The sequence below is a fragment of the Oryza sativa genome, chromosome 3 (assembly GCF_034140825.1).
Source record: "Oryza sativa Japonica Group chromosome 3, ASM3414082v1".
Taxonomy (NCBI): domain Eukaryota; kingdom Viridiplantae; phylum Streptophyta; class Magnoliopsida; order Poales; family Poaceae; genus Oryza; species Oryza sativa.
In genome coordinates this window covers 11,852,648-11,922,789 of record NC_089037.1, presented here as the reverse complement: position 1 = coordinate 11,922,789, position 70,142 = coordinate 11,852,648, and the positions used below count along the sequence as shown (strand labels likewise).

At 42.6% G+C, this 70,142-nt stretch overlaps 6 protein-coding genes, 1 long non-coding RNA gene and 3 pseudogenes across 12 annotated transcripts; 6 read left to right on the top strand and 4 right to left on the bottom strand.

Annotated features, from left to right (window-relative positions):
- Positions 1 to 18,817: 18,817 nt before the first annotated feature.
- Positions 18,818 to 22,759, top strand: LOC4332705 (WUSCHEL-related homeobox 6-like). Of its 2 annotated transcripts, NM_001417631.1 has the most exons (3): positions 18,818 to 19,829; positions 21,513 to 21,688; positions 22,006 to 22,759. In NM_001417631.1, the coding sequence occupies exons 1-3, from the start codon at positions 19,037 to 19,039 to the stop codon at positions 22,021 to 22,023; spliced, it is 987 nt and encodes a 328-aa protein (NP_001404560.1). In that variant the 5' UTR covers positions 18,818 to 19,036; the 3' UTR covers positions 22,024 to 22,759. The 2 variants fall into 2 exon arrangements, with proteins under 2 accessions (NP_001404560.1, NP_001404561.1); NM_001417632.1 differs by lacking the exon at positions 22,006 to 22,759 and having other exon boundaries at positions 21,513 to 21,949.
- A 3,151-nt stretch (positions 22,760 to 25,910) lies between these two features.
- On the top strand, positions 25,911 to 31,263 carry LOC9266090 (uncharacterized). Of its 2 annotated transcripts, XR_010739963.1 has the most exons (6): positions 25,911 to 26,077; positions 27,922 to 27,993; positions 28,712 to 28,790; positions 28,866 to 28,993; positions 29,470 to 29,618; positions 30,813 to 31,263. It is a non-coding gene; the product is annotated as an uncharacterized lncRNA (long non-coding RNA). The 2 variants fall into 2 exon arrangements; XR_001543997.3 differs by lacking the exon at positions 29,470 to 29,618.
- LOC4332704 (myb-related protein 2) lies at positions 26,600 to 28,881 on the bottom strand. 2 transcript variants are annotated; one of them, XM_015772298.2, is made up of 7 exons: positions 28,676 to 28,881; positions 28,359 to 28,572; positions 28,206 to 28,282; positions 28,025 to 28,082; positions 27,867 to 27,954; positions 27,728 to 27,797; positions 26,600 to 27,536 (listed from the first exon to the last, which is right to left on the bottom strand). In XM_015772298.2, the coding sequence occupies exons 2-7, from the start codon at positions 28,570 to 28,572 to the stop codon at positions 26,979 to 26,981; spliced, it is 1,065 nt and encodes a 354-aa protein (XP_015627784.1). In that variant the 5' UTR covers positions 28,676 to 28,881; the 3' UTR covers positions 26,600 to 26,978. The 2 variants fall into 2 exon arrangements, with proteins under 2 accessions (XP_015627784.1, XP_015627785.1); XM_015772299.2 differs by having other exon boundaries at positions 26,600 to 27,530.
- A 2,264-nt stretch (positions 31,264 to 33,527) lies between the features above and the next one.
- Positions 33,528 to 36,784, top strand: LOC112938371 (uncharacterized; annotated as a pseudogene).
- Positions 36,785 to 39,972: 3,188 nt separating this feature from the next.
- On the top strand, positions 39,973 to 47,996 carry LOC4332702 (pyruvate kinase, cytosolic isozyme-like; annotated as a pseudogene).
- Positions 41,407 to 45,213, bottom strand: LOC9268012 (uncharacterized; annotated as a pseudogene).
- A 1,579-nt stretch (positions 47,997 to 49,575) lies between the features above and the next one.
- On the bottom strand, positions 49,576 to 51,202 carry LOC4332701 (E3 ubiquitin-protein ligase SIRP1-like). 3 transcript variants are annotated; one of them, XM_026024392.2, is made up of 2 exons: positions 51,115 to 51,202; positions 49,576 to 50,997 (listed from the first exon to the last, which is right to left on the bottom strand). In XM_026024392.2, the coding sequence occupies exon 2, from the start codon at positions 50,742 to 50,744 to the stop codon at positions 49,782 to 49,784; it is 963 nt and encodes a 320-aa protein (XP_025880177.1). In that variant the 5' UTR covers positions 50,745 to 50,997; positions 51,115 to 51,202; the 3' UTR covers positions 49,576 to 49,781. The 3 variants fall into 3 exon arrangements, with proteins under 3 accessions (XP_025880177.1, XP_066164958.1, XP_015628230.1); XM_066308861.1 differs by having other exon boundaries at positions 49,576 to 50,988; XM_015772744.3 differs by having other exon boundaries at positions 49,576 to 50,792.
- Positions 51,203 to 54,612: 3,410 nt separating this feature from the next.
- Positions 54,613 to 59,358, top strand: LOC4332700 (RGS1-HXK1-interacting protein 1). The gene is made up of 8 exons (XM_015772956.3): positions 54,613 to 54,809; positions 55,225 to 55,291; positions 55,372 to 55,461; positions 58,039 to 58,091; positions 58,348 to 58,484; positions 58,617 to 58,681; positions 58,823 to 58,881; positions 58,960 to 59,358. Exons 1-8 carry the CDS (start codon positions 54,726 to 54,728, stop codon positions 59,047 to 59,049), a joined length of 645 nt encoding a protein of 214 aa, XP_015628442.1. The 5' UTR covers positions 54,613 to 54,725; the 3' UTR covers positions 59,050 to 59,358.
- A 583-nt stretch (positions 59,359 to 59,941) lies between these two features.
- LOC4332699 (probable arabinosyltransferase ARAD1) lies at positions 59,942 to 62,654 on the bottom strand. Its single transcript, XM_015773242.3, has 2 exons — positions 61,630 to 62,654; positions 59,942 to 60,946 (listed from the first exon to the last, which is right to left on the bottom strand). The coding sequence occupies exons 1-2, from the start codon at positions 62,473 to 62,475 to the stop codon at positions 60,386 to 60,388; spliced, it is 1,407 nt and encodes a 468-aa protein (XP_015628728.1). The 5' UTR covers positions 62,476 to 62,654; the 3' UTR covers positions 59,942 to 60,385.
- A 3,052-nt stretch (positions 62,655 to 65,706) lies between these two features.
- LOC4332698 (putative disease resistance protein RGA4) lies at positions 65,707 to 69,889 on the top strand. The gene has a single exon (XM_015772332.3). The coding sequence runs from the start codon at positions 66,295 to 66,297 to the stop codon at positions 69,514 to 69,516; it is 3,222 nt and encodes a 1,073-aa protein (XP_015627818.1). The 5' UTR covers positions 65,707 to 66,294; the 3' UTR covers positions 69,517 to 69,889.
- The last annotated feature ends 253 nt before the right edge of the window (positions 69,890 to 70,142 follow it).

The window sequence follows — 70,142 nt, the reverse complement described above, 5'->3', positions numbered from 1 at the left end:
CTGTATGGCTGGATCAAGGTTTACCTTACCGTTTTGGGAGAGGTTATCCCCCTCCCCTCCCACCCCCAGCGGTAAGGCTGTTACCGTGATAACCGCCGAAAACTGTGTGAATTTAGTCAGAAAAAATTTGGCAGTTTCGCAGTAACTGCGATATTTGCAGAAAACATATACAGAAATTGGGGAAGAATATATAGAACACTTGCATAACCTACCTTGTGGATGTAAAATACAAAAATGAAGCCCCAATACATTTTTCTTTTTTCTATTCCCTAAACAATTATCGGTTTTGCCCTCAAATTTGATTTTATCTTACTCTTCTTCAAAAAAAAAAATTCTTCACCATCTACCATTAAAAATCAAGAACTACATCTATGATTTTTTTTGATTTTTTTTCCAAAAATTTGAATTTGCTCAAAATTTCTCAAACCCTAACCACTTGTAACCGATCCCCTCCCTTCGCGGTAAGCGCGGTAACTGCGATTACTGCGCAATAACGTGAACCATGGCTTGGGGAGAAGCGGGCCCTTGAACCGCATGCGCAATCGCAGCTGCACCGGCTTCGCCCTCGCCTGTGTGCAACGTGGCTAGCTTCGGCGCCCCTCGGTCTGCCCATCTCCTCCCTCACCGTCCCCCTCGCCGGCCTTCCCACCTCGTCCCTTCTCTACACACACTTGCTGGTTGAGAAAGGAGATAGAGCTAAAGAGGATGACGTAGAGGAAGTATGGCCCACTGACATGTGGGTCCCATTATTTTTTATCTTTTCTGTTTGGTTGATATGTGGTCCCCGTATATTTTATGCTAACTTTTTATTTTCAATTTTGCTTTTTTATTTTCCTAATTAAACTGTGATGTAAGCATCACATCTATACCACAAGGGGACGAAGACCTAGTTAAATGAGCCATATAGGTGTCACGTTAGTTAAAACCAGGAAAATATTGTCAAAGAACCTCGTTTGCATTGGTTTTGTAAGTTGGGGATGTGTTGTATCTAGTTTTTAGTTAATAAATCAGACTGGGCAACAAATAGAGGGAGCTAATGTAAACTTATTCTTTCAAAAAATTTCCTCAGTGATAGGCCCACCTCGCATAACTCCTGGATGGGCCAGAAGACTACTCCGTAGATCAGATGCTTTCCCTACCCGTCTCAATGTAGCCAAGCCCAATATATTAGTGGAACCGTAGCGATCGTGCGGGCACCGTGATGACCCGTGTGCCGGCTGCCGCTGAGAGGCCTTCTTTTATCTCACCGGCACGGCCCATGGTGCGCTACACGGTACGCACGCCTGCGCCGCCGCGTCGACTTCGTCACGCATGTGAACTTCTAGCTCGGCCGCCACAGCTCTAGCTCCCAAAAACTTTATGCAGTTTTTCGGGCACACGCGTCGTTTTCCCTGACTAAACCGTTCTCACAGATGCGAATTTGACACCTCCTACTCCGATCCCCCACACACTCGTTAGTCGTGTCAAAGTTCAAAGCATGGGCGCGCAGCAGGTATACTTCCACGTTTAGAAACTGACTATTTTTCGATTTGTTTATGGTGTGTTACACACAACACATGTTGGAACACGGCCGGCCAGAAAAAGGCGCAGCGGCAACCTGCAAAGCCTTCCTGACAGAGATTGGACTCCGGCCGGGCCGGTAGATCGAGAGAAAAGAAGGACCGATCGATATGATCGATCGTTCGTGCGAGAGCCCCCACGAGCCACGAGGCCAACACGTACTCACGCGCCGTCGCGCTCGCGCGCGCGGTGTGTCCCGTCCCGACACGCGGAGACACGCCCGAGATCCCGGAGCTATACCTTGGCCGGCCGGGGCGACGTTGTCGTCTCACGACGGCACGCGAGCTAGCTCCAGCCCGATCGATCGATCGGGCGCGTCTCGCGCGTCTCTGCGTGCGGCCGCGACCGCGAGCAGACCGCGCGCGCTTTGCTCCACCGGCAAACCATGGCGCGGCGCACGCCCGCATGCGGGCATGCGGCAGCGAACCTTGCCGGCTGCCGCTGGCGGAGACAGGGTCGTACGTTCTCCTGGTCTGGTGCATGCCTATGAATCGATGGGCCAAGAGAACGCCAGAACGGCAGCGCGACAGCGTCATTGTTCGGTCTCTCGGTTGCATATGGGAGCTAGCTAGGCGCACCAGGGGTCCCAGTAAGCCGGCCGAGACGTGACGCCGTGACGGTTTCTTGTCCACCAGTGTCCTCTCTGGTCTCTCTCTCGCCCAGCGATCCAGATCACCTGCGAGAAACTTTCTTGTGTGATTCTTGACAACAACTGAAACTGATTAACTGAAACCGTGTGAGAGCTGATGGTCACAGCCTGACACAGGAGAACGTAGAATCTGCAAACAGAGTGACGAAGCAGAGTAGATGACAACCGGCGGTTTCAACTACTTTAAGGGTGGGTTTGAGGGATAAGGGATTGAGAAGATTGAAAAGATACGTAAAATTAGATGAGCCATTAGCGCATGATTAATTGAGTATAAACTATTTTAAATTTTAAAAATGGATTAATATGATTTTTTTAAGCAACTTTCCTATAGAAATTTTTTTGTCAAAAGTGCATCATTTAGTAGTTTGGGAAGCGTGCACGTGGACTACGATGTACTTTCTCACCCTAAGAGCATGTACAATAGCATGCTATAAGCCAGCTATAAATATATTTTAAAGAGATAAAAGAAGAGAGAGAAGAGTAGCAGGCTACAGATCTGTAGCTAGCTGCAGCACGGGCTCCAAGACATAATGTGTGTATGACAGGTGGGACCAGCTATTGATAGTATAGTAAGTATCTATTGTATGAATTGGCTATTACATTGGCTATAGATGATTTGGAGCTAGTAGTGGACTATATTATTAAACTTGCTCTAACTCACCAGAACGAACGATCCCTAAGAGCACCGATGTCGGCTAACAAAGCACATGGGAATTGAGACAGCTAGTCAGCTGCTACCATACAATGAATTGTGCTGGACGCGATTGAGATAGGGCCAGTTCAGGGTCGATGTTCAGACAGCGTGGGGTTCCTTTCAGCATCAAGGTGAACTTGTACAGAGCAAACGCATGTATGCTACAAAGGGCAACTGCATGCAGATACTCGGGACAATTCGGGACAAGATGACAAAAATGTGCCATAACCTTGAGAACCAATCTGCTACTTACTACAACTGAAATAGTGCTCATCCACAACTGAAATTAAAGACTTTCCCATATACCTAGCTTCTGTTATAGCCATTTTTGTAGTGCGTACTGCAACTGTAGCAACAATTTCCGCATACCCACAAGCTAGGCCACAATCCTGATATTGCGCTAGCTACATGTATATGTACTTTAGGGGTTGTTTGGATCGGTGACTCAACTTGCCACAACTCAACTTAGCCATGCCATAACTAGTTAGCCTAGTGTTTGTTAGACTAACGCACCTTAGGCTGCCAAAGAAAATGTGGCAGCTCTCAAGTACATTGCAGTAGCATTTTGCGCCGGACTTGTGGCGCTGAATTCGTTCGCCTCACTTGCGGCTCACTTGTGGTGTGAAAGGTGAGACTTGTAAAAGCTGGTGTTATGCTCACCTGCCCAAAGAAAATGGCGCGAAGCAGTGGCGCGAAATGAGAAAAAAAAGGCGGGAGTCTCCTGGGAAAAAGCATCTGACACCAACAGTGCTCTCTCTCTCTCTCTCTTATCATCTCTACTCCCACATGCTCTCTCTTCTCTCTCCCCAGATTTTTCTCTCGAAGCAACTCAAGCATCAGGAGCATCAGGCAAGTATTCCCTTCTCTTTCCTCTTTTATCCTCTTCCATCTATCTCATGCATATACCATTTAGGTCCTCAACTTTTTTTCTCGAAATCCCTAACGCTAATTTGTTCCATTGAGAAGTGTTGCCGTCTGAAAGTTTTTTTTCTTAAAATCGCCCCCCTCCTCTTCATTCCATTTTGATTTGATATGTATCTTCCTTTCCTTTAATCCCATATTCTATTTAATTTGCTCCTTTCATCAGGCTTGAGTCATGGTCTAGGCTGCAATTGCAAGTTCATATTGGTGAGGAGTCGCTGGTGTGACTAGAGTAGGAATTGGGACCATCACGGTAAGCACACTGCATACCTGCTTATTCTGTTCTTCTTTAAAGGGATTGGGGATTGTTCATTTTTTCCTGTCCTGGACCTAAGGTTTGCTCTGTGACTCCATTATTGCAAAATCCTTTTAGCTTTGTTGGCTAGATGTGGATTCCCAAAACTATGAAACCGATAAATTTATTACAAATGGTAATGTGAAAAAAATGTTGATTGTTCTATGTAATTATTGTATGGTAGTTTTGTTGTTTTATTCTGAATATTTATTAATGTAGGATCTCTTAATTATTTAGATGGACCGAAGGAAACAAATATATTTACAGTACTACTTCAGCTACTACTACCAATATTACATATGGAGGAGAAGGTTGCTTGTTGCTATTGCCATATGTGTAGCTAGTTACTCATATTTGCTTGACATGAGAAAAAGGCAGCGAGAAGGTGTAAGATATTCTCCCATGCTTCTTAGAGATGTGGAGCGAGATGCACGGCTAAATCGTTTGTTTAATGGTACCGAGGCCAACTGTGTTTCTGAGCTACGGATGCGAAAAGCCATTTTTCATAAGCTTTGTGGTCATTTCAGATCGCGTGGTCTTTTAGTAGACACCTTGCATGTAACAGTGGAAGAACAGATTGCAATGTTCATGCATATAGTGGGACATAAATGGTGTAATAGGTCAGTTGGTTTTGAGTTTTTTCGATCGGGTGAGACAGTCAGTAGGTACTTCAACGCTGTTCTGGATTCACTTGTTTCAATTTCTAAGGAACTAATATACATCAGAAGCACTGAAACACATCCAAAGATCACAAGTAGCCCAGGAAGATTCCACCCGTATTTTGAGGTACACAACACAAGTTTCTTTTGTAGAAACCTAACCATATAATCCATCTGCTTGGAAGTAACCATATTCAAGTTAGGCATCAACCAAACAATAGCCACATACTTTTGCCAAACTTGTGGCTTACCATATGGCAGGAATCCAAACAATACCCTTAACAAATTTGCCACACTTTTGTCAATCAACCAAACAGCTCTAACTTACCACAAAGTTAGTCATGCCACAACATTGTCATATGCCTAACCTTAGTTGTGGCAACCTAAGTCACTCAACCAAACAACCCCTTAATCCGCAAGTGAAGGACGGCCGTTGCTGATCCAACTACTGACAAAGGGGATAACGAGTACTACGTACACCCAGTTGCATGCTAAACTGCAGCCAAAGCTTCCACGCAGTTTGGCGAGCATGGCGCACAGGTCAAGCAGATATTGCTGACCACCATACCATGGATGCAAGCATTGCTTAGTGCAATGTGAGGGCCGGCATGCGATGTTTGCAGATATCCTGCTTCTAGGGAACAGATCGGTGTTGAGACGTGAGAGGGACACTACTGAGTACTGACCCGACCACCAACATCACACTTCTCGACACCTTTTTCTCTTAGCTAGCTCTAGCTTAGGTCTGGTCGTTCTCATCCGACTATATCGATCTCCATGTGTTATTTAATTTAATCCCAACATCACACTTCTTTTTTACTCTCCAAGAATTTCAGTTTTAGTCACTCGTTTAAAATAGTCAGGACATTATTGGGGTATATATTTATACATATACTCTTCTTCATATTCCTAATAAGTTAAGCTCGTGTATATATACACAGCCAGTCCGCCAACATATATTCTGCTGGAGAGCTAAGGGAAGAGAAGACAACAGAAGGGGCGCATTTCCTGGTGATGAGATACTTATGCATACGAACCTCTGGTTCTCTTTTTCGCATTGTACTTCGTCTCTTCACTCTCAATAATCTGTTGGCAGACGCAAGAAATATATATGCTAGAGGTACAACTCAGCAAATAACCCATTATTAATTGGAAATCAGGAAATGTCTATAGTGTACGTTATACTCTCTCTCTCTCTCTCTCTCTCTAATCATAGATATGGAGTATTTAATAAGACAATATTTGGCTAAAATTTTAAAAATTTGACCATCAAGAATAAGTTTGTAAATGAAAGAAATAGCCAACATAATTCATACAGTTTTCGCTCTCGGATCAATTTAAACTTTTGCGGTACATACTGATATAGTCCTTAGCTAGGTACATCATAATCACCATATGGATATGCTATATCATCCTCCATGCAAAATCTATGGTGAATTATCCAATTTGCCCTCTCTCTCACACACACACACACACACACACACACACACACACACACACACACACACACACACACACACACACACACACACACACACACACACACACACACACACACACACATATATATATATATATATATATATATATAACAGAAAAAAAGAGAGAAAAAGACGGGAAAATAAAAATAAAGAAATAATAATGTAAGGGTGAATTAGGCTTATACCATGCATAGGAAAAAAGAAGATACCATATTAAAGTACGTTGTGTCCTAAAGATAATTAAGCATTAGACTTTCATTAACCATAGTTTCATGGAACTAGTGGTCAAAAACTCAAAATACAAAAAAAGTGAAAGTCAAGTAAAGGCAAATGAAAGTAGTACACGTAGTAATATTTAGGACAGGAGGGGGAAGTGGATTTTTGTGTCTCGAGGAAACATCCCCTTATTTTTCTAGATGACGTTCATAGGGTTATAAAAAAATTGTCAAGATAAATCAATATATGATTTATTTTTTAATAAACATGCAAGTTGATATTCGACTTATACATTCAGTAAAAATAACAAATTTGGTCGCAAATTACATGTTTTATTCATAGTCAAATTTGTTATTTTTGTGTCTACTTATATAAGTTGAATTTAAACATGTATATTTATGAAAAGATATATCACATATTGATCTATCTTACTAATTTGTTTTTAATTTTTTATAACTTTTTAACTGACATGCAAAAATGAGGGAGCATATGAATTATATAACGGTGCCCTCACAATTAATAATTGGCCAGCTTCTTGGCGAAATCAGTCGTTTCCGGAAGAACCTAGGTCAAGACGACGCAATCTTTCTCGCTCTCTATATGCTTTCTTTCAAGCACTACACACATGCAAGTAGCCGCTGGTTTGGCTTTTGGGGCGCAGTTGAGGTATCTATGAGCAGCGATGGTATTGTAGCTAAGCTAGAGCGCGGCGCACTTTGGCCGCTTTTACTAGTGTTTTTAGGGGGGGACTATATGATCCATGCATGCATGCGGCTTCTCTTTCTCTAGCGATCGAATCACGCTATTCATTGGTCCCCCCACGCTAGCTAGGTGGAGAGAAAATGATTTGTCCGCGCGCGCAACGTTCTGTGTCGGAGGTGACATATATATATATATCGACCGATCATCTCAGTCTTTGCTTCTGTGTTGGGTTGTTCTCTTCGTTAAGTTCAGACAAATCTTGTTTTCTTCAGAAAAAGAAACATCTCTGTGCTCCCTTGTTCCATTCCCGAGAATGTGTACCAGCTGCATGTGTTCAGTTGATGCTACCCCTACTCGTCAGTGTGTTACCCCATTTTCTTTTTACTAAAACTTTTATTGGATCAAGAATGTATATAAAAAGCCAGAACTGATGAGTGCAACATGCGCAGAAGCAGGAGCAGAGGACATATATGTGGCGTTTCTTTGCGCCACACAGTGATGTGTCATCGATTGGTGTAATCATTGCATGCGTAGTAGTACACTGTTTGTACATGCATGTTTCCAGCAGGAAAAAGACGATGATCAACCTACATCTCGGGTTGAAAAGTTCCTGTAGGAGTGTACAAGTTTTCTGTTCTCTGTATGTGGACTTCTTTTAGGTACAGGGCTAGCACTTGCTGTTGGGTGACGAGGAAACTAATCGGACCAGAAACACGTTATCAAGACCAGCACGACGTATTACTCAATTAATTAATGTACTCCAGCTAACGACAAAAGAGAGGAAAAAAAGAAGAAGAAGAAGGAATAACAATCATTGCCGATTTAACAACGAGCTGCTGCTAATTAAACTAGGTATTACATTTGTCGTACTGATCATTATCTGCTATGCTATCTCAGTTGCACGAGTCTGATGATGCTCAGGTAAGTGGCCTTTTTGGCGAATTTTCTAGCATGTGCTACCACGCATAATTAAACAATATATCCGCATAATTGCATAGAGTTGTAAACGGTTCTATAAGGCTCATGGCTGTATTAATTGTATACTAGCACAATCATTAGGAGCGTAAAAAGGGTGACCCCGACACGGAGCCAAAAGTTTACAATGACTCATGCTCCACATTGTTATCCTCCATTTCATCGATCTTGGCCATGAGCTCGCGGAAAGTCCACGGCTAATGCCGCAGCTGTCGCGTCGACATGAAGCCCCTTTGATAAAGAAAATGCTGGCACGGGTGAATTTATTCCAGTCTTTTTGGTTAGTGTTTGTCCCATCATTATTAAGGACAATAAGTTATTTTGGTAGTGGTATTCCTTTAATTACCTCTATTATTTTACTTGTAATCAGTATTGACCAATCTTTGCACGAATGAAAATGCATGCATAATCGTAATTCCTCAAATAAAAAACAGATGCTAGCTGTTATAGGCATCAACGCGATTATCAAAATGTAACTAGCTTTGATAGCTAATTTCTATTTTACTATTGTAATTGATTTATCAAATCCCGTCTTTAGATTGTAATATTTTTTAGTCACCTAGTTGTTAAGGTTGTTGCCATATCATTTTGTTTGTTGTTGGTTTATCAGCCACAACAAAAATTTAAATTTTGGAACTTAAGTTTAGAGATAGCTTTAAAATATATTTTTTATCGTAGTGTAGTTTTAGTATTGGCCTTTTAAATCTATAAGAACACATATATCTTTTTACCCATAAGTTATTTCTAATTAGTTGCTTCATTTATTTTTTCTATCGCTTATCAGCCATAGAGCAAGATAAATCAATGATTGAAGTTTTAAAAGCTTGACGAGATGTTTGTTCTAATAGCAAGTATGCAACATTACTTGTTCTAAAATTTATAAAAAAATATTAAACATAATTGTATGAAAGTATTTTTAATTTATTATAAATATGTCAATATTATTTCTATGTTAAATTGTAATATATATTTTTGCATGTATTAATTAATTAATTAATTAATATATTGATGTTTGATCGCACGATCGATATTCTAGGACGTCATCTATTTAACAATTGAGGTAGTTTAGAACAACAGATGGCAGTTGTGGAACATTAATATTGTAGTAATTCAGAGGGTACATCTGATGGATCTATGACCATCACTATTGTACAAATTCTTCTTTCGGCACCACTACTATAATTTACTCTCTCCTTCTCAATACAAATGCACTTAAAACTGAACCGAATGTGATATTTGATAGTACAACGATCTGGACAGCTGCCTATCCAACGAATTTGGACAGTTTTCTGTCGTTTTACTATGAAGTATCACATCCGGTACTAAGTACATTTATATTAGGACGGAGGGAGTAGAACCCAAAGAATCAATGGTGTTGATATGTTTCTCTTGTTGGACATGACAATTTATAGACCATGCAAGTGGACATTGAGTGTTTTCTTTATTTTTTTTACAATACATAAATGGATCAATATATGTTTATCGATGTTGACTTCGCTACAAGCAAATGGATGTGGCGTGCTCTATCATGCAAGCCTAACTCGTGCCCTCGTTTCTAGGGTTATGTTTGGTGAATTGATCATTGCATTAAGTGGCTTAATTAACCCTATGCAGCTTTTCACGCAAGATTCCATTGGCTTCTCTTTGCAACAAGTAACAACTTTAGCAGCCCAGCAAAGTAAATAAGGTCAAATGTGTTAGGCATGTTTGCATCATTGTGGTTTGGTAGGACAATGAGAAGTAGCAGGAGCAACAAGCTAGTAGTAGTAAGTCGTACGTACAGCCGATCGATGGAATTTCTGCATGTGTCCCGGTCGTCGAAGGCCGGTTTGTCCACCCGGAACTGCCGAATGTTTGGGCCATATTTCACTCGTGAAAGAGAAGATTTGAAACAAGGAAATAAGGTGTACACTACCAATTGAGGAACAGTAGAGTCCAAACTAATTTAATCACCAAAAGAGTCCAAATTTTAATTAAGAAACGATAGGAACTTATAGTATATATGTTCTTTTAATGGGGCCAAGTAGTAGTATACATTTGGTAACAGTTAGGTTCCGTACTCAGTCTCAAGTCTCCCGAGGTCTCGACCATCATTTGGGAAAGCGACGGTCCAGGTTGTGGAGGACACTGTAGGACACGACTTGCACTCTTGAAGCAGTACTCTTGCACTCTTGGAGTAACGGTACTCCCTCTATCAACAAAAGTTACACCTATTATTTTTATCATCAAGATATTTAGATGACTCTTTAGGTTCTAATCAAACATGTATTATCTCTTTATTTAAATCTTGAATGTATAAAGGTATAAACAGGAATAACTTATTTGGAAAAAAAACTTAAATGTGAATATCTAACTTTTGTGGATGGAGAGAACAGTTTGCATGCAGTACACTATATTCCCTCTGTCCCATAAAAAACCAACCTAGCACCGGATGTGACATACTATAGAACTACAAATCTAGATATAATTCATCGTATTAGAATATGTCACATCCGATTCTAAATTTATTTTTTATGGGACAAATGTAGTAGGCTTAGCAGCAGTATACTTCTTTTGTACTGTACAGTACGTACACGTAATCTTCCGCACGAAGCGCCGAAGCGGTAGTATACTTCTGGCGCAATATTGGCGCAGTCTGAGACGCATATGATTGATGCATGTATCGGGATCCCCAACCACTGAGCCAAATCTATCCATCAATAATCTACTCCTAGACGAGAATGCCAGCCAACCAAATAACATGCGTGCCAGTGTGTGCGTGCGGGCGGGCACAGCAGTGAAAAAGGGTCAAACTGGAGCTCCCGGCTGCCGGCGCGCAGTAACTTTTGATCGATCGGCCGGCACCGCGCACCGGCGCACGCAGATCCCCATGCGTGTGCGTTGTTGCCCGCTCGACCGGCCACTCAGCCAGCACCTCGACCAGATTCGAGGGCGACTACGAGGCGCGCGCGGGGCTGCAAAGGAAAGGCAACAGTGCAGCGACAGGGCGCATGACGCGACGCAGTAGTGCGTGTGCGCGCGCGCGCGTGCGACCGCGAGCGGCACGGCATCTCCCGCCCGGGCCCCCCCTTGCGTTGTGCATTGCATGCGTCGCTACTCACCAGCGGTGCGGCCTGTGGTGCTCTGCGCGGTTTGGGCGAACGCGGCCGGGCGCGACCGACCCACGGGGCCAACCGCACGCCGCTCCGCCAGCCTAATCGTCGCCTTTTGGGAGTTTCTTTTGGTTGCTCCTGGAGTAGCTTTTACCCCGCGCGCGCGGCCGCGGAGAGCGTTGTCTCGTAGCTAGCGAGGGGGGTGCGATGCGACTATGCGAGACGTAGTCGAGATCAGCGGGATGAGAGGGGGGGATTTTTACGGATCTGTCGTCATCGGTGCCTTCGCCCGGTGATATTCCCTGCTCACCTGTGGCATGGCTGTTGCTCCCTGCTGCAACAACTGACCCTTCCGCCTGCTCTTGCTCTGGGTCGGTCAGGGTGTAGTCACTTCAGCACAACGTCAGCCCTAGTCACCCTGACGGTGGGACCACACAAGCGCAGATCCTTTGTGCCAAAGGGTATGCGCCCAATGCCCTGTTTAGCTGCTACTACATGCAAGCAGCACACCCCCTAGCTCCACAAAGGGCATGCCCAATACAGGGTGCACCCCCATAGCAAAAGTGATCAAGCACACAGCTAGGGATATACCTTACACAGTGTAAGCTATATCCCCATCTTATTTTTGCACTGCAGCACCTGTCAGTCGGTCACATTTTACATTTAGATCCTTGGATTAATTTTATTTGCATATACGTCTATATTTGCAGTATACCCCCTGAAAATCACATACATATATAAACATCAACCCCACTCTCCTCCCCATCCTCTCTCTCTCGAGATCTCCGGCTCTCCCTTCTCGGCGCCGCCACTCTCCTCGGCCCTATGCAGCAACGGCGGCGGCGGCGCATCAAGGCGCTGCGGCGGCGGATCGAGCGTGCGACGGCGGATCGAGCGGCGTCCGCGGATCGAGCGGCGTCCGCGGTGGATTGAGCCGCGGCCGCGGTGGATCGAGCGCGCGGCGGCGGATTGAGCGCCGCCGTGATCCATCTTCTTCCCCGTCTACCTCCTCGGCTCCTCGCCATCTTCACGTGGGAGGTAGTTGTAGCGACGGCTTGGGGCGACAGCTCGGGGCGAGGCATCTCCCCAACGCGGCTCCTCGCCCGTGTCTCGCCCAAAAGCTGCCCAAACCACACGACCCTCAGCGGAGCATCACGGCGCTAGGCGAGGTGCGGTCCAGGGCGACGTGGCGCGAATATTCACCTCGGGCGTGGTGAGACCACGCTCCACGCTGGAGCGTTGAACATGGCCTAAGCTTGCCACTGCACAAGTCACAACCAGCCTCGTCTTTTCATTTATACTTATATTTATTTATTAGTCAAAATTTAAATTTTTAATTTTAAATTTCGAGTTAATTTGGGGGCTTTTTCATTAAAGTTTATTTTTCAGCCAATGCTTTTAGACTGCTAAGAACATATATATATATATATATATATATATATATATATATATATATATATATATATATATATATATATATATATATATATATATATAAGTTTTATTCACAAATTATTTTTTTTGCAAATATACCATTTGGCTTATTTCGTAAATAAGCCAAACGATAGGGCCGAAAGTTGCATTTAAGCAGCCAAACACTGCCTAAATTGTTAGTGCTTGGCGGCCAGCGCAACAACTATCTACGTTAAACTTTAGATATATACTACTATCTTCGTTTTCAAATACAAGGATTTTGAAGATTTAATATGTATGGTAACAAACTAGGTAGAATTAAATGAAAACAAATATCATAACAGATTAAGAAGATAAAGTAGGCGAATAAAGTGAAGATTGTAAGATTATGATTGATCGAGAAAATGATATAGACAAAAAGAATATGTTATATTTTAAATTTTAGATGCTAAAGTTTACTATATTAGAGAGTATCGTACTGGTGCAATATATGAACTTGTTGATGAGTTTGAGTTTATGGTCTTCGATAATTTTGGTTACATCATCTATATACAATACAATATTTAATTATCAGAAGTATCGTTGGCTGCGTATACGGTGATATCCAAATGATCGGCCGGTGACATTTGTAAATATTGTCTCTTTAAGATATAAAGTATCTTTGACATTTTTCAATATTGTCTCCATGACCGTCTCGTAATAAGTTAATCTAGTATGTGATGTAATATATCTTAGTACTACAAATCTAGACAAATGTCTCTTAAATTCGTAGTATTAAGATATGTCACATTCAATACTAGATTAAATTATTATATGATAGAGGTACATACTCCCTCCGTTTCACAATGTAAGTCATTCTAGCATTTCCCACATTCATATTGTTGTTAATGAATCTAGATAGATATATATGTCTAGATTCATTACCATCAATATGAATGTGGGAAATGGTGGAATGACTTACATTATGAAACGGAAGGAGTAGTATTTTTCTCTTGCTAGTTTAATTTATGAACTCCAGTCAACCGTGCTGCCACCTTTTTCTTAATGGATGACATGGCATGATACTCCTGATGTCACAATGGTGGTGCTCAAGATGTGCTCAAACAAAGAATCCGCCGTCTAGGATAACATGGCAGAGGCGACCCACGTTCCGATGCGCCCCCCTGAGGCTTACGGGCAGAGCCTGGATGGCCCCCTCAAGTTGAGGCCAGACCCAACAACACTTGCACAATCCCTATTCATAAATCCAAATCCTGCCCATGCATGGCCAAGGGCCAAGCCAAGGCAACTATACTTAGGCAGGGGCATATGAAAGATACCTAAGAAAGTAAAGCTTGCAGATCAGGGTGGCCCAGCAACCACACCATCCTAATAAGGTCAAGGCAAGCCAAATTGAGGGACCCAGCTGTCCCCTCTTACCTTCTAACAGCACATGTGATTTGGACTCTCTTTGGGTTGTGATTGTTAGAGGAACATCTAACCTAAAGAACGTAGAAGGGTGGCTAGAGTGCATCTTTTAGCTTTAACTTGATGTGAATATATTCCATATATATGGTGATTCAGCAGAGCTAGAGTTTGTTGGTTGTGTGTTGGATTCTTGCACATAGAGCATGACATTCGTTCAAAAGTGCAAATTCCTCATTACTGGTGTTTGGGGACATAAAACATGCACCTTTTGCTGGAAAATTCCTTCCTTTAACATTTTTTTTTTCGCATTGCGACCTTGTGGATGAAGTATAATAAGAAGATAATTAGTGGTATTCCTCAAGATGTAAATTCAACTAGCATGCATCCGTCAAGTTTTTATGCACAAAGATTTTGTAAAAACTAAAAAACTATTGTAAGGATACACAGTTTTGGCAACTCACCAGCGTGCCGACATGTTGAGAAGTATTTTCACATGATTGTGACTGTCATTTGAATATATATGCAGTACATTGCGAGAAAGCAACAGCAATGTACACTTAACTTTGGTGTAGTGGTGGACCTATATAGGATATGAGTGTACAGTTGTACCCCCAACCTTTTTTTAGGAAAATAAATACAAAATGTATATTTTTACCGAAAAGAATATTATTTTAGATAATAAAAATTTGTTACATCCCAGCCTCTACCATATAAGACACAAAACTAACTAGTTCTTTAACTGAATAATAAAAGAAGGTAATTGGACAAATCCCCAACCGAAAATAATACTATTATATGTGCATTTGGTATGCATACTATTAGTTGGGTTAAAATGTAGAATATGTTTGTACTCAAAATTGTATTCCAACCCATGCATTCTAAAATCTCACTAGTTTATTAATTATATAAAATATACTTATAGTATATATCTTTGGAAAAAAAATGCCTCAGTTACCTTTTTTCCCTTTTTGTATGATCCCATTTGTTTTGGGATTTATACATCTTCTCCCTGGTGTTGTGAGAGGAGCTGCCGGCTCGCAGTGGTGGTTACGATCTTACAAGGAGAGTAAATTTCACAAAACCCCAAGTATTAGAGTACCCTTTACGTACATAAAACCCCAATTATTGTGATTTATTTCACGAAACCCCATGTTTTGAGCCAAAATGTTTCCAGAAACCTCATATTCATGTAAAATACTTATATTTTATTATTACATAAGATTGTTTTTTTAACATCAATTCACATTAGTTGGCTAAAAGGACATATTCTTCTCGTCTACTTTATTGTTTTTTCTCAATTTTGCACTGAAAAAGCTTAATATAATACCTGCTGATTATAATATAATAATAGGTTAAATATACACATAAATGATCAAAACATGATTATCAACGCTTGTAAAAAAGCAACTAACGTTATATATGTACTTAAAAAGTATCTCATACATTCTTTTTAGAATTATTACAGATAAATATATTAGGCAAATAAACGATGTAAGTTTGTACATGGGTTTTATGAAACATTTTACTTGATCTAAAACCTGGGGTTTCATGAAACAAATTGTAAAACCTATGTTTTTGCGTGACAAAAGCCCTAAAACACGGGGTTTTGTGAAATTTACTCTAAATAATAAGTTCAGTTTCCACTGGAGACATACGTAGGGGGGAATGTCTGGCGAAAGCGAGAATTAACATTGTTCAGCTCAAAATTCTAGAGAAAAGGAGAAACTAGCATATATATGTTGGACTGTTGGCCAGCAGTACTACATCATAGTGATTATGTTGAGTTCAGAACGTCACAATCTAATTGAGGCACGCTAGCTTGTAAAGAGAGAAGATGAAATTTGTGCTGGTCTTGCTTTCGTTGTTAAATTACAGAGGATCCCTACGCCGCTTTTAGTTGCCTTTGTGGACTTTGTACAGCACAGTATAAGCTACGTTGGTAGAGTTATAATGCTGAACACAGTAAGTACTATAGTAGTATAACACAGGTTTGTTTAAAGGTTAAGCAGTTGGTGGTTGAATGACGTACGTGTCTGTTAATAATTTGTTTGCCCACAACTCGACCAGGATAAGACAATTTGGGGATCGTAGTGGAAACTGATGTGCTTCTCTTTCCAGCGTTGAACGAGAAATACACAATCACGGATGTCTGTTCTTATTTGTTTCCGTATTGTCTGTGCGATTTGATGGCCACGAGCCGAGCTCTTTTGGTGATGTTGATCGATATGATGCGCAGCTCGATCACCATTTGATTGGAGAGGAACCTAATCTGTCATACCCCGTTGATCATGGACCTTAGCTCTAAAACTATATGTATATGATGTACTGTATATGTATACAAATTAAACTAGCTAGTATATATGCTAGAAATATTTAAGACGGCAATCGTACGTTGGTCATATTAGTTGAAAGCATCTTAAGTTTGGAAGATATATATATATATATATATATATATATATATATATATATATATATATATATATATATATATATATATATATATATATATATATATATATATATATATGAATATATATATATATATATATATATATATGAATATATATATATATATATATGAACTTATAAGTATAACGAGATTTTTTTTTCAGGAAACTCATAACTAACTTAACTACTAACGGTTGAAGATAATTAACCATGCATCAGCTAGAGTATACTGTAGCATCCAATTATATAATTTGCACAGTTGAATACTTAGGTAGGATGATGCACATTTTTCTTTATACTAATTAATAATTGGAGGATCTCCTGTAATTAAGAAACAAAGTTAATCCCAAATAAGTAAAAAAGGCTAAAATTTCACACATTAATCAAGAAAAAGAGAAAAATGCTCTTAACTATACGATCAATGTAATTAGCTAGGACTCCCTCCGTCCCAAAATAAGTGGAGTTTTACATTGTTCATGTTCATCATTTGACCGTTCATCTTATTTGAAAATATTTTATAATTAATATTTTTATTGTTATTAGATGATAAAACATGAATAATACTTTATGTGTGACTATTTTTTAAAAAAAATTGTTAAATTTTTTAAATAAGACGGACGGTCAAACGTTGGACACGGATATTCACGACTGCACTTATTTTTGAACGGAGGTTGTAGTATATTCTACAAGTAGCTTGGATCAATCTCTACAATTAGTGTATTATATAGCAGTCTCTAGTCAATATGTTGCATTCAGATTAATTCCATATAAGTTTAGACAGACCGCGGCATGATAAAACAAACAAAATAATCAAACCAGCTTGCACCCGTATATTATATTGAGATAGAGTCTGAATTGATCACAGAAGCTATTTCAAGAAGGCAGTCTATATGTGCATGCTATCCAGCACGCATATATATGTAGTTAGACTTATTGTAAATAATTTGATTAAATACATAAACTTGGTACAAGCATTATAGAGAAAAATTAAATCCAATATGTTTCTACACTCCCCGCAAAAAAATAAATGTTTCTACACTAAACATTTCTGAGTTTATCAAATAAAAGCATGTTGTGCCCATGCAGATCGATGCACAGGTTGATGACTACTACATTCGTTTGATATTATAAGTCGTTTTGAGTTTTTTTAAGTTAAAATTCTTCAAGATTGATCAAGTTTATATAAAAAAATACAGTAACATTTTCAACACAAATCAAATATATTATAAAAATATATCAAAGTTAGTTTTAATGAAACTAATATGGTGTTGTAGATGTATTAAATTTTTCTATAAACTTGATCAAACTTGAAAAAAATAATAAAAAAGAAAAATCAAAACGAATTATAATACTGGTATGAAACAGAGGGAGCATTATATATATAAACATATTGAAGGAATAAAATGGAATGTGTATAATTGATTTGTACCATATATCTATATCCAAAATATATAATTGCCGAAGGACTAGTAGTTAATTAGTAGTACTAGCTAGGCAGACCTAATGAGGGTTAGATGCAAAGCACCAGGTAAAGATTCTTTTGTGATCTGCCTTCTGCTACTTAAGTCATCCTGACAATGTCGTTGCTATCGCTAGAAACATTACAACTATCGCATAAAACCAGCCAATAGTAATCAATGGGCATCTTAGTCATCATGCCATACCTACTCTCTCCTGGAGTCCTGGTCTCTCCTAAACTATAAGGCCTAATTATCTTCTCACCACACAAGTACTACTTAGTAGAGTAATTGCTAACAACACAATTATCAGTTCCATCAAAGCTATAGCATATATAAGCAAAAATGCCAGTGGGTTCTCCACCAGTAAGTACCCCCAATAAAAATATGATTTTTTTCAGACCAATCAACAACAGTGGTTTGCTTCCATACATATACAATTAATTAATTAATACTCCCAAAAGTTCAGTAGTTGCACAAATAATCCTCAAGCTCAGTCAGGCAACGCCAATTAAATTAATGTTACCAAAATCTGCACTTAAAAATTACTGATCAGACTAACAGGGAGCTAGTCAGCTAGCTTAGTCTGATTGGCACCTAACCAACACTACTAGTACTGGCTAAGCTCCCCAAACCAACATTTATCTTTCTTTTTTATATATGTTTTTTTACTATCAGTAAATAATAATCATCCGCAATTAATACTTCCTCTACTCTCCCCTCCACCACTCCACTGGATAGGCACCATCTAATTCTACTAGAGCTTGAGAGGACATTCTTTCTTCTTCCCCTTCCCTACCTAGGCCAACCCTTCTCCTATAAGTACAACCCCTCACAAGGACATGAGTGTGCAAGCATGGTTTAATTGTTGTTGCCTCCTCTCAAGCTAGCTAGCTATACTACTCCGATCCTCTCTCGCTTATTGAAACCTAGCTACTGCTTCACATGTAGCGCGTGCTGCAACTCGTGTTGTGTCACTCACACACACATCCAAGAACCAAGATTCCGAGGTAACCAACGCTCGATCTTTTACTTACCCTATCTCCCGACGATCGATCGATCGATCGATGGAGGGGAGCAGTAATAGCCCGGATAGGCAGTCGTCGGGCGGCAGCCCGCCGGAGGAGCGCGGCGGCGGGGGAAGCGGTGGAGGAGGAGGGCGGAGCGCCGCCGGCGAGCCGGTGCGGTCGCGGTGGACGCCCAAGCCGGAGCAGATACTGATCCTGGAGTCCATCTTCAACAGCGGCATGGTCAACCCGCCCAAGGACGAGACCGTCCGCATCCGCAAGCTGCTCGAGAGGTTCGGCGCCGTCGGCGACGCCAACGTCTTCTACTGGTTCCAGAACCGCCGCTCGCGCTCGCGCCGCCGCCAGCGCCAGATGCAGGCGGCCGCCGCCGCCGCCGCAGCGGCGGCCTCTTCCTCTTCCCCATCCGCCAACACCTCTCCCGCAGCCGCGAGCGCCGCCACCGTGCAGGTGGGCCTCCCGCCCGGCGCCGTCGTCCACACCATGGCCATGGGTGGGAGCGCGTGCCAGTACGAGCAGCAGGCGAGCTCGTCGTCGTCGTCCGGCAGCACGGGAGGTTCGTCGCTGGGGCTGTTCGCGCACGGCGCGGGGGCCTCCGGCGCCGGCGGGTACCTGCAGGCGTCGTGCGGCGCGTCCGCGTCGGCGTCGTCGGCGCTGGCGCCCGGGCTGATGGGGGATGTGGTGGACAGCGGGGGAAGCGACGATCTCTTCGCCATCTCGAGGCAGATGGGGTTTGTGGGGAGCCCTCGCTGCTCGCCGGCCAGCTCGCCGGCGACGCCGAGCTCCGCGGCCACCGCCGCGCAGCAGCAGTTCTACTCATGCCAATTACCTGCAGGTGAGTTGATCAGTTACCACATCAATCTTGGTTTTGGCCATTGCTAATTTGCTATTTCTTCCCTTCAATATTTGGTTGGTTAGCTACTCAGTACTCACCGATCAATCTCGTATTCTCATGCATGTGTTTCCCATGTCTCGATCGCTTAAGGGATTAGGTTATTTATTAATTTGTTCATCTTTTCATCGAAATGGCTCTAATCTTAACACACTTACTCTTGTGATTTTACAAGTTATTGTGATTTCTACTACTATACTGCATATATCACCTGATCGAAGAAACTTATGAAGGTGTAAATATGCTGATCATTTCACCACTAAAATTTTGTCTGTTTGTATTGTAGTGCTGCAGAATTCAAGGAGATCTAGTTTGGATCTTTTGCGTGTGCATACTTTATTTGGCCTTCCATATAATTAATTGTGTCAGTTCTTGTTCTTTAGCTCTTCACTATACTATTTCGGTTACAACTTACACTTCCTAGCTAGTGTACCGGCACATAAGATCATACTACATAATAATTCACCATGCATGACACTTTCCTTTTGAAAGATCACAATGATATGTTCCTACGTTTTGCGAAGCCTTGCTCTTGTGTCTAGCTATGTTCTTAATTACTTGTACGGTGTATTCCAGACTGAATTGTACAATTTTCAAAATTTTAGGGAGCCTTGCCTGGTGTTAATGATATGCATACACTAGAAAGTACTCCCTCCATCTCAAAATATAAGAATCTAGTAATGGATGGAACATATCCTACTTCGAATCTGGATAGATAGTCTATCCAAATTCGTAGTATTAGAATGTGTCTCATCTAGTATTATGTTGCTATATTATAGGACGGAGGAAATACTCCTATAATTCTAGGATGTATCATACAATTTTAAAAATTAACCAATACCCAAAAATGAGAATTACAAAATAAACACATTAGTAATTTTCCATAGATTCTAAGCATGCATGCACCCACCCAACTGTCTTCAGATTCTTCTCACCGTGTATATGTTTTTTTTGTCAATTATATCCATTTGAAGCTCCATGTAGCACACAATAGAGTTAGCACACATGTTTATGCATGATCCAATCATTTGATGCCTGTATGTCAAATAGTAAATTAATTTTGGCAATGTAACTTTGGTTACATTATTATGATTTACTAAATGCATGCATGCATGAGCAATCCATCCTACTTTGGTAATTTTTCTTGCTTTCTTACTGACATGTTATATGTACAATCTATCATCAATTAATTTACCAACTAGCTACTTAATTCTGAGCTAAAAACAAGCCACAGTATAATTCATGCATGTCGCATGCATGCAAATGTGTGTAATGCCCATGCATGCTATTGCAGATGGAGCAACAATATAATTTCAGAATATCCTCTCATGCATTTGCAGAACTCTTATTGGAATCAAATAGACTAGGTGCATATGCCAATATGATAAAGGATTAGAGGTCCCAAAGTCCCAACTCCCAACTGGGGAGTAAACGGTAGTACCGAGTACCGACCAACTAATTAACGATATTGATAATCTCATCATTGGATAATTTGTTTGGCTAGCTTCTGCATCTGTTTGTTGCTAATTTTGTCGTCAATGAGCTGTTGATATTTCTTGTGAGTGGATTATATATATGCTGGCTAGATGCTGATTGGTTGCTGGTTTGATTGCCTGCTAATTCCAGCGACGATCACGGTGTTCATCAACGGAGTCCCAATGGAGATGCCGAGGGGTCCAATAGACTTGCGAGCCATGTTCGGCCAGGATGTGATGCTCGTCCACTCTACTGGGGCCCTCCTCCCAGTCAACGACTATGGAATCCTAATGCAGAGCCTCCAAATCGGAGAGAGCTACTTTCTGGTAACCATCCATCTCCAAGCTCTTACTAGCTGGTCTCATCGCTCTCTCTCTACTCCGATCAGTCAATGCAGTTTCGTCTTCATGAAAGCACCACATTTTTAGGCATGCATTCATGCTTATATATGTGTATCATGTTTGAATGTGCAAAACTAATTACTATTAATTTAATTAATTGCATGCATGTTTGTGTGAATTGTGAAATGCATAGCTAGCTATTGTTGTGATCTTCTTAATTTCCTGCTTAATGAGGAGTACATTTATATGTGTGTATGTGTGTTTCTGATCATCTTCAATGTGTTGTGTTTCCTGATCGACAGGTCGCTAGGCCACCTTAAAAACGAGTTCTCGATCTATCCTTGCAGTAGATAGTCAGATATATATCTCTACTCGATACTCATTGGATCAGATGCATGAGCCGGCCGGGGTGCAGCTAGTTCTCAGTTAATCATCAATCAAGAATGCTGTCTTGGATTCAAGACCTTGGAGTATGTCTAAATCGATCAATCGTCTATCGAGAACAAGACTATATATATTAGCTAGGTACGAGAAGCAAATTAATGCATGCATTGCAGCATATCGATCGGCAAAAGTACAACTACGTACTTATATATATGCCCCTTAATTAAAAACCTATGAAAGCGTGGGCGGTCGAGTTTGTTGTCCTTAGAATACAGATTACAATATGGTCGCGTCTCTTCTCATCATTTTCACAATTCCATTACAATATGCATGTATGCATGCCTGCCCTTGGCAGTCGAGCTATATATATTCTTTAATTTGTGCTAGCTATAGATGCACGTTTGTATTGTTTTTTTTTACCGTGTGATGTAATGCTATATGTGTCAGCCAAACGCGCCTGGAATGTTGGTGCTTGATTCAAGGCCGGTTGGAATTTAAACTACCATTTTTCTTTGTACTTAATTTGTCTTTAGCGTGCAGCTAGCCGTGCATATGTCGGCAAAGGCTTGACTCCTTTTCACTCTACAGCTAAGCTATCAATGTTCAAGTGTATACTATATATGATATCAACAATATATTGAGTAGTGAAGATTCTAATGTTTGTATGCATCATGCATATTTCAAATAATGTTCAGGTGTAGGGTTTGTTGCACCAGGGTATGTGTGTGTATGACCAATAGTGCAGACCATATGGCCCATATGCATGCATATATACATGAAACAAACACTAGTGATCACCAAAAAGTTTTGGTGTTATATATACAGTGCAAGAAAATTTGTAGTCGATCGATGGAGCCAAACAACGCCGGGTGGCCGCGACTAAAAAAAAGTAAGAAGCACTCGAGCACATGATCGTACTTGGTGTCGTCTCATCATCCAGCATGGTTTCCACGAAGCTTAGTCCATGTTACACTTTTGCTAAGCAAAAGGTTAAGGCTTCAATTCCTTTGGCTAATCCTCCCCCTGATGTTTCCCCTTTTAAATTGTTCCCCGTCTAGGTGTCAAGCACATGCATGTTGCACATGAACTCACATGCCTGCAGGAGATCACCACAAATATCATAATGTTTTTTGTTTCACACTCCGGCCCGTCGTCGCATGCATGCATGAGGGGATCAAAATTGATAAATACTCTCAGGTAGTATGTACTTTTCGCAATTATGTCACTGATTCGCAGCGACGGGTACCGGTGCATTGAACATTGCTGCAATATAATGTGATGCGATCGATGAGCAGGTTAAGAAGTGGTTAATTAACCGATTTCAATTCCGGACGGGACGCGATCTGTATACGTGCAGGTGCAGCGGCCGTGGGCGAAATCAGGACGTGTCAAGCCCCAGCGCGCGCGGCCGGCGCCGCACGCGCGCGTGCTGGTCGCTGGCCGGCACGGCATGGGATGCGCCTGTGCAGTGGCGCACCCGGCGGCCCGCATCGCCACCGCCCCATGTAGCCTATCGCGACGGGAATCGCGTCGGTTTCCTGCGATTGTTTCGGGCCGCCCCGCACGACGGTTTTTGGGCGTTTTCTGCTGGCGAACACGCGGTTTTGGAGCCTTGGATCTGGTGGGTAAATTAAAACTAGCTCGTATATATGTATGATTAAACCAAATCTGCTCCTTGGAAGTACAATGTGCGTTGCATGCGGTTGGGTTAGTTAAAGGTTAAGCTAAAATCTACATAGGATCTGCGAATTTATCCTAAGCTGTGAGGAGATCGATGACGAGATGTCGATCGGGTGTCATATCATGTTCTCTGGTACCCATCATCCTTCCTAGCTTTCCTTCCTCGTCTTGCCAAATTAAGTTTGGCGTTCTCTAGCTACCAAAGGCAGCTGGGCCTTGTGGAATAAAGGCATTTCCGCCATCCCAAGCAAGCGAGTCAAATTATTTTAGACTATTCTCTCGGTTGCTTTGAATAGTCACCAGAATTCAGATTTTTATTTTTCATGCATGCATGTATACCGATGTACCAGCTGTCAGCCTGTCGAACTGCTTGCCTAACATTGAGATCGGTCACTCTCGCGATCCGTCCGACTGGTCTTAGTTTGTGCATACAACAATAATGCACAACATATGTCCTGCATCACAAACGATGAGATTAATTGTCGTGGCCCTTATACCTGTAGATTTTGATTCTTTTGATGAGAAGCCAGAAATGATCACTGTAACTAGTACTGTATGTCTGTATCTATCTTCTCTCTAGATCAATGTGCGTATTGAACATCGGTGCAGATATATAGATGCTGGGTGAAGAACAACTGAACATTGAGCACGCTATAGCTAGAGTACTGTTATTTATCTCTTCTCTAGAAGCATATCCCTAACTACTCCTGCAGTGACCAATCTGAATGCCAGAAGTAATATTAAGTTCCATTTGGAGGACAAGCTAGGACAAAGTAATGAAAGTGCAAAGCAGGAGTCTGACGTAGCAAGCCGAAAAGGAGCGATGCTAGTTGCCATCCTACATTACCTTCGCTAGCTATCTCATCTCCGAAGAACTTAATTAGAGTACTTAGCTAGTGAATCATAAAGTGTGCTTTACGACTTGAGCGGCTTGATAAGAAATTAAGATGCTGACAGGAAAGCATCATGCGAGAGGATGATGATCGATGGAGCTTGGATAATACGCATTAAGCGAACTGATGTGTGGACTAATCGCACTGCAGAGTTCGCAGAGTGGCCAAGTCAAGCGTAGGTAGAGTAGTCTATTCCAAAGTAGCATTTGAAAGAAAAGCACCAGGGGTTATCATCCATGCCGGATCGAGAGTGAGTGCGTGCAGAATTAGGCAGCCAAATTCTGCAACGACCTGCAGTTGCGGTACAGCTAAACTGAAGAGGACCCTAAGCTCATAGACGGCCTACCTCCTGTGTGAGATGAATAATCTTTTGTCAATACTTGCCAGTTGCATCGGCCTTTTTTTCTGGCTGGGTTAGCGTAGCATTTGACACAATTCTACTACTAGATTGGTAGCTTGGTGAATGTTTTTGGTAGAGCCGGGACAGCGGTACGAATGCAGAGCTAACTGACGGCCGGTGTACGCTGCATGCCGCTGCGCATGATCAGCGACATCTATCTCTGCATGATTAACTGGTACGTGGTGCTCAGATGGATCATGTCTTGGCGTGGTGTGTGTATCCAGGTTGGTTCGTAGGTTAGCTCGCACATGATCCTGGCCATGTGATTGAAATGCACAGGAGGATTAACAGAATTTTGCGGCGCTAATGCTGGGAACCTAGCTATAGTTGGGCACTGAATCTGAGTCGGTGTATCGGTCAGTTCGGAAAGCAGAGTAACATGCTGGAGCTTTTTTTTTTCTTGAAACCCCATATTGTACTTAGATCATCCTTAAACACTGAATTATTTAATTATTCCCTATGCTTTAAATATAATAATATTTAACTATATATAAGTATATATTCAAATATACAACTAAAAGACTAGTATATTTTAAAATGGATGTAGTAATTCAACTATACATTTGATTATTTTTACTCAAGAGAAGGAAGGAACTACCGAACTGATGAGCTAAAATATGGAGATAAAAGTTCACTTTTTGTATCTCATCTAAGGGCATGTTGACTGGTCCTCATCCAATATGACGCTTCAAGCCTACATGGGCTGAAAAGGTGGGCCAAATTCTCTTCAAGGCCCAGCTTAGTACAGAAAGGACAAATGGGCCAGCACCAGAAGCTACCTCATGCTGGCCTTCTAGCAACCGGCGGCCCTCAAAAAAAAAGAAAGAAAGAAAGAAAGATAGAAAGAAATGCAACACCGGCGGCGGCGCGGCGGCTCTCCCTCCCAGGGTAGCGGAGGAGGCGGCTGTGTAGGGGCGGCGAGCTAGGGGAGGGGCCACTTGCTACCTCACCATGGAGCTCGACGCCGCCGCTGGGAGATTCCTCGCCGGGAGATCGATGCCGTCGCGCAGCCCACCGGTGCGTGTTTTTCCTTCTTTTTTTGTTATTATTTGTTTGGGAGCCCTATTTGTTTCCAGATTCGATTTGGTTTTCTGTATTTCTTTCCCGGATACAATACAATCATACAAGTGCTAGACCGATGGTTATAATCAGCGTTACACTGATGAAACAGAAACACCAAATGAAGCATCTGAAGCTCTCTCTGATGCTTTGTGCTACAGTTAAATTTAGGCTAGCTGCACCCAACTAATCGGTAGCCATCGTTTATATCCAAGTCTAGTAATGTAGTTAATCATTGGATTTGTATCTGGGCATCGCGCTCTCGGATTGCCATCGCAAATATGGTCATGACGAAAGAAATTAAGACGGTTGTGCTTCAGGATGCAGTAATCGTTAATTTCTGGAGGAGAGTCAAGAGTGTAAGGAAGATGCGTAAGTCCACCCTCCGCAGTCTCGTGGATCGATAAATTCCAGAGTCTAAGCATGACATATTGCTAATGGAACAAAGAGAGCAAAAGATCACTTCAATGGCACGGCCAATTGACAGTAGTAACTAGTAATCATTAGCTCAAATGGAATTTTTAACAAAATTTGTTATATTTCTATGGTACAAACTACAATCACGGTAAGGCAGAATAATGGAGAGTGCCAAGTTCTCAAATGCTACCGACTCCGGGAATGGGATCTACATGGCCAAATTGGTAACTTGTGTGGTGCACAAGAAGCATCTTATCGCTAATTCCATCACTTATTTCAGTGAATTACCATTTTATAACAGCAGAGATGGTCAAATTGTGAAGTGGCGTTGATCTTTCAATCGAAGGCATGGCAATACCATTGATCATCGGAAGAAAAAATCTGTTTTCACTTGTTCTCACTGATAGTGCTAAAGGACATGGCAATTGTTAGTGCTCATTTCCTAGGCCCAGCTGAACCCGTTTAAATCAAATTTCTTGCAGTGTTTAGGCCCGTCATAAGTGTCGTTCATGTTCAGATCCAAGTTTGCTGTCTGGCATGACATACTAAAGCCACCTCTCCTCTCACACCTTTCTGGATGATTTGAAGGCCTTCTGTTTAGCTTGTCGAGAAACAAATCCTCACTTCCTCTTTCTTTCACATGCATATCAAATGACATGCAACCAATCTCTTTTCCTTTTTGGGCTGAAAGGCTAATTGATAGGATATCTTGATCCTTCTGGGAACCATCACATGCAGTTAAACAGCTGTCAACCGATCCATCACCGAGATGCATGGTGTGCCCTTGTAGCATTTGTGAACTTTCAATCTCAAAGCCTGAAAAAGCATGCTGGAGGCATTCGGTTGATACTTTGGAGACCAATTCTGACAGTTCCATCTTTGCAGTTTCAAGACCAACCGAACCTGCATTCTGCTTTGCAAGTGTCTCCTGTGCCTTTTCCAGCACCGATTGTAGATACTTTCCTTGTGCTTCAATTCGGAGTTGCAGGTGTCTCTGTACCTGTTCAAAAGCCATTGTTAGCTCTTTGTATTTATTGGATATTTAATCATAAAATCCAACCTATATTATGTGCGCCTCTTTGCATTAATTTTTCAACCAAAATGTAATATTTCAATGAATTCAAAGGGATGTCAAAAGTGTTTATTACAATAAATATAAATTTATGTTATAAACTCGTGCTGTTTTTGTACCTCTAGTTGCTCATGTAGCCGTCTCTGAACTTCAATTTGCATTTGAAGGGCTTCACCTATGTGCACAGATCTGATAGAAATACAAAAGGGTGTTAACCTTCTGCGAACGCGCTTGAGCAAAAGTACACTTGTCTCTTACTTGTTTGTCTGGGTTCCCAGGTTTAGGTGACTAACTGGTGATCCATTTGCTTCAGATGGTTTCTCTGTTGCTGTGGTGCAAACTAGCGCTGACAAAATGGAAAGGAAGTTCAGTATTGAGCTTTATGGTAAGCTGATCATTTGAGAACTGAAATTTACCATTTTTCACATTTCCCGCATTGGCTTGAGCGTGGAGATTTTTGCTTAGTCTGTATTTCTAGTGCAAAAGAGAAAAAAAAATCAATATATTGCTTGAAGGCATGTAAAATGAAAAGAAACCGAGTGGTGTCCCATTAAAACAAAGAGATGAAAGAACTGTGATACTAAGTTCCATGTATACCTGAAGATGACTCTTGAGATGATACAGTGTTAATCCAGGGACGCCCATGAGCCTCATGATTGTTTTTGGGGTAGCTTCTGCAAGATTGAAGTGTTTAGATGATGATTTTTATGTGCTTGCTCTTATGGCAGAAAGGTTTAATCGAATGCTCACTTTCTGGACCACCAAGTTGATTTACTGCCTCCACAAATCGCTCATGTAGCTCAGGGGTCCATTTTAACCTAGGCTTTGCATCAGTTGAGAGAACAAGCCCTGATTCCCCTGAAACACTTCCTCCTTGCATAAGCAAGTGCCGTTCTGAAGGGAAACTCTGCCTAGATGGCAAGAGTTGGTTGTGGCTTTGGAGCTGTTGTTGATGATGATACATCTGGCAAGAATATATCTCATGTTAGGATCTATGACAAGATATCTCTTTTTCTATGTTTGAACAAACCAAACTTACTTGCAACACATAAACACATAACTCATACCTCTTTCAATTCCTCTTATGTACAATTTGCTTGTAGACTGCACAACCCCCCTGTGAGGAACCGCCTGGTGATGTTTTATCAGCCCTCTGTTTCTGGTAATCAGGGGTAGTTCATGGTACGTTGCAGTTCTATTCTTTGGGAGTCAGATGGCCTTTAGCTGCTCTAACTAACTATGGCTACTCATGTCAAGATATTATGCAGAGACTGGTCTTATAAGGCAGGCAAGTGAGCAGAGAATTTCGAATCGTTGGAACAAACACTCAAGCCTGACCCAATCTTTGCATCAACTGAAAAGAGATATTATCCTTATTCCTTTAGGTACCTGTGGACCCTATGCACACTGATCTTTTTATTTGTCAATTCCATGAACACTCTTGCATTCTGATTCTGCACTAGCAAATATAGTTTATATTGCGTTAACTTGGCACACATGAATTGAAGGGAGAGGGGGAATTAGAGACAGTCATGTTATTTATTGGTGTTATAGATGAAAGTGAGAATCTTGTTCTCTTGAGAACTTTTGGGCTGTGGTTTGTAGTGTTGTCTTTACTAGATTCCTGGATTACATCTTACTCGTTGAGAACTAATTCCACTCTCCACTGCACTTATATTGTGAAATGAAAGGGCACCATTTACGGTTGGTCAGCATTGATTAGGATTCTGTATGTTCTGCAATCAGATATGGTATTGCATGTTGATATATGTTCAGCGTACACAAGTATTATAACAATTAATTAAGGAATATTTCTATCGGTTCACAAGAGAGCAAAGTTTTAAAATTCCTTCTTGACCAGATGCATCCAGAAGAAGAATTGGATAAAGTTTTGCATACAAACAAAGCGAAAAAGGAATTCATTCTATTAGTGATGCCTTTCTTGGAACTGCACAAAAGCAAAGCATGGAATAATAGAATAAGCATATGGTTCCCTTTTGTTTTCCTCTGGTAAGTTTTGTACTTGTTCAGCTATCAGGCAAAAGGAAAGTAGATAGGCGAATCTAATAGGATGTGCATGTGTATGAAACAGTCCTCTGAGTTTGATTGTTATCTGTTTGACATAGGGCGCAGAAAGTAGGAGCTTAAAATTGACGGTTCATTTTCTTGTATTCAGTTATGTTGCTTTTGCTTTATAGATGCGCTTCTACAGATGATTGCTTCTCTTACAATCTTATTCGCACTATTTTTCCTCCATGTTTTGACAAAAACTACAAGTCTAAGTCAAGTTTAACTGGCATACGTCAACAGTTTATACAATACACTGATCGGTTTTTACTAACTTTAGAGATCATACAATTTGGGAGGTTGGCGTTTGATGGATTGCCCCTCTATATATCTCACTGACATCTGGATCCTTGCCACAAGTGACAGACACAGGAATATAAAATCAACAAATCCTCCTTATAGAATTCAACCTGCTGTCATTCCTACCCTATTAATTTGTCCTGCAGTCCGTTTAATTTTCATGCTATGTTCTGTATTTTATTTGGAGGGTGCATCCCAATATTGCAAAAAGAATACGGCATGGTAAATAAAATAAAATAAAATTTAGTGAAATCTGATATTGTAGGACCTACTAAAAAAGAAAAAGCTTGACAAGCTTGTTCTTTCGAAAGTATAACTGATATGAGTGGTCCTTGCTGTTCTTTACAGTCTTCTGCTGGTTGTGTGCTACTGTGGTTTGCCTGCTTCTATTATGTGGATCAAACAGTCTTCCCCAAAGTTGTTCAGGGATTCCCTGTACTTAGCAATTGCGATTGTCCTCTGCTCATTTGTTAAGACAAGCAGAAATGGTCCATGCGATATGATGATTGTACCTCGGTTCCTGTTCTAGTGCGGCATGCCGGTGCATATCTGTTGCTCCGAATTGCTGCTTGGTGCCTCGAGCATCGGCTTGGAATTGTGAACAATGATGGTCGATCATCAGGAGCATAAACTAAAACTACTATGCATTAGAACAATGGAATAAGCTCTTTCTGGCCATAGCTTTATCTTTTGTACTGAATCCAATGAAAGGGAGCCTGTATTAAATAGGTAGATTACATTCAGTTGTTACTTGTTAAGAGCTTGGAATCATATTCTCTCTGTTTCTCTTCCTGTCCTTAGCTGAGCTCTTGACATTAGCATCATCGTTTTGCGCAGGCAGGCACGCGATCCCGGAAGGAGGAGTAAGGGAAAGTGATGCTGACAAAGCTGAAAGGAATCGCGACGCCGGCTCCTTTTTCCTTCGTAAAGATGAGGAGGAATATATCACCTCTTGAGGAGTTGAGAGTTGAGTGCGCGTGGCTGTTTTGTTCTCCGCTTATTAGCCTCCTTGTTCTCGGCGCCGGCGGTGCTATTCAAATGAACAGCACGTGTGAACTGTTGTTTGTGTAGGTGGGTAGGTTGGCTCTGGCTATATGTGTGTAGGTTGTAAAAGTGTTTCAAGTTCTTGTGCTGTAGTATTAAACTTGTGTCCGAAGAAAGTGAACCAGAACAGCAGTGTTGGGAGTCTGTATACAGACCATAGCTTTTCTCTTTTCTCTTTGAGGCAATTGTGTTTCTGCCCTTAATTTACATCTCAATTGTGATTTTACTCCTATTTTTTAGGGTTTGTGATTTTGCCCCTGCTTTTTTGAAACGAAGCAGCCGTCTGCCCCTGGTTTGGACGGTAGTTTCGTGGGCCCGGGATTTCCGAATTAAACGATAAAAGAAAATGCTATTATAATTTGTGAATGACTATTCTAGCCTTGCTTCAATGAAACAACTAAATCCCCAAACCTTGCTGTCCCCGATTCAATCGAAAAACCATGCAAGCGGCGGCGGCAGGGGCTTACGCGACAGGCGGCGGCGCGCGGCAGGGAGGAGCGGCGGCTTGGGCCAGCGGGCGGTGGAGTCGGGCGCGGCGGCCCTGAGGAGCAGCGGCTCCGTCGACGCGGCGGTGCGGCGGCCCTGTGGAGCGGCGGTTCCGTCGGCGCGGCGGCGCGGCGGCCCCGCGGGTTGCAAGCGCAGGGAGGCACGGCGGCCGGCGGCCCCGTGACCGAGGAGCGGCGGAAAGGAGCGGCGCGGCTCTGTCGGCGCGTCGGCGCGGCGGCTCCGTCGGTGCGGCCCCGCGGTGTTGCACGCGCAGGAGACGCGGCGGCCGGCGGCGCCGCGGCCGAGGAGCAGCGGAGAGGAGCGGCGGCTCCGTCGGCGCGTCGGCCCCGCGGTGTTGCACGCGCAGGGAGACGCCACGGCCGGCGGCCCCGCAGCTAGCGAGCAGGAAGTGTGCTTGCAGCGAGCTAGCAAGCAGCGAGCAGAAATTATTGCTGAAATTTTGTCATTCATAGTGTGCTGTTATCTTCTATAATTTGTGTCCAAATTATTGATGAATTTCTGTCAAAATTTTGTCAAAAATATTGTTCTGACATCGTTTATAAACTGTGTTCAAATTATTGCGAAAATTCTATCAAAATTATCCAAAATATTGTGTTCTATCAACTTTTACAAAATTTGTGAACATTTATTTCCCATATGAAATTTGCTCAAAATTAACTTGAAACATGTATCCTGTGCAAGCCAAAACATGTCCAGGGGTATACTTGTCCATTCACCACACATTTAACACCGTTACCATCAGTTAATAGAGTAGGGGCAGGCAGCTGCTTCGTTTAAAAAAAGCATGGGCAAAATCACAAACCCTAAAAAGCAGGGGTAAAATCACAATTGAGATGTAAAGTAAGGGCAGAAACACAATTGCCCCTTTCTCTTTACATGTTATATGGTTTATGTAGGTGATGCCTTCATGAGCATCATATGTAGGCCATTTGTTTCAGATGCTTTGTTTTGATTGGGTGCGACGCGAACTTGGTGAGGCAAAGCAGCAAAGGTGAGAAAGAGAAGCTCTTGATCATGTTGCTGTTGGGCTCGCTGATGTGACTGAGAACGAACTAAGGCTTGGCGACCAGCAATCGCGCGGCCCATTTTTTCTGTTTACCCACCATATTATTGTTACAACTTATTTGTTCTTGAATCCATAAAATATGATTTATCATATAATTTTATTCTACTACATTTGTTAGACCACTTATTTTAAGCTGTTTGTTAGGCTTATAATATATAGTATTTAATAGGAATAACTCTACATAACCCCCCAACCTATTACCAGGTGATTGCTTAAACCCCTCACCTAACAAACCAGATATTTAACCCCCTAACCTTACTAAAATCATTTAATTAACCCCTGACGGTGGTTTTGCACTCTTGTTTTGCCCAGCTGGCAGGCCACGCTTGCCTAGCTTGCCACGGTGGATCGACGCGTGTGTGGAGGATGGCGTGAATAAAAACATGAGCGATTTTCTCATCGTTCTCCTCTCTCTCTCTCTCTCTCCCTCTCTCTCAGTCGCGCGCACACAACTCCGACGAGGCGAACAATCTGCTGATGACAAGGAGTGGATCCACTTGATTGGATTGCAGGGTGAGGTAAAGGTGAGTCTCCACAATCCGTTTCTGTGTTTTTTTTTCCAACCAGATTATCTCTTCAAGGATTAGGGTTAAATCTACAAGGTCTTTTAGTGTGGGTTATGTATTTTCTCTGTGAAATTTGGATAGTGCTATGTTGTAGGTAGTAAAATTCTCATCACCTTTTGTGAATTTCTCGGTAATTTTACCGTCTTGATGATTTTAGGTTTAGGGCTTATGAACACAGAAATTTGCTCCTATGTTGGTACTAGAGGACACATAAATTTGTTATGTTTTGTGTATGATCTTGCTTTGGTTTTTTTAAGACTAACGGAGGCTAGAAGCCTCAGATAATATATAGTGTACGATCTTGCTGGTTGTAGTAATATAATCTCATCAAAAGTTAGGATTAATTTTGTTTCTTATTTTTGCAGGAATGGATCCATCGGATTTTCTTCCGGTCAGGTTTCACTATGGTGGGGAATTCATGTTTTCTAGGGGGCAATTGCATTATGTGGCAGAGCGTACTGCATTGTCATACATAGAACTTGATAAGATATCTTTACCTGAGATTATAGGTTTCCTCAGTGACCACATGCCAGTTAGTGGATTGTTACACTTGCATTGGCTATATCCTGGAAAGCAGTTGTCAGATGGGCTAAGGTTTTTGCTTGATGACAATGCTTGCATAGAAATGGCAAATCATATGTCTAATAATGGTCAAGTTGCAGAAATTTATGTTGAGCACGTAGCAATTGATGAGGGGCAAGATGATAATCAGATTGCTGATTGGGGCTATGACATGGTAGAAGCTGACGATGAAGCGAAATCAGATTCAGAAGCAGAGGCAGAGCTACATCCTACTGTTGTTCTATGTACAGATAAGAAGGGAAAATTGAAACCAAGAAGAGCATCATCTCAAATTCTAGAGAAGCCTGAAGATGTAGATGGGCCTGAAACTAATAGCAACCCTGAAGGGCAAGTATCTGATAGTTCAGACTCTGATTATAGGCAACCTATAGAGCAAAATAGCTCTGGAGATGATGAGGAAGCTGAACAACTTAGGAAATTTGCAAAGGAAATCAAGAGAAACATCAGGGCAAGGAAGCTAGGAGTGCATAGCAGCCAGGCTGTAGAGATACTTGATGATGCACTGGTGCCTGAAAATGTCAACTTAGAAGATGATGGCAGTCCATATTATAACTCAAGTGATGACTACTCCTATGAGGAGAATAGTGAAGGAGAAACAATTGGATGGAAGAGCACTAACAATAGGTTTGACAAAAATGCATCAGTTCATGTGTTCTCTCTTGGCATGGCATTTAGATCAAGTAGACAGTTCAAGAAGGCACTAGTGAAGTATGGGTTGACAACACACAGGCATATTATATTCCCAAAGGATGAAAGGGACAAGGTTAGGGCAACCTGCTCTTGGCCAGGATGTAAATGGCTAATATATGGGTCAAAGACAAGTAAGTCTGAATGGTTTCAAGTGGCCAGTTTTAATAATGAGCATTGTTGTCCACCTAGGAGAGATAACAAGCTAGTCACATCCAGGATCATAGCAAATAAATATTTTGATGTTATCAAGGATAATCCAACATGGAAAGTGGAACATATTAAGAAGTCAGTTCTAAAGGACATGCTTGCTGATGTGTCCATTTCGAAGTGCAAGCGGGCCAAAGCCTTGGTGCTACAGGAAGCATTGGATAAAACTAGGGGAGAGTACTCAAGAGTGTATGATTACCAATTGGAGTTGTTAAGGAGCAACCCTGGGAGTACTGTAGTTGTGACCCTTAATCCAGATATACTTGATAAGAAAGTATTTGAGAGGTTTTATGTATGCTTTGAGGCTTGCAAAAAAGGGTTTCTTGCTAGCTGTAGGAGAGTAATTGGGCTAGATGGTTGTTTCTTCAAGGGTGCTTGTAATGGTGAGCTAATATGTGCTATTGGAAGAGATGCTAATAATCAGATGTATCCCATTGCATGGGCTTCGGTGGAGAAAGAAAGATATGATTCCTGGTATTGGTTTATTGGGTTGCTAAAAAAGATCTCAATATAAATGATGGAGGTGAAGGATGGGTGATAATTTCTGACCAGTAAAAGGTATGATTTTTAACTGTTTATCTTTTAACAAAATGTGCAATAGGTCATAAGTTGTAATAAATATTTTGAATTTTGTCTTTTAGGGACTCTTGAAGGCAGTGGCTGAGCTTATCCCTAGAGTAGAACATAGGATGTGTGCAAGGCATATATATGCAAACTGGAGGAAAAGGTACACTAATCAGAAGCTTCAGAAAAAGTTTTGGAACTGTGCAAAGTCATCTTGTAGGGAGCTTTTCAACTATAATAGAGCAAAGCTAGTACAAGATACCCCTCAAGGAGCTAAGGACATGATTACCACTGCACCTGAACATTGGAGCAGGGCATTCTTCCAGCTAGGGTCAAATTGTGATTCCGTTGATAACAACATGTGTGAGTCTTTCAACAACTCTATCATGGATTCAAGGTTCTTTCCAGTCATCTCTATGAATGAGGCCATAAGATGCAAAGTTATGGTTAGAATTGCTGACAATAGGACAAAGGCAGATAAGTGGCAAGGTACAATATGCCCAAACATATTCAAGAAGCTGAAACTTAACATTGAGAGATCTGGCCAGTGTTATGTGTTGTGGAATGGACAACATGGATTTGAGGTTCAAGAGAAAGAGAAGAAGAAGTACACAGTCAACTTAGGACAGAAAACATGCAGCCGCAGGTATTGGCAACTATTAGGACTACCATGTTGTCATGCTATTAGTGCAATATACAAGGCATCCAAACAATTGGATGACTACATAGCATCAAGCTTCTCTATCTCAGAGTACATGAACACATACCAACATTGCTTGCAGCCTGTTGAAGGGCAGGACAAATGGCCAGTTTCTGACATGACAAAGCCACATCCACCTGCTTATGTTAAAATGCCCGGGAGGCCCAAAACTCAGAGAACAAGAGAGCCAACTGAGAAACCTAAGGGAGCTAAGGTAAGCAAGGTTGGCATCAAGATGAGATGTAAATTGTGCCACCAAACTAGTCATAACAGCCGGACCTGTGCTCGGAATAAAGAAGATGGGAGTAAGAGGAATGGTTATATCAGGAGGGATGCTACAAGAAAACGGAAGCAAAGTGAGGCAACAACTTCTGCTGCTGCTACTTCATTCACCATGGTATTATAAAGTTGTTATTCTCAGATTTTCTGTTGTTTTGCTCATTGGCTTAACCTAACTAAAGTATGTTTTTTTTTCATCTTGTAGGGTGATGTGGGCACCCAACAGAGCATTAGCAGAAGCTCTCTGCCTCCAAGTGTTGCTGCTCCAAGCTCTGCTCCACTTGTGCAACAGAAGTGCAGGAAGAGGGCTAGACCAGCTTGAAACACTTCGAGACTTGCCCACCTACTGTTTTACTCTAGCATATGGAACTATAACCAGCATATGGAATTAAAACCAAAGATGTGTGTTGGGGAAAGATGAGATATTTGTTTTTTTATCAGGAATTAAATGCATCCTACTACATGTCTCTTGTTTTGTGAGAGATACTTGCTACTCTGCTTTGTCAAACCTGAATGCTACTTAGTCATTTTTTTCTACTTGTTTCATGAAAGATTGTGGAGCATATTTGTGTGTGTAAATGGTTTGTCTAAAAATTTATGTTATGCCTCTTATTTTGTTCGTGGTACTGAATTCTTGCACTTGTATGCAATTCCAACTTCAATGGCAATGTCAGGAACCATAAAAATGGTATAGATTTTCAATGTAAATAGAGGGATAGAGGAGAAGGCCTCGCCAGAGAAAATCAAGCGACCCTCACAGCATGCCTGTCAATCCATTTGTCCAACGTGGCATGCCAGCAAGGCAAAACCATCATAAGGGGTTAATTAAACGGTTTTAGTAAGATTAGGGGGTTAAATACCTGGTTTGTAAGGTGAGGGGGTTAAGTAATCTCCTGATAATAGGTTGGGGGGTTATGTAGACTTATTCCTATTTAATATAAGCTGTTGAGCATGATCTTCAAGACAGAGCCTATAAGGAGAATCTCTTACTATCGAAATCTGCGCAAATTAGAGGGCAATTAGCAAGGCCACGTGGCACAGCCCGATTCATGGGTTTGGTCCCTCGTACGCAGCCGTCGGATCAAGTATGTACGGTGATATATCATGCGGTGGATGTCGTTGTAAAATAAAATCTTGAGAGGGAGTTTAATGCAAAAGTGTTGAGTATCCAAGCTCCAGAAACCCCTCGTTCGCTCATTCCCATCCACCGCCAAGGCTCCAGCCTCCGCCTGTTCACCTCCCTCCCCCTCCGCAGCTCCGCCTTACCACGCCGCGGCCATCGCCTCGCTGTCGCCGGGCGGCTGCCGATCCCGCGTCATCAACCCGCCTTTCTTCCGGCATGCCGTCGTTGAATCGTGCGCAACGTCACCGTCGGATCGAGGGCGCCGCCTCACCCCCAAGATTGCTGGCCCGTCGCTACTCTCCACATTCTCCTCACAACGGGGCGGCGCCGCTCCTACACCTCTTCATCAGCCGCGACGTCTGCTTTCTCCGCCACCGGCAGCGGAGGCGCTGCCTTCGCCCACATCGCAGCATTGACTTCTCCAGGTTGGCTCACCAAGTCCATCGGCTGTTCCAGGTCATCCACCATCTCACCCCTCTCAATGGCAAACTAATAGAGAACTTTTACGGTACAATATACTACCGGTATATACTACTGATAGTATATAGAAGGGTATATTAGGAATTCGATAGAAAATAAAATAACACTTTAGTAATTTTTAGTTCATATTGAATCTAATTGGGAGTACCTGGTCCTAGATCTTATCGTGCACTAGGGGAGGAGCATCCTGAGCGCCATCCGATGACAAAGCACGTGACGATAGCACGATTTGATGATAGAATAACGAAGAAAAGACAAAATTACCCTTTCAAATTTTATACTGCAAGCTAATTAACTAAAAAATCAAATCAATCTATACCGTTAGATCATATATACTTGCAGTATATACTAGCAGTATATACCGTAAAATTTCCCAACTAATATCCCCTGCTGCACTCTGCTTGTTTGTTTTAATGCTTATTAGTGGAAAATAGTTCAACAATGCCATCTGCCAACGATTAGTAAAACCTACGATGTGAATCCATGTGTTGTTTGCCTGTGACCACTGAAAGTTTAATAATGCTTATTAATATTTTGGCATGCGAATGCTTCTAACAGTCCAAAATGTAGTCTCTGATTTTCTTGGGTTTCTTTATAACCATCTGAATTTAAATCAGTAGATTACTTATCTGTTGTATGTAAGGAATAGATTTCAGAAGTTTAAAATTGCAAACGTCAAGATGGGGCTATCTCATGATAACCTTAAGTGGTGAGATGAGGTTGGGGGGTACAATTCATATCAATATTTTACTGATCTGTACAAATTATCATGTACAATTTTAAAATGACACAAATAAATATTATATAGACATGAACAGCGAAAACATATATGGTGATTACATACTTGGATCAATGAGAGAGAATCCTTGCTTACTTAGGTGGTGCAAGATTAAAGATTAAAACAAACAGTAAAGTCATCCTTTCACCTTGAGGGGTTTTTTTTTTTGGTGATTTCACCTTGAGGGGTTAAGAAGTGTTTTAGGGTTTGTTTACTTTATTACTACTTTCAACCCTACCAAATTTTGATAGGGTAACAATCATTACCTTACCAATGCCATCCTACAAAAATTTGGTAGTTCCGTAACTTTCCTCTCACATCAAACTACTAAATTTTGTAAAGGCATCAAACTAGATACATCCAACGCTACTAAAATTTAGTAGTACCAAAACTTAACAAAATTTGGTATTGCCATAATTTGGTAATGTTGAAATTGGCAACAAAGTGACCAGACCCTTAAAACAATAGGGTATTGAGAAATCTCCCTCATAAATTGAGGAAGGTGACACTGCAGAATTGGGTATTGTATAATGTAGCTGTATATTTGTACTGTTCTCTTATTTAGTAACATTTTTTTAGATATTATCTCTGCTTCATTCTGCCTTCTGAATCTAAATAGGTTAGAATATTTCTAATATCTAGGCTGAATATATCATTGTGTGTTATGAATGGAATGTGCTAGGCCTGTTTATGGGGTTACAGTGTCCATGCTTGTTTGTTGTAGGGTTTATTGGTTACAAATTTGGATTGAGGTCCTACTCACCATGGCACTTTCCGGATGATGGTTGACAGTTCAGCTGCATATATAAATTACAATGTGCAATATGTAAGACCAAGCTTTTTTGCAATCATTTATCCACGAAGAATCAAGTAGTAGAAGAGGATTAGGCGGCACCAGCATCTTCTCCTCCTGCTTGAGGTAAACGCTATTCCAAATTTTTAAAAGAATAATCAATTCCTCAATCTCCTTGTGTAAACTGAAATGCACTCAAAACGTGATGTTTAAATAATAATAAGATAAAGTTATTAAAAAAATATTTCCTGAGTTCTTATAGACATGTGGAGGGATAAAATGAAGATAAGTACTTCCATCACTTTGATTCATTGGAATTTAGAATTTGTGCGCACATATTCAACTTTGAACTTATGTCCACGAACTCACTGTCTTGCAGCCTTCGATTGATCCGAATAAAACTTATGCCAGAACCTATGTCATATCCTAGAACAATTAGATATTGGAAGTAAATTAAATTCATATTACAGAGCAAAAATTGGTACTAGAATTGTTATGTCGTTAGCATTATTATGGTACTCTACATTGCAGATTGTTTCTGCATTTTCTCAGCACACAAGTGGAAAATTGAAGCTGGAAATATGTAAATTAATAAATTTGTAAACTAATAAATAACCTATGGAGAACTTCCTCATACATTGTAGTGTCGTCGAAACGGAAGTATTGTTGAATTATTACCATGATTAATTGTAGCTTCATGCACCTTTTCTTTTGGGCAATGGTCTCTATGTGTACTCTTTTATTCATGCAATGACGACATGATACTGGATACTGAGTATTGAGTTCTTAAACTGAACTGGCATTATTTTGTAGAAAAAAAATAAAGATAAGTAAAAAATCCCAATCATGTTATCATATTAAGCAACAAGATTAGTGATCAGGGCTCAAGTTGATATGGAGCCATATTATTAAATGTTTAATTTTGATTTGTTTTCCTAGCCAGGTACTGAAGTACTGTCTAATTAATGACCCTGGCATATGCAATTTGACCTCTTTGAAGTACTTGTCATTTGATTTTTTTTTCTACCTTTGCCATGACGATTTTGTAAGGTTTCCTTTTGTGATACCTGTACAGTTAGATGCAATATTTAACCAATCGAAGTAGACGCATTTTTGTGTATTTCTTAATATTATTTTTTGCTTTTCAGAAATCCAGAAGAAACACAAATTGCAAAATTTGACGCTAACAAAGCATCCATTCAGGGTATTACATTGTTTTTTCATGTTAGAAATGGTGTAATTAATACTCACCTGGTAAATACATACAATATATTCATTGCCAATGGTACTACCGAGTCCATTTTCTTGCTCGTGTGCAAGAACATTTTATTTTCCTTGCACAATTGTGATCTCAAGTCCCAACGCCTATTAATTCATTTGTTTATGTTTTTGGTTCAAACCTTGAAATAAGGTAACGAGGCACACCATATGCTCGATCCTAAATAAGGCTGTTGACAAAATAGATTGGCCTAATCTAAATTGGGCGTGGCAAGGCCGCGCGTCGTTTCTAGTACAACATCTAAAATATTGCGTTGTTCAGAACACCAAACTAGGTTTTTACTCGAAGAGAGAGAAAGCCACATGAAAATGCCTCTAAGGAGGAAAACGGTGCACCATAGACGTTTGATGTTGTTAGCACCACCAGCCAGAGACTGGGCAAGATTTTCACCATAAGCTCTTTCAACTAATGATCACCTCTACGTTCTTAAGAGACTTAGAGTAAAAGCGTTGTGGGTTATTGTTGCCTAGTTAGCCACATCCAATGCAATGGCTCCAATTCTGCCACAACTCTAAAGATATTGCACCGATGAAACAAACAATACTATTCCACACACACCAAACTACGTTGCTAGAACAAAGGGGGTTGGAAATTTTCAATGCTGAGCAAGCCACACGCGACCAAACAGTTCCGACTCTGCCCCAACTATGAACGTTTGGCTGTGCAGAAGAAATATCATAGACCGGCACTCCCCCATACGAATCTGTGCCCTGCACGAGCTAGGTGATCATAACACATCTCTCAGTCTTTCACCTGGTAGCCTTTCGCACATATTTAGTGTATATTTTTTATTTTATTATATATAAGAGTAATTGTCTACACTAATTTCACTTTGTAACAAGATATACCAAAAGACCTATAAAAAATCCCATAAAAGACACGTGAGAATGTCTATCCTTAAGAAACTTAGTCGAAATTGGCGCAGGTCCTATGGTACCCTAATTAGAGCCCTAACTCTCACACGGCCAGGTAGCATTTCGCACGGGACGGCGGGACCACCCCAAATCATGCGCAAAATATGCTACTCTACCGTTCATTCATACTTCATGGGGCAGGTTGATTCTGCTTTCTTCGGAGATTCTGCACCTCCTTGCTCCTGATGCTGCTGCTCCTGCTGCAGCTGCTGCCTGGTTACATGATCCTAAACTTTCTTCAATCTTTCAACTGAAAATACAGCAGAGAATATCAGCTCTTCGGTAAAAAAAACTTTTGACCCAAGAAACAAATAAATATGACGTCACAATTACGACAAGAATGTATTCGATCAGAAACCAGGTCTAGAGCCATATGTACCATTAGAAACCAGGTATATGTGACATAAATAACACAAAACACCAATTTTTAAGCTCCACACACTGACACTTGTCTGGTGATTACAGCAGCGTTGAACTGCTGTCTAGCAGTAGATGGACGGAGCAACCCCATGGCGACCACAGAATACACAAGCATCGACATGATAGGACGCAGGTTTACAATTCCGAGATGGCCCTCCGTTTCAGGCTCTGGCGGATGGACGGTTTTCGATAGAAAGCCGGTAGATTCCGAAAAAAATTCATAAACCAAAATTTGAATACAAATTTTCAAAAACCAGTCGGCTTTAGCAAAATTCCGAGCGAAATAATCGAAATTTCAATCAGTAACTAGAAAAGGAGGTAAGCTAAATTTTTTCCTTTTTTTAATTCGTTATTCTTTTCTTTCCTAATGTAAATTTCAGTAAATACACAAAATACATCATTTTTTTCGAAAACTTACATCCAATAGGTTCTATGAATATCATATTGTTTATAAGATTTTTTTTTCCTTTTTATTAATTCAAATTTAAATTTGGATGAAACTCATCGAAATCTCAGACGACTTCTACTTTCGAGCCTCGTTGAAACCTCGAAATTTCGTAGAACTCGACCGGTTTTCGTCAAAATTGTGAACCTGATGGGACGATCCCAAAGACAGAAGACCAAACATGAGCCAAGTGATGGCGATTCGGTGCAGTTTGGTCTGGATTGGTGGAGATCGTTGGTTTTAGCTCCACGGACCTATGTCACTATGAAGGTTAAAGAACTGGTGTTTTGTGTAATATGTGTCACATAACAAGTTTTATATGAGGCAAAAAAAAATGGAAACTGGTGTTTTGTGTTACATATGGCTGTTTTCATGGTGTTTTGCAAAAATTTGCTCACTTTTATGTAGCCTGGACAAAAGAAACATCCTATCCAATTATTGCGATTGAAGGATACTCCATAGATTACAGTACGTACCGGTGCTACGCGTGACGGGAATCATAGACAAGCTGAATCAAAAGAAGAGAGGAGTATTAGGCCTTCCAAAATTTAAGGATATGCAAAATAAGTCACCTGCTCTTATTAGCAGCAATCGCCTTCTCCTGCCTTAAGCATGTTGATACAAAGTCAGGCCCTTTAAAGACAAGAAATCACAACGGTTATATGTAAGCTGAGAGCAACTGGTTAACACTTCAACCAAGATTTATAAGCATTATAAAATGGTTAAATATTCTATGGAGAAACGCCTAAAAAGATAATTAGTTCCCCATAAAACCAAGTGGTCCATGTGACTTATACGCACGAGAGCGTATTCTATTCGCAAAAGCTTTCCATGTATATCAACTAGCAAATATTATAGAAAATTCTATAAAAAATTGAACACATACTTTCAATAGTATTACACATGTGTTAAATTTTATCTTCAAATCCATTATAGTTTAGCCTAAAAAAAGATAAAATTCGAACGGATTTGTCAGATTTTTCAAATTTTGTTACAGTTAAAATATAATGTATTTGAATATGAGATTTTGCAGATATATGTAATATTATTGGAAGTACATGTCAATATTTTTTTAAAAAAAATTTGTGACATTTGCTAGCTAGTTGGTATGCATAGGATATGTTCCCATGCACAAATGTAAAAGATATACCCCCCAGCCTATATAATGACTTCTAGCATTTAAAATTTATCTCGGCGAGTTCATCTATTTTCTCATATCTTGTTTAATTTCTTCGTAACTATCACACATTCACACTATCTAACTCATAAAGCATTCCAGAATTTGTGAATCTTCAAGGTAAAATTATTTGGAAACCAGGGCAGGATTTCTGGTCTTGTTTTAGTTCAGGGGTTCTGATTATTTTTATATATTTATTTGTTTTTGAAACAGGATTCTGAAGTTTTTGATAGAGGTTCAATGTGCTTATATCAACACAACTGCCAGTAGCTCGGTGAAATTAATCCATGCTAATGATAATTGGCAGGAACGTCTGAACACACAAGCTATCGTCATCTGAACGCACCAAGATAAAGAGATGGAAGGGCAGAGACGAACAAAATATACATACGACTGCTTGAAGGATCATACTGCCATGCGTGGACGAAGTGGGAGGAGCGCTTCAGCCAAAGTTCACGCGGCGGGTCGAGCATCTCCAACCGATCGAACGCCACCATCTTCCTCAGCCGTAGCCCGTAGGTCGACGGCGAAGATGCAAGATCGGAGGAAGAAGAAGACCCCGTCCGGATCCGTGGGGTGGAGGAGCTTAAGTGCAGGGACGCTCAGCTCCGCGGCAGCATGGCGTCCGCGTAGTTCCGGTCCATCCAGACCTCGGCCAATGGCACGCTGCGCTCGGGGTTCCACCTGCAGGTGGATTCGGCGAGCGCCCACGTGCTGACCACCGGCGCGTCGGGTTCGCCGTGGATCTGCGCGTACCTCAGCCTTCCTCCGCTCACCTTCACCGCAGCGATGGCCGCCGCGGTCAGGCCGACCGTGAAAGGGAGCTGCTCGTCGGGGGGACACGCGGGAGCGGGACGTGGAGCAGGTTGGGCTCCTCGGCGAAGGGATCGCAGGCGAGGAGGCCCTAGGAGAGGTCGATCCACCAGAGCATCGTCCCGACGTGGGAGACGACGCCCTCGATCGGGGTACCAGTCCCGGGTGAGCAGGGCCGAGCAGGTGGTGAGCTCCCTCTCGCGCCACTCGCAGCACTCCCCGACCTTGTAGCTGTGTGCAGCGTGGCGCCGCCGGTGGCGTCTCGCACCGGGGCTGGAGCTCAGCGACCATACAGGTAGTCAGGTACAGCCGCCGCCGTCGTCGTCCTTCACGATGAGGCCGACGTTGGCGGCCCCGTAGAAGGCCATGGGGCGCCGCGTTAGGTCGCGCTCGCGGAGGGAGACTACCTTGCAGGTGCGCGCGTCGCAGATGTGGTAGGAGACCATGGGTGGAGGCGGAGGTGACAGAGGATGCGTGCCGAGGAGGATGAGAAGGCCGGAGCCGTCGGCGGCGGCGACGTAGGGGTAGCATCCAAGGCAGGCCGGGACTCCGGGAGGGAGATGTGGAGCGGCACGGTGAGGACGGAGGCCCGCGGGACGTCGTTGAGGTCGACAGAGATGTCGGCCCACCACGTTGGGGATTGTGGCCAGGATGGCCCAGGGGCTCCTGCGCCGGCGGCGGCATGGCTGCATTTATAATCTTAGTTGCTTGTTTGTGATTACGTTGTGCTTATGTCGGAATCATAAAGTTTTACACTTAACGGCATCATGTTACTTTATTGCTTGCTTGTGATTAATTACCTTGTGTTCATATCGGAATCATAAAGTTTTAGACTTAGCGGCATCCTGTTATTTTGTGATTATAATGTTGGAGTTTATGGTTCTGATTAGATGGCATGAATAAGTAAAAATTTAAACTTTAGACTTTGTAACTTGTCTTGATGACATAATCATAAATATTTAGACTTTGACTTTGTGGGTTTCTCCTGGAATCTAGGAGGTTCAAATTTAGGTTTTAGTGTATTTTCAGAATATGAGCACTCTGTTTTATTGTCAAGGGGACCTGCACGATTTGGCATTATATTTCTTTTATATTATTACTATTTCTTTTGCCGAGGCATATGATTATTGTTGGCATATTTATTGCATATGCAACTGACAAATCCTTATATAATTGGCACCAAAAGCTTGACATGCATTGAGCCACATCATCTAGAAAATAGTAGCTTTTGGATCTCTCTCATGCTTTAATCTCAACCGTCCATTCATCATATGCATTTACAACCCACTAAGTGTAATTGTTGCTGTAAAACTTAATGGGCATTGAACCATGAGTCCATGACAAAAAAAATAAAGAGTAAATTGCATCCATGGTGCATCAACTTGGCAGTGGGTGCAATTTGGTGCAATAACTTGAGAAATGAGCGTTCTAGTACAACAACTTGGTAGATAGGTGCAATTTAATATAAGAACTTTGTAAGTAATCGTATAAATGCAACAACTTGCAAGGTAGATATGATTTTGATACAATAAATTAAAAAGTTATACGGCAACTTAATTATTTGGAGTATTTTTTATATAAATTCAATGTTTATGTACTTATTTTGACAATATAGTAGGGCGGATTTGTATAAGTATATTTATATTTTTATCCTAATAAATAATAATTGAAAGTCAATTAAAGTGGATGTAAAAATTATTATATTTCGGTTGATATTTGAGAAGGTGAAGAAAACAAAAAAAATCTTAAAAGTAATTGGATGTAAATTGTACTAGAACGCACCCATTTGTCAAGTTATTGCACTCAGACGTTCAATTCCCAAGTTCTTGCACTATACCGCACCCACCTGCCAATTTATTGTACCGTGGGTGCAATTTACTCAAAAATAAAAAATAAAAGTCATACATAACTATCCAAGTGCCATGTAGAATTATAATTTCACATCAACTACTACTATACAAATATTGTTCATTTAGATATTACAAGTATACAATTTACAAATTGTTTTCTTCGAGTGTTCTTTAATGTATTTCTAAATTCTCCGCTGCAACGTGTGTTTTCCACTAGTTAGGATTTATTTCACTGCCATATGTTGCTTATTACGTTAGGTTACTACATTTGGTTTCATGCAATGCATAAAGCTATTTGAACATCCATCAAAATTCAATGTGGTGACGGAGAATGAAGAAATATGCAAAATTGTTTCTTTATTGTGCATGAAATTAACTATGTTTGCAACAGGGACCAGAGATACGCACAGGCTTTTTGAAAGATGGCAAACCCATACAGCTGAAGCAGGGGAAAGAAATTACCATCACCATAGATTATTCCATAAAGGGGGATGAGAACTTGATTTCCATGAGCTACCATAAGTTGGCTATAGACTTGAAGCCTGGGAGCACTATACTATGTGCTGATGGCACCATCACACTCACGGTGCTTTCTTGTGATTGTGAGCAAGGCCTAGTTCGGTGTCGATGTGAGAATTCTGCTATGCTAGGTGAGAGAAAGAATGTCAATCTTCCTGGGGTTATTGTGGATCTCCCAACACTAACAGAAAAGGACAAGGTGGACATCCTTCAATGGGGTGTGCCAAATAAGATTGACATGATTGCACTCTCCTTTGTGCGTAAAGGATCAGACCTTATGCTGGTTCGAAGTGTGCTCGGTGAACATGCTAAGTCGATTCTACTCATGTCAAAGGTTAGTTTCTCTTTACATGCTTTACACATTTGTTATTATATGTTGATCTTAATCTGTTATGATGTTTTTTTGTGTAGGTTGAAAATCAAGAAGGTGTTGCTAATGTTGATGAGATAATTGCAAATTCAGATGCTTTCATGGTTGCAAGAGGAGATTTGGGAATGGAGATCCCAATTGAGAAGATATTCTATGCACAAAAGGTGATGATTCATAAATGCAATATACATGGAAAGCCTGTTGTTACTGCAACCCAGATGCTTGAATCAATGATTAAATCCCCTTGTCCTACACGGGCAGAGGCTACTGATGTAGCTAATGCTGTCCTTGATGGAACTGACTGCGTGATGTTTAGTGGTGAGACTGCAGCAGGGGCATATCCAGAGTTAGCAGTGCAGACCATGGCGAATATTTGTTCAAGAGCAGAGTTATACCTGGACTACCCTTTCATTTTCAAGAAACTTAGTTCAGAAGCTCCAGTTCCTCTTAGCCCACTTGAGAGTTTGGCATCATCAGCCGTTCAGACAGCCAATATATCCAAAGCTTCACTCATCTTGGTTCTTACCAGGGGTGGTACAACTGCAAGGCTCATTGCGAAGTACAGGCCAGCCATGCCGGTGCTGTTTGTGGTTGTTCCAGAACTAAAAGCTGATGATAGTTTTAACTGGACTTGCAGTGATGAGGCACCTGCAAGACAGTCTCATTGTCAGGGGTTTGATCCCAATGCTGAGCACCGCTACACCAAAGGCATTTGATATTGAATCCACCGATGAAGCTATATTATCTGGCATAGATTATGCAAAGAAACTTGGTCTTTGCAATTCAGGAGATTCAGTCGTTGTGTTGCATCGCATCGGCGGATATTCTATAGTTAAGATAGTGACCGTCAACTAGTTCATAGTGATCATTCATTTTCATTTAGTGATGAGAGTAATTTTTTGTGAGAGAAAGTTATGTTGGGATGTTTGCTTTTATTTGGTTAGCTAATTCTAACGTGCTAGTACTATGTATATATTACCTACGTACTACGTTTAGCTACCTGTCTTATTGTGTACTTTGTGTTCAGCTACCCATTTTATGCTTTTCGTTTGTGTTTTTCCTTTTTAGAAAAAGGAAATGGTGTATATTTTTGTTCTGGTCTGATTGTTACATGAGGTTGTTGCGTAGCACCTCTATGAAAGCACAACACAGCCAGCCACTGGGATTGCCCGATGTCCGTGACAGGTACATATCCCCTCCCCAGCCGTTAGCTGCGAAACATGGTTAAGTTGAAATTATTTATGTGTATAGATAAATTTCAGATACGTGCGGGAGCTACAAGCTACTAGTTCTTAAATAAACTTTCATAAACTCTCTATAAACAATACAATAGTTAAACTTTGTGTTATATGCCCTCGGTAAGTCTTGTTGATCCATTGATTTGGTTGTTTATGAATACACACTGATGTAAAGATTTATAACTTTTTTAATTAACATGTGAAGATATAAAGATTTATACTAGGATCGTCTATTGATCTGGTTGTTTGTGTTATACTCCCTCCGTTTCGAAATATTTGACGCTGTTGATTTTTTTAAACATGTTTGACCGTTCGTCTTATTCTAATTATTAATTATTTTCCTATCACTTGATTCATTGTTAAATATATTTTTATGTAGGCATATAATTTTACATATTTCACAAAAGTTTTCGAATAAGATGAATGGTTAAACATGGGCTAAAAAGTTAACGATGTCAAATATTTCGAAACGGAGGGAGTATTGACGGAAAGATTTATGCTAGGATGGCCATCTGCCAGGCTGTTAAATCAGGTAACACAGGTTCTGCATTTGGCTTTATCATCCATGTGTTTGACGCGGGTGCACACGATTGCCGAAGGAAATTCAACAACATGATTCAGTATTCCATTCTGGAAAGCTCAAGATAAGACCAAATGATGTGGTTGATGACGACGTCTAACTCCTATATGCTAAGAGCACCTATAATGGTAAAATAAGGTGTTCTCTATCAAACATGTACATCTCAGCAATAGACTAGATTAATAGTAAACAACCTCAATAGTATGTCTACATGGGTATCTATAGCTCTCTCATCCATTGCCTCGTTTTTATCTATAGACTATCTCCAGGTTAGTAGATAGCTTTACTCTCTCTCTCTTTATTTAATCTCTTCTAAGTAGGAAAATATACTGACATGGATCTTTTATAGAGAGTCTATAGATAATTATTGCGGGTGCCCTAATGAAACAAACCGTGCCATTCTCAAGCATGGTACCGGCGTACATTTTGATTTTCGACAAGTCAGAGCCGTGTGGTCTCACAATACTAGGTTCAACACATGAACTGGCAATCAGTTACTGTATCTATCTAGTCATTTATGGGCAGAGGCAAGATACTAACAGGCAGAAAGCAATATACGTAGATTGCTGCGTACCGAATCCTGACTGGATCATGGTATCATACTATTAGTACCGAATTGATACTTAACTAATGTCTCGCTTAAACTGGTGTTTCAAAATGTTTATCACAGATGCTCACCTTAACCACCCAAAAATTACAGTTTCAAGTTTCGACCAAAGAACAAATGCAGCTATCCAACTATACAAGAATGCACTGATGCAGGGACATACAACTACTCAACTAGACAACTGAACTAATCACATTGTTTGCTGCATTTTGCCGTCACGACGAGGAGGACCTCCTGCTCGATCTGTGCGAGAATAACCCGCCAAAAGGCCACGAGAGCCAGCGCCTCCTGCCACTGCTTCCTCCGTCGCCATCACCATCGCCGCCGCCGCCGCGTGCATTGCCAATGAGCTCGTCGCCGCCCTCGGCTGCAACGACGACGTTGCCGGCGGTGGGCTCGTCGTCCGTGGGCAGCTGGTACCTGCACACGGGGCAGGAGCTGTGCGCCTCCAGCCACGGCAGGATGCAGCCGTCGTGGAACCTGTGCTTGCACGGCATCTCCCTCGCCTCGCCGCCGGCCTCGAACTCGTCCAGGCACACCGGGCACGTCGCGCCGGCCGCGTCGTGTACCCGGACCGTCGGCAGCGCGGCCACGGCCTCCTTCCTGGCCGGCGGCGTGCCCTGACGGTTCGGGTCGGTGTCGGCCAGGTAGTCCAGCAGCAGGTCCAGCCCGGGGCCGAGGAACAGGTCGCCGAGCGTGAAGCCGGACGTCGCGGCGGCGCCATTGCCGTCCGCGGGGGTAACCAGAACGAGCCGCTCGCGCCCCGAGTCGCCGGGCGTGTCGCCGCCGGCTTCGTCGTCGTCCTGGAGCGCGCTGAGCAGCTGCAGGAAGGCGATGTTGCGGTACTGCCTCCGCGCGAAGGCGGCGAGGTCGCTGCTGCCATCATCGAGGCCGTGGCGTCGGGACGAGACGCCGAGGAGGTCTATGAGCATAGGCGCCCAAGGAGGCGGAGCGGGCGTCGCCTCGTCGTCGGCGTTCTCCTCACTGGCAGCGCCGCGGCCTCCGGCGGCGGCGTTGCCGCTTCGCCGTCCATCGTCGTCGTCGCCGCCGACCATCTCTTCCACGAAGCCGGAGTGGCAGTGGGGGCACTTCACCTCCTCGATGCCCATCTCCGGCCTCACGATCAGCGAGCACATGTGGCAAAAGTACCTACACGTTGCACTCGGTTCTTCCTCCATTGATCCTCTGTACTGCCGTGTCGTCTTCTTCCTCCTGCTTGTAGAGAGCTACACGCAAGAACACAAATTTCCACCATCAGGTGAATTTCTTACAAAACACACACACAATTTACCGAGATGGATATTCCTCCACAAAAGATTCGATCTTAAGTATGCAACATATGAATCATGCCATCAGAAATTGCATGTATGCCCTTTAAATGTCTCATATAGAAGAAGCCCATTTTATCCTCTCTGCAGATAGCTGCAGAAACTAATGATTTTTTGAAGCTTCAGAATTCAGACAGAATCACAGAAACAAAAGAACACATGATCATTCACAGAACAGAACAGAAAACGGAAAAACCGAAACATGGGTACAAAATTTTACCTGCCAAGGGAGATGATTCTCCTCCAAGAACCAAGAACAACCTCCAATCCTCTGTTCAATCACCAGAGAATACAGCTCTGTCTGCTATAAGGCCAAGACAGCTAGACCAGGGCAAATATCAAGAAGAGGCAAGCAGGAAGAAGAATCTAGAACAGCAACGAAACTAGTTTTTCTGGACACGGCCATAGTCCAGAGGAAGAGGTCAGCGAAAGGAGAGGAGACGACGCACGCAACTAGTGGGCATTAAACTTGTGGGCGCTTTGGGATAACTGATAGCTTCTTGTTTGCGCATATCAACCGGTTTTCTTGATAATTATGGAGCGTGTTTTGTTTTCTTTTGCTTTGTTTGCACCGAGCCGATGCTTGCCAAGGCCAACGATGAGTTCTACGGAGACTCTGAAGCTTCTTCTTTTTTTTTTTTTTTTGTTATGGCTTCCGTTGCTGTCATGGGCCACGAGGGGGGAGAGGTCATTGCATATGGTGTAACCTGACCGAACACAACGAACAGGACAGGTGGTTTGGACAAGTTGATCTCTCTGGCGGCTCGTATCCATGATGAAATGGGTGACATTGCTCTGATGAACTGAACTTTGATTCGATCAACTGGGTAGTAGCAGAATCGAGTATATAAAAGCCAGATTATATATTCAGGAGGCTGATGTCAGTAATGTCCCTGCACGTCTTCTATTTCGTTTCAGCCTTCTTCTCCTTGCAGTTTTTTTTAATCCCTGAAAGCCGGTTTTTGAAGTAACTAATAACCTTTTTAATTGGCAAACAATCCTATAATAATTTTGCTAACAGATCTGTGTCATCATCGTGTCACCAGCTGCCGTGGACGATAATTAATAACATTACTCTATATGCTAATCTTTTTCATGACACATTTTGTTTCCTAAACAATCAAACCCTATATACTCGCTCACTCCCTGTCCTTTTCAGAAATTGTTTTAATTGCTAGGTGCTTATTAAATTCTTTTAATTGTGTTTGACATGTTTATGGATCCAATTAATAGTTTGCATCCATCTCATTTATGTATAATTCAATTTATTTTTGAAATGCGAATCCTAAAATCCATCTAAGCAAATGGAAAAAATGTTATTTGGCGCACTCTCCAATAAAGACCCACGTTGCATGCGTTGGGCAGCTGCGCCACCACCACTATCTGACGAGTTAGGTTCGGCGGTGGGTAGCAGCTAGCGGGTAGAGGATGGAGGGGGTTGGTTTCAGGCTTAGAGGAATAGTCGGCGAGGTGGCACCAGCTCCAGCTCCAGCTCCACCAGAACCGTGTGGCTAGAGTAGAGGACGACGTTGAGAGCGTTATATCTAAAGTGGTTAGGAGCAGGGACGAAGGTGATATCTTGACGACAAAATCCACCGGAGATGAAGACAACGGGTGGGGTGGGACACTAACAAATGTTAGGACGTGCGGAGAGAATGGCGCGAGCGGTCACGGGAGATGGGGGCATAGCGAGGAGGTGCAGGATGAGGCACGGAGTAGCAGCAGCGCCACGTGTATGTACTGCCGATGGACGAAATAGCTAATAAGTGGATAGCCGCACGCGGTCTCATGCACACGACCAGCCCAATCGTTCCTTTTTGGGCCAGGTTGAATGCGATTGGATTTTCTATTTTTGGCCCTTCACATATTGGCCTGTATGCTCTTTGCCCTTTTTGGTAAGTGGTCCAGAATAAGTCTACTTTACATCCCTCATATATTGGTGCTGATTGAATCACCTCCCTCAACCGCAAAACCAAGTATAGCGCCACCTCCATCTTCGAAAACCGGTACAAATCATCTTCTTCAGTGGTTTTGAAAGTAGTTTTCAACTGACGTGACAGATTAACTCGCTGAGTCAGCATATGGGTAGTGATTTCCAACTTATCTCTTCTTCCTCACCTCCCCCTTCTCAGATGCACGCGGATCCTAGGGAACGGAGGGAAAAAAGAATGTGAGCCGCGCTGCGGATCCTGCTGAACACCAAAAAAAACTGCTACTTCGGTTTGGTTCGGTGCGGTTCGGCTCGGTGATCGGTTTTCAGAAAATTTGTGCCCACCTGCGTAATAGATGAGACTAGAGATGGAAGTGGTCGCGTGGTTGACCACGGATCAGCCACCCCAGCGGTGGGCCTCCGCAGCTGGCACACCTGCACGAAATAGCAGTTCCCAATTGGAATAAGTTCACTTCAGGTCCCTCAATTTGTCACCGAGTTCGAAATTCGTCCCTACAGCATAAAACCGGATACAACGCTTCCTCCAACCTACAAAACCGTGCAAACGAGGTCCCTCGACAGTATTGTCCCCGGTTTTAGCTGACGTGGCGCCTACGTGGCACTCTATTGACTAGGTCTTCGTCCCACGTGGCATTGACGTGGCGCTTCCGTGGCAATTCAATCCGAAAAATAATAAAACCCGTGGGACCCACGTTAGTTACACAAAAAAATGGTGGGCCCATGCGGCTCCACATGTCATCCTCACTACTCCCCTCTTCTCTCTATCTATCTTTTTCTTTTCTTTTTCATTCTTTTTTCTTCTTTTGCTTCTACTACTAGATGGCATCAGGCGATGGCGGGAGCGCCGCGCCAACGGAGAGGGCGACCGACAGGAGCGTTGCACGAGCGGAGAGGGTGGCCGATGGGAGCGTCGCAAGGGAGGAGGCGAGCTCGTCGGGCCAGCCGACGGGAGAGGAGCAGCGGCGCGCAGTGGCCGGCGGGAGAGGATTGGTGGCGCACGCCAACTCGCGGGTGGGAGGGAGAGGAGCACCCGCGCACGCCGCGCTAGCGGAGAGGGCAACCAACGAGAGCGCCGCGAGGGAGGAGGCGAGCTAGTCGGGGTGGCCGGGGGGAGAGGAGCAGCGGCGCGCGGGGGGCGACGGGAGAGGAGGCAGTGCGCGCCGTCCGATGGGAGGGAGATAGAGGAGGAGCGGTGCGTGGGGTCAGCGGCCGGCGGGAGGGCAGAAGAGGAGCGGCAGCTCGCTGGCCTCTCCGCCCTAGTCGGCATCCCCGTCTCATCCCTCCCCGCATGTCCCTCTACAGTCCCGTGAAGAGCTGGAGGAAATAGAAAGGGTGGAGAGTGGGACCCACTGACGGGTGGGTCCCATATATTTTATTTTTTTAGTTTTCTGTTTTGCTTATTTATTTATTTTTGGGTCAAACTGCCACGTCAATGCAACGTGGAACAAAGACCTAGTTAAAGGAGACACATAGGCGCCACGTCGGCTAAAACCGGGGTCAATACTGCCGAGAGACCTCGTTTGCACTGGTTTTGTAAGTTGGAGGACGGGTTGCAACCGGTTTTCTGGACCAAGGATGAAATCAGAATTGGGCGACAAATTGAGGGATCTAGAATGAACTTATGCCTTCCCTATTTGGAAAAAGAAATTTCTCATGGAGGCCCAAATCCACGATTCGCCTGGTCTATACATGGGCCATGCTTGAATGGGCCCAAACCAGCAGGAGCCAGGAGCCGAACAAAGAAGTGTGGAGCTTTCTGGAGGCGACGCCAACGCCACGGCCGAAAGCTTTTCTCAGCCCGAGAGATCCGCTGCGAGGGCGCCCCCAACCCGACGGTCGCCGGAGAAGCAGCAGCCGCCGCCCACCCACCCATCCAGTCGATGGCGCCGCCGGATACCAGCCGCGCGCCGGCGCAAGGCGAGGAAGCCGCCTCCACATCCCCGTGGCCTCTCCGGAAGCTCCAGGTCTCGATCCCCTCTCCGTAATCCTATCGAAAGGTCCCGGTTGTTTTTTTCTTCCAATCCCGGATGGATTAGTGTTCGTGGGCACCTATATTTACTCATATGTGGTGTCAGATTGCGCGGGATCACGTAATTTGGTCGAACCGATCTGTCGCTAACATTACGAGTTCGCTCGATTAGTAGTTTTTTTGTGTTAAGGCGTTAATAGGATTGTTCGTGTTCTTTTTTTTTTTCGTGGAAAACTAATTCCATTTTCCCCTAGCATACGCGTTGCGCGAGATGCTTGCAAAGCTGCATTCTCATTGCTTTGCAGTTTTGTTATATTGGATTAACAAGACATTTGCATTTGCTTATGAAGGCCTAAATATTTATGCTTTTTGTTACTCCCTGCTCACCCTCTTTGTGTTTGCATATGTAGAGTTTTACACCAGGGTTGTGTTCGCAGTACAAAGCTTATGAGAATGCATTTGTGGATATGGCTAAAGGTGAGAGTTGTTTTCCCCCTTGTGCATTTGTTGCATTTTGATGTATAGATAATCAGTACCTGGTTTTATTTCCATTGTAGGAACTATTTCGGATGCAATGGTTCTTGTGAACGAGCACCAGACAGAGGCAATTGGATGTGCCACTGTGGCAGGATTCATCTTATTGAGAGGTACATTTCTGGTGTTATCGTGGAAGCTTACTTTTATCGTGGATGTGCCACTGCTTTTGGCTGTGCTTGTATGAGGAATCATCTGGACAACTCATAATTGGTTAATTGCTTTATTGTACTTCCATTTTAGACACGTTGCAGATGTATTTATCTGCTTTCACTGGGTGCCATCTCATAAGGTTGATCTTTGACATGTTTATTAAAAAACGCAAGGTTATGCTATGAGCCTGGATAGGCAGATGGATAAATGTAGGGGAATTTATTCGATAGGAATTAATAAGTGTATAAGAACATGGTATTTTGGTAAATCATGAATTCTGAAGGTGTGATCCACCCACAGCCGCAGGACAGTTTATTTTTCCTTAGGTTTTTTGGAACTGCTGGGGTTACATTCTTGGGGAATGATGTGGACCGGAGAAAGCAATCTAGATACCCCTGCGTTTTGCAGTATTTGTCCACATTATTGTGATATCTTCTTCACAAAATTTTATGTTTCATCCATTGAAAAGAGTACAATACAGTATAGCAGATTTTATTCCATCTTGTGCTCTTGCTAGTAAGAATATGGGTAGGCAATTAAGCATGGTCCAATTCCATTAACTAGCATCTAGATTTTCTGTCTCCTTGGTCTGTGCTCAAGAGATTGGTGAGGAAATATTATGAACCGAGGGAATACTCTTCATAGATCTAGCATTAGTAGACTTTCTAATTTGATACATTATCCCTCAGGTGGTTCATTATGCACATAATGTGGAATATACTATGTTTTATTCTACAAGAATCAAAATGCTCCTTGAAGTAGGAGAGCAAGGCAAATTCTTTGGAGGATAACAAGTTCTGTTGTAGCAATTTCTGTAGAATAAAGTTGCCATTCATTTATGTGTTGAATTAAATGTACTAGTATAGACAGCATTCATGCCATATGGAACTCATATTACATAACTATTGGAAATGGTTATAATTTGGGATAATTGCAAATATGCCACTGATTTCAACCCCTAACTCGGAAAAGCCATTATAAATACCCAAACTGCAAATTAGCCACCAAAGTTAGTTCCCGTTACTTTCGTTTGCCATCGCCACCTGAATTGGTACAATCAAAAGGCCAAAAATAATTCATAAAACTAACTTAAAAGATAAGGAGCATGACAAGACCATCTTGCCCCTAACCGGAAAAGATCCTCGCTGGCTCGCCGCCCTCTCAATTGCAGGCATGTGGGCGAATGGCGGGAGGGCCGCCGGCCACGCACAGGTAGAGGGCTTGAGGGCGGCGTGGGGATGGACAATCGATGGGAGGGCGCGCTGACGGGCGGCGTGTCGGCGGACGACGGGAGGACATGTGGCCAGGCGGACAGCGGACGGCGACCGGCGTGCATGTCGGCGGTGGTTGGAGTCCTTGCGACGACGGGCAACGGGGGTAGGGAAAATCTCACCTTTTTTGGGTAATCTTGCCGGAGGTGCGAGGAAGTCGACGGCAGCCGCTGCTAAGCAGCACGTTGCAACGGAAGCAGCAACGCTCGCGGCTGCAGCACGAGCACGCGGCAGCAGCAGCTCACTACAGGCCTGCAGCGAGAGCAGCAGCTGCAACAACTCCCTACGATAGCAGCAGCAAGCCAGCAAGGTGGTAGGGCTGCAGCAAGAGCAGCAACAATGGCGGGCGCCCGGAGACGGCAGCAGCAGGGAGGGGCATCCTTGTCCTATTTTTTGTGAGAACCCATCTTTTAACGGTGTTATTCCCAGCCGTGAATCTAATGGCAAGTATCATGGGTTCCAATCGTTTTTTATGGCAAGCATGCAATTACGTTTTTTATAATGGCAAATTCACAATACCGATTCAAATCAGTGGCAAATATGCAATTGGCCCTTATAATTTTGATGCCAGATGATATTCTTGTGAATTATCAGTTTGAGTTACTTCCGTGTAATTTGATAACAAAAGTTCGAATCCTGACCGACCCAGGCCCATATCAAGCACAGTGGGGTGTATCTGGTAGGAGGCAGCTAGTATTCTCTTCTTGGTTTGACAATTCGTTGTTAGATGTGGCATCAGTAAATGAAAATTATACTTAATAGCATTGTTGGAGGATCAATATCAATCATAAAAATCTGCAAAAACATGCCTTCGTTTTGTTAAAGGAATTTTACTTGTGAAGAATGGACTTTTGGCAAAGTTATGTGCATTATTGACTGCAATGGAGCCCTCCATCTGGCAATAGTGGATTAGTGATTGTTCTACTCTGCATCGTGGCCTTGCTACATTTCCAGTGATCCAGGAATTCGTAGAATTACAGGTAAAAAAGGATTGTGAATATTATGCAGATGAAGGCGGTTGTAGGTTTGGGCTCTGCTTTTCAGCATGGAGGATAGGCTAGCTTAATTAGGATCACGCAGTCATGTATTCATGTGAAGAGAGATGTTGTTTACCCTTCAGTTGCTTTGAAGTTCAGCATGCTTTATACTTTTATCAGTTGGGCATGGAAGCCCATTTCCTCTTTTACTGAAACAGTGTTGTGTTTTTGTTCTCATGAAGCAAACGAAATACTAACTTTTGCCTCAAATGCTAATGAATTTTGTCAGGTCCTCGGAGATTTTTATACCGCAATACTCTGGGGCGTTTCAAGACTGAGAAGGTACTGTTCTTATATATGTAGCATCCATTATATTATGCATGCTTACATAATTTCTATATGCTTATAGTTATGATGTCACAGCATGTAACAATGATTTCTCCAAGTATTAAGTGTTATTTCAGTGATTGGGATAGTAAATACTATTGTATGTTCGAATTGCATAATCATGATTATGATTTTTTTTGTTGGTGCCAACGCAGACAGGCTTTCTTCCCTCCATGATATCAGAAATTCTGACCAAACATTTTTTTAATAGGATTTACTGAATGATGCTGAGCAAAGTATGATGGAGTACAAAACATCTATCGAACAGTTGAAAAAAGATTCAAAATACACCCTAGACAAAATAGCTGTTGGTGAAAGTGATTTGCAGCGTGGACAAACTGATTTGAGGTAATATGCAATTACGTATACAGTTTGGGCTGGACAATATTTGCTTTTATATCCATCTTCTGTTCTTTTTATGAATAACACCACTTTTTCTTACCAATATGTTGTCAATGTCATGCTCATGTTTTTTTCCAGGTCTACTGGTAAGCAGATTCGATCTCTTATTGGTTCCATTTACAAGGCTGAATCCACAGCTACAGGTATTGAGTTCCTTCTCAAAGCATATAGTTCATTGATCATACTTTTAATAGTTTGGCAAGATGTATCTGCATATAAGAGGTACCATACATCATTTGATGATTTACTCTTGTTTTATATGACACTTGCTCTTATGGCCCCAGGTTTGATGGATCGACTCCGGACAATTCCAACCAGACAATCTCTTGAACTGCGAGCAGAGGTAAGTTCGAGGGCTTTACGTATATTGCATTGTCACCATCTAGATTTCAAACTTAGTCATGCTCTTTTCACTTTTCAGGTGGCTTCCATGGCCTCTGATTTGAAAAACCAGAGATGTGTTCTACAAGAAAGGATCAACAAAATATCTGAATATGGTGTCCGCGTCTGAACTTCAGTAATCATATTTCCCATGATACCACACTTGCCCTTCCAAGGTGGCAATAAACTGAATCACTGCAGGAGATGCTGTTTATCGTTTGATCAGGCCAGTACCATCTCCGGACTCTTAACCTTTTCTGTAAGCATTTTAAATAGGAGAGCAAACAAAATCACTCGCCATAACCATGGATTTCATGGCATATTCACTGTATTTCTGTGCTGCGCTTGCGCATTGTTCCTTCAGCTTATGTGATGTGTTTCCTGTAAGCAATCTTTTTGGCATTCTGGTTCAGAAGAACCCTCCGGCTGCTTTTTCCCACATGGGCCCCCTCATCGTACTACCAAGTTATGTGATATTCTGATGTAAGACATCTCTGCTCCAAGCCTCCAGGAAGGCCATAGGACAATGAAATTATGTTTCATTCTTCAGTTACTCTTATTTATATTTTCAGAAATCAAGTTAAAATCTAGAGTGTTGGCTTTTCAGAAACGGCAGCAACGTAGGCATTTTGCACCATACAAAACGTCATCCCCAAGTCGAGCGCTGTTGTCCTGACCAGGGTTAAAGGTTTAGCCGATTTGATCGGACCTCACCGAAATGCTGAAATTTCGGTCCGAAATTTCAAACAAAATTTAGTTAAATTTGATCAAATATTATCAAAATTCATGAAAAAAATTTAAAAAAATTTAGCCGAAATAATATCGTATCAGAGGAGTCCGAAATGACCGTTCCGGAATTTTCAACCCTGGTCCTGACTCGTGTCGTGCGAAACCCTGTGGTTCCGTTGGGACCAGGCCAGTCTGGAATTTTACTTGGGGAGTGGACTGGCCAACAAGCAACTTAGCTTGGCCGCATTTAGGCAATTCAGAAGTTCGGATCAGTTTCATCACCCCACAATTCATGCTTTGAATTCTGTAGAGAAAAAATGGATATAATCTGGCAAGGTACCAAAATGTTCTCTCTAAGCTGAATTACACCTGTAAATTGTGAGCTTCAGTAGATAGCTGAATTACACCTGTAAATCGTGAACTTCCGATGAAGTGAACCAATTTGCAACCAAATGTATTACATTTATAATATCCTAGAATATACAGCTTGTGACCCAAAATTTATTGTCCCTATCTGCGGCTCAGTGGAAAGTTCGTAAAAGAATGAGAAGGAAAAAAAAAATGCCTCTCATATCCGTGATACTGTGACGCCAAAATGTATAATGTGTGCCTGTACTCCATTAATCTCTTGCGACTATAGCATTTGCCCCCCTGCTTGTGGTCTGAGCTCACCTTTCATTATCGATACTCCCATCTTGCAGAGGATCAAAACTTGCCGAGAGTGTATCCCTCTAAGATCAGCTAGGTTGATTTTCTAGCCAAGAAGATCTTGTCGGAGTCTCATCTGTTCTGTTAGTTTCAAACCGAGAAAATCTTCGTAATCTGTTCACCTTCAACCGAATTGAGGGCGCCTTTCGAGCTATGGCCTTCCAGATCATCTGAACAGCATCATCATTTTGAGATGGGTACTGGTATTCGAAGTGCCTTTCTACTTCCTTCAGCCTGTTCCACATGCGTGTCCAGTCTTCTCGGCTTATTCCATTAATCAGATTCATAAGAAAACCCTTCTTGACAGCATCCGCACCACGCACTATGATGCAGAACTTGGAGTAGTCAAGGACATCTTCAAATGGGAGCTCAATCTCATCGCTGATGATGATGGGAACGCAGTGGCTGACTATGGAATCAAACAGGCGATTGGATGATGGCGTGTCGCCTGCAATGTTGAGGCAGAACTTGGAAGCCCTCATCCCCTGTGTTGCTTGCTCAATTCCATTACCCACCACACTTCCAAATGAAAAATGTACATCTTTCTCATCTTTGAGGAGATAATACAGTTCCTGTCTGATGAAACCTCCCTGCAATTTTGTGCAATTAATAGGTCAAAATTGCGTCGACGATAAAAGAATCTGAATCACAAATATTGCTCCATAGTTCCTCAATTCTCAATACAAGTTAATCAGTTCTCAGAACAACAGGAATATAATTCAGACTGATCATAAACCGTAATATATATATCTTACATTTTCCTTGTTAAATGCGCACAGATACTTCAATCATGGTTTCGATTGTAGCAGTAAGACTCTAATACTATGAAGTATTACGTACTGACAGTCTAAACCTAATGACAGCCTGCAATATCTTGTGACATGAATGGCAAGTATGCTGGTGGGTGACCATATGACAAGTGATTTCTTAGCAAAGTGAGATGGATTAATAAACAAGACAAACATTCCATTTTTTGGAAAGCATTAATTAGTAGCAATGGCACTTCCCCCTTGCCGAAATTAATGAACTGCTTCAAAGTAAGTAGGAGTACAATTGAAGGGGGTACTAACTGAGAACTTAATCATCAAAGTAGAACTAGTAGCACATGGCAAAAATTATCAATTCCGTTTTGAGGGAGATCACATGGAAAACATTCATTTGAAAATAGAGATACGATAACACAACCACATATTATGGGTATCAAAATTTCCCGAATTGGCTTAAACCTAATAATCTTTTCACAAAAGAGTACAGTAAGTAACAAGGCACTCACATCTTTCCGGTAAATGGCACCCTGGAAGTAGAGCAGCGTCGGCCGGTCATCGTAGCCGGCGGAGTCATTGGCGAAGTTGGGGACGACGTGCCGGTACGGCGCGATGACGTCCTTGTCGAGGCCGGCGACGCTGGGCGGGTACCTCCCGAAGTCGCAGAGCACGAAGACGCATGGCCAGAGCTTGTAGCGGGCGTCGAGCATCCCGTTGGGGTGGTGGGCGAGCACGACGTGGTCCCTCCCGCCGGACCTCCGCCACTCGGGGCGCGCGGCGAGGTAATCGAGCAGCCTCCGCTGCAGCGCGCGGTCCTCGCTGGCCCGCGCGGGCGGCACCACCTTGGAGTGGCGGTTGAAGCTGAGCGAGGCGAAGAAGGGCACGAAGACGACGTCGGCCGCGGCGGCGTGGCGCACCCTGACGGCGCCGCACGGCGTGGGCGCGCCCTGCTCGGAGGCCAGCAGGTCCAGCGTGAGCCAGTACTCGATGCTGTGCTGCAGGTTCAGCCCCCCCGGGTACTCCGGCACGCCGCCGCCCCTGACATCCGGCCACACGCCGCCGCCGCCGCCGCCGCCCCCGCCCTGTGGCTCCCAGTCGAGCAGGCCGAAGTGGAACTCGGCGGGCAGGTCATACATGAACACCCGCAGCGCCGCGGTGGCCGGGTCGCATTTCCGGCCCGAGGAGCCAACGCGGAGGCCCTGACCCCGCGCGGCCAGCAGCGGTTCGGGCGTGACGGCGGCGGAGTCGAGGAGGAGGTACCAGGAGAAGAAGAAGAGCAGCGCGGCGATGGCGAAGAACCAGGCGATCGGGCGGCGGCGGCAGGAGGCGGAGGCGGAGGCGGCGGCGGCGGCCATGGGCGCGCGCGCGCGCGCTAGCAGCGTGGGCAATGCGGGTGGAGGAGGCGCGCGGCCATGGCCGGGGATCTGGTCGCGGTGGGGGCCGACAGGTGGGGCGGATCTGAGGAAGGGGAGGCGGCCGCTGCTTGGGTCCTTGTCGTCCTCCTTCCCGATGGAGCTGCGAGGGGGTCGGATCTGGGGGTGGAGGAAAGGAAAGCGGTTGGGGTTGGGAGCGGCGCGGTGGAGCGCGCGGCTTTCCAAAACCACGCAAGCGGACGCACGCGCACTTCCACGGTCGGGGTCAGTCCTGTCGCGGTCGCAGGGTCTCTAGTCTCTCTCTCCTCTCCATGTGGTTTGTGAAGAGGACCTTCTTCTTTGGTTGGGTTTGGCATGGAGCCAAGAGGAGGGACGGCCGGAGTACATGCGTGCTGCGTGCACCAAAGGCTGCTGATAGGCCTGATATAGCACGTGAAGTTGTGAACTGAACCGGTGAACCCCCTTCCATTTGTTTCATCCGCTCGGTCTGCCTCATGTTTTAACCAGTTTTCTTTTCACCTTTGAGTAAACCAAAAAAGGCTTTCAGCCTTATCGATTGACCTAATAATACAAAGCGAAAGCGAAAATTTAAATTTTTGAATCTGATTTTGAAGTTGACTTTCAGATATTTTGATGTAATTTCTTTTTAGCATTGGCTTTTAAGTCGTTGCGAAAATATATATAAAAGTTTTACCTACACATTAATTTTTGCCCCTCCTAATAAACTGTTTTGGCTTATTAAGGAATATGTGCAACTGATAAGGCTCTTTCAGCTCACCGAAACGAATGCAGTGCATTTTAACTTTCACGGGATAGAAATTTAAATTTCATGTAAGTGATTTTTTTTATTTGTGCCATGTTCTTTCTAGTTTATTCACTGGATTATTGAAATGGAGTTTTTCCACTCTTTAAAGAGTATGTTTTCTTAAAAAAAAAATCCTTCTGCCATGTTACTAGGGCCACTTGTTTTAAATTTATTAAGTTTGTATTTTTAAAGTATTTAATTTATCCACATAGTTAAGTAGAGAATTCACTCTATAATCTAAATCAAACAGATCTTGTCCGTCCATCCTTTCCATGTCAAAGATAATAAATATCATGCGTTCACAAATGATACTAGTGCTTTTGACAATATAATAATACATGTAACTTGTTTGTTATAGATATGGAGGCAATAAATGGTCAAGTTTTCTGGAAGTTGATCAACATTTAGACATAGTCCTGAATATATGGTGTGCGGAGATCACTAAAGATAGTATTACTTGTCATCTTTATTGGAATGTTTTATAAAAAAAATTAATCACACCTTGTTTTCTCTTTGAAATTATCATACTACCGATACCCCATATTTTAACTAGTTGATTTATCAATTCCACACATTATGTCCGGCAATATAAATAATTTCTCTTTATTAACATTTTTCAAGAATTGCATTTTAATACTCCAAGCGCTATGCTTAGTTTATGCGTAACTTAGCCCCCTTTTGTTTTTTTTTCTTCTTTCAAAGTTCACCTCTACCAAAGGAGAGCGCCGAAAAGGCTAGTTGGCGCACGCGCGTCGGCGGCGCGCGTTTTAGGCCCAGAAGGCCCAGCGCCGGCGCGCGTGCCCTTCTGCACGCTCTTTTTTTTTTTCTTTTTTTTCCTTTTTTTCCTCACTTTTTTTCTGATTTTTTTTATCTTTTAGCATGTTTTGAGTTTGAAAGTTTTTAAATTTTGAGTTAAAAATTTTCAAATCTGGATTTGAAACTTTTCGAATCTTGATTTGAAAATTTTCAAATTTTTCAAATCTGGATTTGAAACTTTTCGAATCTCGGGTTGAAAGTTTTCAAATCTCAAATTGAAAGTTTTCAATTTTTTTCAAATCTGGACTTGAAAGTTTTTGAACCTCGATTCTCGAGTTGAAAGTTTTTCAAATCTCGAGTTGAAAGTTTTCAAATCTCGAGTTGAAAGTTTTCAAATCTCAAATTGAAAGTTTTCAAATTTTTTCAAATCTGGACTTGAAAGTTTTTGAATCTTGATTCTCGAGTTGAAAGTTTTCAAATCTCAAGTTGAAAGTTTTCAAATCTTAGTTGAAATTTTTTAAAATTTGACTTTAAAATTTAAAAGTTAAATCGAAAGTTTTCAAATCTAACTTCAAAAATTTTCAATATGTTAGTAAAAAGATCTCCCAAAAAAATTTCCGAATATTTTCTTGATTACTATCATTAGTGTTAAGTATATTAACTAATATACGTAATTAAGACTAAAAGGGATGAAGTGCTCGCCAGGTGCACGCGCGCGCTAGCCATTCCCGGAGAGCGCAACTTGGTGGGGGCTAAAAACCGGGTCATGATCTTTTTACAAAATTAACATTACACCTGTCTTAAAAAAATTACGAGTATGTTTAGCAGTATCTCCTATGTCATTTCTTGCCTTAACGTTTTTTTTTGTTTTTTTGGGGATGGTAAGATTTGGTCATAGCAAAATTCTGACAAGGTTAATGTTTAGATTGTTGCCAAATTTTTTTCTTCTATATATAGCTATCAAAGGAGTGCCAAATTTAAATTGGCATGGTTGAGAATGGATACAAATCAAACAGGCCGTACATTGCATAGTGAAATATGAGTTATTGCCACTACTTAATTATATACTAATTACTGAGCATAGATCCACTGTTTGGATTACGTGTGATAGAATCAGTCCACACAAGTTTAAGTTTCAGACTGACAAATGTGCTTGTATTTATGACTAATTATTTTTTCAATGATAGGCAACGTAACTATCGCCGTTGTCGATAACAACGTGTCCATGGTGAGTTCATTAATCTTTAATATACTCAACGAGGTGTATGTTGTGACTTTATTAATATCTAGATATCCATGATGGTTTCGTTAATTTTAAAATATGTCGGTCTAGTTTTTAAAATGTTAATAGGGGTAGCACGTGTGTTTACATATGTGAGTATAATGTGAGCACATATGTTTATACTTGTTTTTTTAAAAAAAAACAGTAACAGGTTGGCACTAGTTAATTAGCACCTAAACGTTTTAGCTTTAGCTACCACTGCCTCTAAACACAGCGCTGCCGGCCCTCTTCTTTATCTGTTTACCACTGTGCATACGGCAGTTTTTTTAATACTCTCTCTATAGTCTATACAATGCAAGTGTACAGTACCCGTTAAAATAATTTCTGGATGATTAACGGTTGAAAGTGCCCCTGTTTAGCCCATTTCCACGTAGCTTCCCACGCGGATGCGGGGATTCCTCCTTTGGCTGCCTGCAACGCTGCATCTCGCTCTCGTCGCCCGCGCCATCTCGTCTCCCGCCGGGTCACCCCCAAGTCTCCTCCTCCCTCGCCGTAATCAGGCAAACGATCCTACTCCTCCTCCTCCTACGCATTCCCTTCTTGTGCTCGGCTCCGATCTCCTGCTCCACTCTCTGATTGCTGTAGAAATCACCACTCGTCTTTGCACGCCATGTGTTCGTTCGTTTGCCTGTGAGAAGCATTACCACCATACTTGCCAGGAAGCTTCTTCGCACGCCATGTGTTCGTTCGTTTGCCTGTGAGAAGCATCGCCACCGTACTTGCCAAGAAGCTTCACCGAGCTGCTTGCTACTACCTCTGCAAGATCCCTGCTTTTACCTCTGGCACGGCAGCTTAGTAGTAGTAGTCTCGCTGTAACTTCCCATCCAATTCCGAGCGGATAATCAGCTCAGCCCGCTACAAGAACCCGTTGAGGGGTTGAGCCAAGCAGCAATTGTCTCCTTCACCAGTTCCAGCCCCGAGTCTTTGAGTCAACGCCTCCGCATTCTTGGCTTCCGCCATGGGTTGGCTCCAGCAGCTCAAACCTCTGTCCGACGTCCCCGACAAGATCGGGGGTTTCCTCTTCAACCTCGCATGGTCCAAGGGGACCCGCCTGTGGAACGTCGAGGAGGAGGCCGAGAAGCTGCGGCGCACCGAGAAGCGCATCCGCGCGCTGCTCAGGGACGCCGAGGAGCGCCGCTACATCGACGACGAATCCGTCAAGCTCTGGCTCCTGGAGCTCAAGTCCGTCGCCTACGACGCCGAGACACTGCTCGACCGCCTGACCACCTTCACCGCCGTGGCCAGGCTGGAAAGCGCGGAGCCATCGCGGAAGCGGAAGCGCTCCTGGCTCAATTTGCAGCTCGGTCCCCGGCAGCGGTGGGGGCTGGACGCGAAGATCACCGAGATCAACGAACGGCTCGACGAGATCGCTAGGGGCCGCAAGAGGTTCAAGTTCCAGCCCGGGGATGCGGCGAGGAGGGCGCAGCCAGGACAGCGGCCGCGGTTTGTTGAAGTTGCGGCTTGCCATGATGAAAGCTCTCAGATTTTCGGTCGTGCCAAGGAGAAGGAGGAGGTTGTACAAGCACTTTTGTCGGATCACACCATCCCCCTGCCGGTGATCTCCATTTATGGCGCGGCAGGAATTGGGAAGACGACGTTGGCACGCTTGGTGTACAACAATGCTGAGGTACAGAGTTCTTTTCCAACTAGAATCTGGGTTTGTTTGTCTGACAAATGTGATGTGACAAAGGCTACAAAGATGATCATGGAAGCTATCACCAAAGTAAAATGTGATGCATTGAGCTTGGACATATTGCAGCAGCAGCTTCAGGAGCACCTGAGCACTACCAAGTTTTTACTGGTGATTGATAATCTCTGGGCTGAGGATTATAACTTCTGGGAACTGCTGCGGTGCCCATTGCTTGCTGGGGAAAAGGGAAGTAAGGTTTTAATAACAACTCGGAATGAAAGAGTTTGGAGGAGGACGACGTCTACAATCCTCCCTGTACATTTGAAGGGTTTGGATGATGAAGAATGCTGGCTTCTCCTAAAAAAGTATGCGTTCTTGCATGGGCAAGGTAGGGAGAATGATGCCTTGTCAAAAACTGGGAGGATGATTGCAGCGGACTGTCGAGGTTCCCCATTAGCAGCCAAATCACTCGGGATGCTTTTGTCTGATACTAATGGAGAGGAAGAAGAATGGCTCAATATATCAAACCAAATGCGGATTCTTAATGAAGACAACAACAGGATCTTGCCAAGTTTGCAGATAAGCTATCATCACTTGCCATATCATCTGAAGCAGTTGTTTACCCTTTGTTGCTTGTTTCCTGTTGGGCATGAATTTGAGAAGGATGAGGTGATCAGATTGTGGATTGCAGAAGGCCTGATTCAGTGCAATGCTAGGAGGCGTTTGGAGGCAGAAGCAGGAAGATTTTTTGATGAGCTTCTGTGGAGATCATTCTTTGAAACCTCTGGCAGTTCAACAAATCAAAGATACAGGGTGCCAAGCCTCATGAATGAGCTTGCATCGCTTGTTTCAAAATCTGAATGTTTGTGTATTGAGCCTGGTAACTTACAGGGTGGCATAAACCGTGACCTGGTCCGATATGTATCTATCCTGTGTCAAAAGGATGAACTCCCGGAGCTGACTATGATCTGCAACTATGAAAACATAAGAATATTGAAACTGTCTACTGAAGTAAGGATTTCTCTAAAATGTGTTCCCTCAGAGCTTTTCCACAAGTTAAGTTGTTTACGGACACTGGAAATGAGTAACAGTGAACTAGAGGAGTTGCCAGAGTCAGTTGGATGCTTGACACACCTTAGATACATTGGCCTACGCAAAACACTTATTAAAAGGCTTCCTGACTCAGTTAGCACCTTGTTCAACCTGCAGACTCTAGATCTCAGGGAATGCTACCGTCTTACTGAGTTACCTGAAGAGCTAAGTCGGTTAGTTAATTTACGTCACCTAGACTTGCACCTTGAATGGGATAGAATGGTACCAATACCAATGCCAAGAGGGATTGACAAGTTAACTTCCCTTCAAACACTTTCCAGATTTACTGTGACTGCTGATGCTGAGGGCTACTGCAACATGAAGGAATTGAAGGACATCAATATACGTGGTGAACTTTGCCTGCTGAAATTGGAATCTGCCACCCATGAGAATGCGGGGGAATCCAAGTTGAGTGAGAAGCAATATGTTGAAAATCTGATGCTGCAATGGAGTTACAATAATAATCAAGCAGTAGATGAAAGCATGCGGGTTATAGAATCACTCCGTCCTCATTCTAAGCTGAGGAGCCTATGGGTTGATTGGTACCCTGGGGAAAATTTTCCTGGATGGATGGGGGAAAGTTCTTTCACCTATCTTGAAAATCTGAGGATTTGTGACTGCAGAAATTCCCGGCTTCTTCCGTCTTTTGGAGAACTGCCAAAGCTAAAAAAATTGCATCTTGGAGGCATGCATAGCCTACAAAGCATGGGCACTCTTTTGGGTTTTCCATCTCTAGAGGTTTTGACTTTGTGGGACATGCCTAATCTTCAGACATGGTGCGACTCGGAGGAAGCAGAACTTCCTAAGCTCAAGGAGCTTTATATAAGCCATTGCCCAAGATTGCAAAATGTGACAAATCTTCCTCGTGAGCTTGCTAAGCTGGAGATAAATAACTGTGGCATGTTGTGTTCTCTTCCTGGGCTTCAACACCTTCATGATCTAGTCGTTCGTAGAGGCAATGATCAACTAATCGGATGGATCAGCGAGCTGATGTCTCTGACTTCACTAACGCTGATGCATTCTACAGAAACGATGGATATACAGCAGTTACAACAGTTGAGTGCGTTGAAGAGATTAAAGATTGGAGGATTTAAACAGCTTTCCTCAGTGTCTGATAATAGCGGCATGGAGGCACTCTCTTCCCTTGAGTTCCTTGAGATATCATCCTGCACAGAACTCCAGCGATTTTCTGTTGTGGGATTGCAATCACTGAAGGATTTCAAGCTTCGCCATTGCACCAAGCTGGAAGCTCTGCCAACAGGTTTGGGCAACTTGGGATCTCTTAGATGTGTTGAAATTCACGACATTCCTAACTTGAGAATAGACAATACTGGCACGGTATTGCCTGATAGTGTCTCCTATCTGACATTAAGTGGATGTCCGGATCTGGAGAGTTGGTGCAGGAACACGGGCGCCCAGAGAGTAAAGAAAATCCCTAATGTAAAGATTGGATTCTAATCGTTGCTGGAGTACCTTGTAAATCAGGACACTGTGGATGGGAGTCGTCCAAGTCTATTCTTCATTTGTGCATGTGCTCCCTCCTTGCGTAACATGTGTTCTCTATTTCATTTTTAACTTGTGAGAGTTAATTTTTTTTTGCCTTATTTCCTTTTGGAAGCTATGTCATTGTTGATCTGTTAATCTGTTTGAAATGTATTTGTGAAATTTGGTGTTACCAGCTTTGTTCTTGGGAAAATTTGAGCAACCTCGGTCCTCAAATGTGTATGGTTTGTTCAATTGTTTTGACGTTAATAAGTCGTTAATTTTATCTGATATATCTGTTTTAGCTCGTCAATGTAATTCATTTCAACAAGATAGATCTTTTTCCCCATTTGACTTGTTTTCAGAATAATTTTGTGACAGGACAACAAAAATGAACAAGAGCTAATTAATGTCTTAAATCTGAAAGCAATCATTTAATTAGCGATACATACGTAGACACTCAATGATCCAACTGCAAAGTTTTTTCAATTACAAGACTACAGGCCTAAGCACAATTGGATCATTGAGTCGTCTCTCCAAATATATTTTAAGGAGAAATCATATATTTTAATTACGATACATACGTAGGCACTCATCAATGA

Bases quoted from the DNA above. Each gene is read 5' to 3' on its own strand.
- LOC4332705 (NM_001417632.1), top strand. From the start codon at position 19,037: ATGGAGGGGAGCAGTAATAGCCCGGATAGGCAGTCGTCGGGCGGCAGC. The intron at 19,830-21,512 runs GTGAGTTGATCA...TGCTAATTCCAG, and splicing joins CTCATGCCAATTACCTGCAG to CGACGATCACGGTGTTCATC.
- LOC4332704 (XM_015772298.2), bottom strand. From the start codon at position 28,572: ATGTATCATCATCAACAACAGCTCCAAAGCCACAACCAACTCTTGCCA. The intron at 27,955-28,024 runs GTAAATTTCAGT...CCATTTTGTCAG, and splicing joins TGCGGGAAATGTGAAAAATG to CGCTAGTTTGCACCACAGCA. The intron at 27,537-27,727 runs GTACAAAAACAG...GCTTTTGAACAG, and splicing joins GGCTACATGAGCAACTAGAG to GTACAGAGACACCTGCAACT.
- LOC4332701 (XM_026024392.2), bottom strand. From the start codon at position 50,744: ATGGAGGAAGAACCGAGTGCAACGTGTAGGTACTTTTGCCACATGTGC.
- LOC4332700 (XM_015772956.3), top strand. From the start codon at position 54,726: ATGGCGCCGCCGGATACCAGCCGCGCGCCGGCGCAAGGCGAGGAAGCC. The intron at 58,485-58,616 runs GTAATATGCAAT...GTTTTTTTCCAG, and splicing joins CGTGGACAAACTGATTTGAG to GTCTACTGGTAAGCAGATTC. The intron at 58,882-58,959 runs GTAAGTTCGAGG...TTCACTTTTCAG, and splicing joins CTCTTGAACTGCGAGCAGAG to GTGGCTTCCATGGCCTCTGA.
- LOC4332699 (XM_015773242.3), bottom strand. From the start codon at position 62,475: ATGGCCGCCGCCGCCGCCTCCGCCTCCGCCTCCTGCCGCCGCCGCCCG. The intron at 60,947-61,629 runs GTGAGTGCCTTG...ACAAAATTGCAG, and splicing joins GTGCCATTTACCGGAAAGAT to GGAGGTTTCATCAGACAGGA.
- LOC4332698 (XM_015772332.3), top strand. From the start codon at position 66,295: ATGGGTTGGCTCCAGCAGCTCAAACCTCTGTCCGACGTCCCCGACAAG.